This window comes from Apium graveolens, chromosome 5 (genome assembly GCF_009905375.1).
Source record: "Apium graveolens cultivar Ventura chromosome 5, ASM990537v1, whole genome shotgun sequence".
Taxonomy (NCBI): Eukaryota; Viridiplantae; Streptophyta; class Magnoliopsida; order Apiales; family Apiaceae; genus Apium; species Apium graveolens.
This window is the reverse complement of record NC_133651.1, coordinates 225,640,779-225,712,867: the sequence shown is the minus strand read 5'-3', so window position 1 is coordinate 225,712,867 and position 72,089 is coordinate 225,640,779. Positions and strand designations below refer to the sequence as shown.

General features: G+C 34.2%; 4 protein-coding genes, 2 long non-coding RNA genes and 1 other non-coding gene across 7 annotated transcripts; 2 read left to right on the top strand and 5 right to left on the bottom strand.

Annotated features, from left to right (window-relative positions):
• Positions 1 to 468: 468 nt before the first annotated feature.
• On the top strand, positions 469 to 2,134 carry LOC141661630 (putative fasciclin-like arabinogalactan protein 20). The gene has a single exon (XM_074468636.1). It carries the CDS (start codon positions 598 to 600, stop codon positions 1,954 to 1,956), a length of 1,359 nt encoding a protein of 452 aa, XP_074324737.1. The 5' UTR covers positions 469 to 597; the 3' UTR covers positions 1,957 to 2,134.
• An 8,881-nt stretch (positions 2,135 to 11,015) lies between these two features.
• On the top strand, positions 11,016 to 12,063 carry LOC141660754 (uncharacterized). Its single transcript, XM_074467742.1, has 3 exons — positions 11,016 to 11,298; positions 11,491 to 11,570; positions 11,752 to 12,063. Exons 1-3 carry the CDS (start codon positions 11,016 to 11,018, stop codon positions 12,061 to 12,063), a joined length of 675 nt encoding a protein of 224 aa, XP_074323843.1.
• A 3,745-nt stretch (positions 12,064 to 15,808) lies between these two features.
• LOC141724900 (beta-glucuronosyltransferase GlcAT14A-like) lies at positions 15,809 to 19,451 on the bottom strand. The gene is made up of 4 exons (XM_074527196.1): positions 18,741 to 19,451; positions 17,132 to 17,207; positions 16,925 to 17,040; positions 15,809 to 16,816 (listed from the first exon to the last, which is right to left on the bottom strand). Exons 1-4 carry the CDS (start codon positions 19,219 to 19,221, stop codon positions 16,287 to 16,289), a joined length of 1,203 nt encoding a protein of 400 aa, XP_074383297.1. The 5' UTR covers positions 19,222 to 19,451; the 3' UTR covers positions 15,809 to 16,286.
• A 9,393-nt stretch (positions 19,452 to 28,844) lies between these two features.
• Positions 28,845 to 33,292, bottom strand: LOC141724899 (uncharacterized). Its single transcript, XR_012576928.1, has 3 exons — positions 30,888 to 33,292; positions 29,266 to 30,026; positions 28,845 to 29,004 (listed from the first exon to the last, which is right to left on the bottom strand). It is a non-coding gene; the product is annotated as an uncharacterized LOC141724899 (long non-coding RNA).
• A 411-nt stretch (positions 33,293 to 33,703) lies between these two features.
• On the bottom strand, positions 33,704 to 34,819 carry LOC141659036 (uncharacterized). Its single transcript, XR_012549575.1, has 3 exons — positions 34,680 to 34,819; positions 34,549 to 34,572; positions 33,704 to 33,989 (listed from the first exon to the last, which is right to left on the bottom strand). It is a non-coding gene; the product is annotated as an uncharacterized LOC141659036 (long non-coding RNA).
• Positions 34,820 to 35,920: 1,101 nt separating this feature from the next.
• LOC141660753 (uncharacterized) lies at positions 35,921 to 36,388 on the bottom strand. The gene has a single exon (XM_074467741.1). It carries the CDS (start codon positions 36,386 to 36,388, stop codon positions 35,921 to 35,923), a length of 468 nt encoding a protein of 155 aa, XP_074323842.1.
• Positions 36,389 to 39,851: 3,463 nt separating this feature from the next.
• On the bottom strand, positions 39,852 to 39,958 carry LOC141663252 (small nucleolar RNA R71). The gene has a single exon (XR_012551330.1). It is a non-coding gene; the product is annotated as a small nucleolar RNA R71 (small nucleolar RNA).
• Positions 39,959 to 72,089: the final 32,131 nt, after the last annotated feature.

Below are 72,089 nucleotides of genomic sequence, written 5' to 3'. Positions count from 1 at the left end.
TATATGTAAATATTTTTATCTAAAATTAAAATGTATATTTTTTTGTAGTTATAGAAATTTGATACCTTATTTACCATTACACAATTAATTAAAAAGATCCCTTAAATGTACATCTACAATTAAATTTATGAGATTAGTGTTACATAATCCGAATTGGTTAGCAAACTTTTTTTCATGATTGTGGCGTGTTTGAATCTGTGACGGCATATATACACACATTAAGTCACATCTTATTATTAGGAAAATTATCAATTATATGCAAATAAATGGTTGATACAGTAATTGTGTTCTTACCCTGCTTGCTGAATGTTAATAGTTCAAATAAGTTATGTGTAATTAATTAATTAAAAAAGTTAGTAATTATGATAACTGATTATACATTTGGAATCCAATTGTCTATATTTTAACGTTCATTTTAACGAGTAGTGAACGAAGTTCCTAATCCGTTAATACATTTCCACTCCAACCAATTATGCACCGCCACATACCCCCTTTCCCGCCAAAACCAACAACCTCCCCCTAAATACAAAACACATCATCTCTGCAACTTCAGTTAAAAACTGATCATCATCGTCATAATTACAATCATAATCAACAATGGCGAAACTCTCACTAACTCTCGCAACTCTCTCTCTCCTCCTTCTCTCTCTCATCTCTCTCGCCACCTCATTCCCCGCCCAAACTATCGCAAACGCCGTCGACGCTCTCTCCAACTCCGGCTACATCGCCATGTCGCTAACTCTCCAGCTCACATCCAACGCATTGCTAACTCCTCAGCTCCGCTCCGCCACAATCTTCTCACCGCCTGACGCCGCCTTTTCGCTCTCCGGTCAGCCGTCAATCTCGCTTCTCCAGCTCCACTTCGTTCCCGTCGCTTTCACAAGCGACGGCCTCAAATCTCTCCCGTACGGTACGAAAATACCTACCTTCTCTTCTACGCATTCGCTTACGGTTACGACAGCTTTTTCGAATAGTTCCGATAGTGTTTCGTTGAATAATGTAAATGTGACGGGATCGCCGATTTATGATGACGGAGCGTTAGTGATTTTCGGTGTGGAGAGGTTTTTCGATATCGAGTTTACGCCGGTAACGCCGATACAGAGTCCTAATTCGGATTTAGGATGTGTGTTGATGAAGGATTATCCGAGATTATCATCAGGAGGTTATTCGTTTCGAGAAGCTTCTGGAATGTTGAGGTCGAGAGGTTATGCGGTGATGGCGAGTTTTCTAGATATGCAGTTGTTAGGGTTTTTAGGTGATCCGAAACTCACTGTTTTTGCGCCTGTTGACGAATTGATGATTGAGAAGGTGAATGATTTTGCGGATTACTATTTGTTGTTTCTGAGGCATGTTGTTCCGTGTAAGCTTTCGTGGACGGATTTAGCGAATGTCGAGAATGGAACGGAGTTGCATACTTATTTGGAAGGCTTTAACTTGAATGTTACGAGATCGGATAATTTGTTTATGGTGAATGAAGTTGAGGTTACGTTTCCTGATATGTTTTATAGTGATTGGCTTGTTGTTCATGGTGTTCGTCAGATTCTTTCGTTGCGTACGAATTCGGATGAAGAGGGGAATGTTCCGGGTGATGATAGGTTTGGCGGTGATCAGAATCCGCAAATTGTGCCTCATAATGAAAGGTTTGGCAGTGATAGGAATTCGTCAATTGTGCCTAATAACGGAAGGATTGGTAGTGATCAGAATTCGTCGATTCTGCCTCCAACCGGAAGGATAGGAAGTGATCAGAATTCCTCGATTGTGCCTCCTAAGGGAAGGGTTGGCAGTGGTCAGAATTCGTCAAGTATGTCTAATAGCACAAGGCTTGGGAGTGCTCAGAATTCGTCAAGTATGTCTAATAGCACAAAGCTTGGCAGTGATCAGAACTCGTCAAGTGTGTCTAATGGCACAAGGCTAGGCAGTGATCACAACTCGTCAACTGCGCCTGGCTCGTCTTGAAGTTTGTGATTGTAATGCAGGATCAAAGATCACTAGTAGTATTCTCTGTTTTCCAAGTGTAAAGTGTCTCCTTTAATTGTTGTGTAGATGATTTAGTACTGTGGAAACTGCATTGGATTACAAGAATATCAATTTCTCAGATTGATGTATCATTCTCTGCTATCATTGTATATGGAAATTGTTGTTGATTGCAAAACATATTTGCTGTTCGATTATTATTCATTGGTTTTATGTCCTAAGAACTCAAATATCTTAATTCAAGTTTGAGGAGTGTCTCTACAATGTTGCTTAACATGAACAACCATTGATAGAAGAAGAAAGAAAAAGCTAGTAAATGAATTCACTGTTCCTTAGATTGCTAATCTTCAGAGTGAAAGCCAGGAGAGTGTTCTTACTTTAGCTACAAGGAGAGCTTCTTTCATATTGCTATACATGTGCACTTGTAGGCCTAATACCCATTACTATCATTTCTTGAAAAACATTGATACGTCATCCAACTTATTCTCATAGCAAAGATATCAGTGTTGAATACATTAGACATATGCCTGCCAGAAAGCAGACCCTATGTTTTCATCTGATCCCAATTTACCAGTGCCATAACCAGCCGTCTGTAGTTGCAAGAAATTCTAAAATGATTTAGATGTCCTCAGTAGCGGCTTAAAGAGTTGGCTTATTGCTGTTTTTGCAATTTCATGAAACATTGTTATGGCTTCATCATTCTTTTTCAGCCTTGCAATAAGCATTGGTAATAATTCCATAAGTGACTGCATCAGGCTGAAGTCCATTAGCCTTCTTTCTCTATAAACATAATCAGCATGTTCTGTTCTTAACACCAGGCTTCAAAGAAAATATTGTAAAACCTATTATATTCAGACAAATCAGGCTTCAATCTAAATTTTTCAATACTCTCAAACATGTCTACAGCTTCTTCAACCTTTCTAACTCTTGCAAACTGCCTTAGAATCAGCAAGAAATGTATCTCTGGCCAACCCACCTTTTTGGTTCATGTCACTTTTAAACACCAAATCATCTTGACTTTATTAACTCTCCCCAAAGCTTTGATCAAAGGAGTTGGAGCTATAAGCTTTGGGTTTATATCCACTTTGCTTTTAAGTTGCTTTGATGCCCATATGAAGAAAGATAATGCAAGCACAAAAGCAATATTTATCTTCTTTAAGACCTCCAAAACCGATACATGAGATATATTATTTGCAGCAGAGTTTAAGGCAAACTCAATGTCTGAATTATTATGACTATGATTCAGTAGTAATCTGAAGATTGTCTCCTGAATTCCTCGCAATTTTTTTGGACGCTAATTAAGCTCTGAGATATAAATGAAATTGATGTTAAAATTTCGAAGGGTTTGTAGACGAAAGAGAAGGAAAATAAACCAAGCTGTTGACTTTCTGGTTGTATTAATACGTAGTTTCTTATATATTTCTTCTCGTCTTCTTGGAAAAACTGAGGAAGACCCATCTGTGTTGCTGGTGCAGTATGGTTTGCGCTTCTGTTACATAGAAGATCATGACTTAATTCAAAACTACACCCCTGGTTCAATGAATAACAAATTACAAAATCATGCACTTTTAACTAAATAAATCTTATTTTACTTTAATGGGTAATCTTGTTTGCCATAGTCAGAACCGGTCACCACACATTCACAAAAAATGATTCAGGAATGAGTACTAACATCATTGTCTGCACAAAAACTTCAAAGACAGAGTTATAATTCTCAACCGCAGCTTTTACACTGAATTGTCCCGAGGAAGGGCTTATTTAACAATTTTTGGAAATAAATCAGATTGACAACATAGACCAGTGTCCAAATGTGAATTGATGCTTCCACAATTACAACGCTATGTTGAAGAACGTGGATGAGAACGAGTATACAACAACTGGAGGTCTGGAGCACAAAGATAGATTCTTCTTAATTCTTATGAACTGAAGGGTTCTGATGAAGATGTGAGCCCAAATATCTGATCTGTTGTCAAGTTGACTTACTGTTCCAGGTGTGGATATTAACAATGAGAGATTCTGATTTCGGAAGAACTCCTGGCCAACATAATGTGATTGAAGAATAAAACTGCGCAGTACTCACGTATGTCTAATTGGTAACATGCAGCAGCTTTATTATCAAATTTTAGATACTCTGTTGTTGTGTGCTTTTATTGGATTACAATTCCCAGTCATCAAGTAGGTTCCTATGTACTTACTAAACTTCTTAGCATGGATTGGTGGCTTCAAATTATTGACATCTCCCCGTTGCTAACACAGATCAGAGCCTGTGCACGGTGCGGGGTAGCTCTTTTAGAGCATCCGCAGCGCGGGGTCAAGTCGTGCACGAGGACACGCAAATTGTCCAAGTGCGTGGACAAGTGAAAAAGCAGTATTAGAGTGGACAGTTGAAAGTATTTAAAGTCACTGTCCCGGGTTATGGTCACTTGCCAACAATTTAATTTTTTAATAATACTTTGTTGCCAAAACTGTACATGCATGTGATTACGTGAGACTGTGAGCAGATATTGACAGTACCAACGATTACAATATTTACGTTAAAATCGTAACAGTTATATAAGCGATAACATTTTTATTTTTATAAATACCAATTTCTAAACTCCTATTATTCACACTCTTTACTTCAAAAAAATCTTAGCAAAAAATGAACCCAAAGAATCCCCCATTTTTAAACCAAAATTCAAATTCTCAAAATATAAACCATCAATTTTATATCAATATCCAAATCCCTAATTTCCAAACCCACAAAATGTTAGATATTTTAGTGTAATTTGATTAACTAGTTGACCAATGTGATTGTAACATTTCATCAAACAAGTCGGGAGAGTGCGGAGTGCATACTTGTTTGAGTTTGTTATGATTTTCGGTATTGATGGGGGTTCGTGTTAATGTGAAAAGACATGTCTTTTAGACACAACCGCATAACTCAAAAGATGTGTCTTAGGACATGTCTTTTGGACATGTATGGATGTGTCTTAGGACATGTCTTTTGGACATGTATGGACGTGTCTTAGGACATATCTTTTGGACACCTATATAATACTTGCAACAGATTTGGTCATTGATATAGAAAAAAATAAAAGGTTGGTTGTTGAATTCACACAAAATACATCATTCTCTGTTCTTATATTCTGATTTTATCCGGTTGAAAAGTTTGGATAACCACCAAATTATTTCAATCTGAAATTGTTTGTCAAGACTTCAGAATAATCCAAATTATCCTCCATATTTATACAACAAAGATTGAAACAATTTTGTTTTCTAAAGATGGCGAACAACGAATCTGTAAAAGACATGACTAGCAAGTTTGCAAAACTAGACAAGTTTGAGGGACATGACTTTAGAAGATGGCAAAAGAAGATGCATTTCTTGTGAACCACATCAAAAGTTGTGTACGTTTTGAGTACTCCAATGCCAGAAATGATTGAGGAGGAAACTGTAGAACAGACTAGAAGATGCTGCAAATGGGAGAATGATGACTACATCTGTCAGGGTCACATCTTGAACGGTATGTCTGATTCTCTTTTTGATATATACCAAAATGTTGAGTCTGCAAAAGAATTGTGGGATTCCCTTGAATCCAAATACATGGCTGAAGATGTTTCTAGCAAAAAGTTTCTGGTTAGTAATTTTATTAACTATAAAATGGTTGATACTAGACCGGTCATGAAACAGTATAATGAACTGTTAAGGATTTTGGGACAGTTTGTTCAACACGGCATGAAAATGGATGAATCCATTTCGACTTCTAGTGTTATAGAGAAACTGCCACCCTCGTGGAAAGATTTCAAACACACCCTGAAACATAATAATGAAGAGATGACTTTGCTTGAACTTGGAAGTCACTTCAGAATTGAAGAGGCTTTAAGGGCTCAAGAAATTGAGAATAATCCTAAGGGAAAGAATCAAGTTGGTAATTCTTCTATAAATATGGTTGAAGATGGTGGATCTTCTAAGAATTCAAACAAAGACAATGGTAAAAAGAGGAAGTTTAAAGGAAATAACAATACATGTTCCAACAAGAAACCAAAATTGGCATGTTGGAAGTGTGGCAAACCTGGTCATTTCAAGAAGGATTGTCGGGTTGGTAAAGGCAAGCATAACGCTGGTCCAAGTGGATCTAAGGATCCAGAAAAGCAACAAGGTCAGATTTTAGTACAAAATTATAATTCTGGGCAGAATTATATGTCAATAATATCTTAGGCATTTTATGTGCAGGATGATAATGTTGCATGGTGGATTGATTCTGGAGCAACAAGTCATGTGTGTAAAGATCTTCGTTGGTTTGAAGATTTTCAACCAATCAAAGATGGATCTATGTTAAAGATGGGAAATGTTGCAACTGAACCAATAAAAGGACTAGGAAATGTAAAGCTTGTTTTTACTTCTGGAAAATATGTATTATTAAATAATGTGTTGTATGTTCCTGGAATTCGAAAGAATCTCTTGTTTGGTGCTGTATTGAATAATTGTGGTTACAAACAAGTGTATGAAAGTGACAAGTATATATTGTCAAAGCATGGTACTTTTGTTGGCTTTGGTTATTTATGTAATGGCATGTTTATGTTGAATGTTAATGTCTTATTTGATGATGAATCTGCTTGTATGGCTTCTAATAGTGCTAGTAATAATTAGAATAAATCTAAATTGTGGCATGCTATACTGGGACATGTACATTATAAAAGAATAAAGGATATGTCTAAAATGAGTCTCATACCGACTATTGATATAAACAATGAGAAATGTAAAACATGTATGTTAACTAAGATAACCAGGAAGCCTTTCAAGGACGTAAACAGAATATCTAAAGTGTTGGAACTGATACATAGCGATTTATGTGATTTTCATGCTACACCTTCGTTGGGAAATAAAAAATATGTCATTACATTTATTGACGATGCATCTAGATATTGCTATGTTTATTTGTTGAATGCTAAGGATGAAGCTCTTGATAAATTTAAAATCTATAAAGAAGAAGTAGAGCTACATAAAAGTATTATGATTAAAAATCTGCGTACTGATAGAGGAGGTGAGTATTATGATCCAGTATACTTTCAATCTACTGGTATAATATATCAAACCACTGCTCCTTATACACCACGACAAAATGGTGTGGCAGAAAGGAAGAATAGGACTTTGAAACAGATGGTTAATTCCATGTTATCCTATTCGGGTTTGAATGAAGGTTTTTGGGGTGAGGCTATGTTAACAGCCTGTTATTTGTTAAATATCCTACTAAGAGAAATAAATTTACCCCTTATGAACTTTGGTATAAAGAGCCACCAAAATTGAGTTTTCTGAGAGTTTGGGGATGTAGAGCAGTTGTAAGGCTCACTGAACCCAAAAGGAGAGACTTGGGTGAAAGAGGTTTAGATTGTATTTTTGTGGGGTATGCTGAGCATTCCATTGCATATAGGTTCTATGTATTAGAACCTAATGATTATGTATCTGTGAATACGATTATCGAGTCAAGAGATGCTGACTTTGATGAAAATAGATTTACATCTATACCTAGACCAAGAGACATGATTCAGAATTCTTTCAGTAGGAACCCGGTTCAAACTGAAGATGTTCATGGACCTTCTGAACCAAGGAGAAGTTTTAGAGCTAGAAAAAACAAATCATTTGGACCTGATTTTCAACTTTATTTGGTTGAAGGTTCAAGAGATGAGGTTGAGATTGAGTCTGAGTACCAATATTTTTTTATTATTGAGGAGGATCCAAAAACATTTAATGAAGTAATGACATCAAGGGATGTTGCATTCTGGAAAGAAGCTATTCAGGATGAGATGGATTCTATCATGAATAATAACACATGGGAATTGAGTGATCTACCTCCTGGCTGTAAAGCATTAGGAAATAGATGGATCTTCAAAAGAAAAATGAAAGTGGACGGTACCATAGACAAATTTAAAGCCAGATTGGTTATACAAGGCTTTAGACAAAAAAAAGGTATTGATTACTTTGATACTTATGCTCCTGTTGCTAGGATTTCTACTATCAGGTTATTGATAGCACTTGCATCTATACACAACCTTGTAATTCATCAGATGGATGTAAAAACTGCATTCTTGAATGGTGAATTAGATGAGGAGATTTATATGAAACTACTGGAAGGGTTTGTTATGCCTGGTAGTGAGAATATGAATTTTTGTTCGGATGATTGTTTGAATGATTTGATGATTGCATGTTGTAGAGCTTGTTTTCCTGATGATTTTGATATATTATATGACTGATTTGGAGTTCAATAACATGTTCAAAATTGAGTTTGATTTTCGAATTTTGAAATTAGGGTTTATAATTCGTTTGAATGTTCTTAATTGAATTTGGGGGTTTCTTATATCGGAATAACCAGATGTTCTAGAGGGGTGGGTTGTGTCCGTGTGTAAATTGAAGAAATCTTTGTATGGTCTTAAACAAGCACCAAAAGATTGGCATCAAAAATTTGATAGTGTGGTTTTGTCTAATGGTTTTCTTCTTAACCAAGCAGACAAATGTGTATATAGCAAGTTTGATGCTTCTAGTAAAGGAGTTATAATTTTTTTATACGTAGATGATATGTTGATTTTTGGTACTGACCAAAATCAAGTGGATAAAACCAAGAAATTTTTGTCATCTAATTTTGACATGAAAGACTTGGGAGAGGCTGAGGTGATTCTTGGTATAAAGATCAAGCGTACGAAAAATAGTATTTCAATTTCTCAATCTCATTATATTGAGAAGATTCTGAAAAGATTTAACTTTAATAATTGTTCTCCAGTTAGCACTCCTATTGATCCTAGTCTTAAGCTAGTATCTAGTAAAGGAGTTGTAGTATCTCAACTTGAATTCTTAAGAGCGATTGGTAGCCTCATGTATGCCATGATAAGCACTAGGTCAGATATAACCTATGTTGTTGGTAAGCTTAGTAAGTTTACTAGCAAACCAAGTTCACATCATTGGCAAGCTTTAAGCCGAGTGTTCAAGTACTTAAAAGGAACCATGGATTATGGTTTGACTTATACTGGATTTCCTTCGATTCTTGAAGGTCATTCGGATGCAAGTTGGATTTGTGATAAAGAAGATCATTCTTCCACAAGTGGTTGGGTATTCCTTCTTGGGGGAGGTGCTATTTCTTGGGCATAAAAAAAAGAGTTGCATTACTAACTCAACAATGGAATCTGAGTTTGTAGCATTTTCAGCTGCTAGTAAAGAAGCTGAATGGCTAAGAAATCTGATTTATGAAATTCCATTATGGCCTAAACCGATATCTCCCATATCTATCAGATGTGATAGTGAGTCTGCCTTGGCTAATGCTTATAGAGAAGTGTATAAAGGCAAGTCTAGACACTTAGGTGTTAGACACAACATGATTCGAGAGCTTATCATGCATGGTGTTATATCAGTGGAGTTTATAAGAACTCAACATAATTTAGCCGATCATTTGACCAAAGGGTTGAGAAGAGATCTTGTGTACAAATCGGCTGTAGGGGTGGGATTAAAGTCCATCTAAAATTTCTCATGTTGAGATACCCAATTCCCATCTAATATGACATTAGATATTGAATTCAATGCGTAAAGCTTAACATCTAGAGATTGGAACACATTAATAGTATCACCCCAAGGTATGTGTTCAGACCTGCAAGTTGAGGAGGTTGAAGTTTATCTTCTTAATAGTTCTTTTGAAAAATTGCATATGCAGGTGCAAGAATAAAAGAGCTACCTATGTGAGCATGAAGTTTAGCCGCTTCAAGAAGTTAGCACTGGACTTTATTATGCTTATGAAGGATTAGGACACAAGGCTAGTAAAAGATAGTGTCAAGTGAGAACATTTGAGAATGTAAATTTATGTGTATATTATCTTCATGTATTCATTATGAATAACAGAGGTTCAATTAGTTGTGATACATTAATATTCGAATATGTGGAATGTGTAATATACTAATATGAAATTCAATCGTCATGATATTTCATTTATGCATAAATTTGTTGTTTGTTGTGATTTTGTTTAGTTAATCATGGATTACGCTAAAATGGGGGAGGATTGTTAGATATTTTAGTGTAATTGGATTAACTAGTTGACCAGTGTGATTGTAATATTTTATCAAACAAGTCGGGAGAGTGCGGAGTGCATGCTTGTTTGAGTTTATTATGATTTTCGGTATTGGCGGGGGTTCGTGTTAATGTGAAAAGACATGTCTTTTAGACACAACCGCATACCTCAAAGGATGTGTCTTAGGACATGTCTTTTGGACATGTATGGATGTGTCTTAGGACATGTCTTTTGGACATGTATGGACGTGTCTTAGGACATGTCTTTTGGACACCTATATAATACTTGCAACAGATTTGGTCATTGATATAGAAAAAAATAAAAGGTTGGTTGTTGAATTCACACAAAATACATCATTCTCCGTTCTTATATTCTGATTTTATCCGGTTGAAAAGTTTGGATAACCACCAAATTGTTTCAATCTGAAATTGTTTGTCAAGACTTCAGAATAATTCAAGTTATCCTTCATTTTTATACAACACAAAATTTAAACTTTGATTCTCAAAATTTGAATTTTCCATACCAATTATCAACTTCTCTGAATTCTCAATTTCCATTTCCGTATCCTCAAAATTCGCCCTATCACTATCCATTTCCTCCAATTCCAAATTCACAATTTGAAACTCAACAAATACCAATTAATATTCAAAATTCTCCCGACACACAAGTGTCGGTCTTTGGCCACGAAAATATTATTGATCTAAATGATGATTGTGAAGAAAGCGCAGATGTGTTAGTTCTTTCAATTCACATCAAACACCAACATGAATCAAACACCCACATCAAAAAGTTTTTCTAAGGAATTCACCGAAAAATTCAAGAGTTCTGCGATGACGCTAAACACAACCGTCGACACGAGCTTTTTCATAAAATATATGGACAAAGTTAAACAACATCCACGCCTCGTCGAAGTATCTATAGAAATCGTGAAGCAGGTCATCAACGTTTAGTGAATGATTATTTTTCACTGAATCCAGTATACACAAAAAATATATTCTGAAAAAGATTCCGTATGGGAAGTCATGCCTTTCTTCGGATTGTGGATACCGTTTCAAATTCTGATCCATACTTTCAACAAAGGATTGATGCAGTGGGAAGAAAATTTTTATCACCTTTACAAAAATGCACTGCAGCAATGCGTATGTTAGTATACGATGTCTCTGGTGATGTTGTTGATGATTATGTTCGTATAGAAGAGAGTACTGCGGTTGAATACTTGAAAAAATTTGTCTACAATGTATGTTCGATATTTGAGAGTGAATACTTACGAAAGCCGAACTCGAATGATGTGCAACGTTAATTATAGATGGGCGAAACTCGTGGATTTCCTGGTATGATGGGAAGTATTGATTACATGCACTGGCAATAGAAAAATTGTCCAAAAGTAAGGAAGGGAATGCTCACGAGTGGTCACAAAGAAGTTGCAACAATTATACTGGAAGCAGTTGTTTCATCTGATTAATGAATATGGCATGCATTTTTTGTAGTTGCTGGATCAAATAATGACATAAATGTTTTAGATCGGTCACCAGTATTTGATGATGTGCTACAAGGTTGTGCTCCGGAGGTAAATTTTTCTGTCAATAGAAACAATTATAATATGAGATATTACTTAACTAATGGAATCTATCCTGAATGGTCAACATTCGTTAAAACAATACCTCATCCACACAGTGAAAAAAAAATTATTTGCGAAATATCAAAAAAGCCAAAGAAAAGACGTTGAACGAGCGTTTGATGTGTTACAGTCCCGTTTCGCAATTGTACGTGGTCCGACACGCTTTTGGGACAGAGCAGATCTTGGAAGAATCATTAGAGTATGCATCATAATACATAAATTGATTGTAGAAGACAAGAGAGACACATATGCCACTCAATTTGGTTCATTACCCACCTATGATGATACAACAAATGGCTTACCGGAATCAAATTTAGAAAAGAACCTTATGTCCCGTATGAAACATGTCCAAAACAGTATGCAGATGCGTGATAGACAGAAATATCGTCAATTAAAAAATGACCTCGTTGAGTATATCTCGCAGTTTCATAATAATCGTTAATTTTTTTAAAACTGTCACGTTTAAATTTAATATATTTTTATTTCATATTTTTAATAATATGGTACATTTTAATTCCGTTTTCTTGTCTTATTTAATTAACATATTTAAAATTTTAATCACTTAATTTGATTATTATAATTTTAAAATTATTATCAAATTTAAAATTTTAAACTAGTACAATCGAGTTATTTTTAGAAAATGAATAAATAAGTTCAATGCTCAAGTTTATAAACTAGTGTATAATCAAGTTAGTAAGTGAGCGCAAGAGTATAAAATATAGTGAAAATAATTTTAAAAAGTGTGCCGAAATGACCCTGAATTGGAGACATACATGTCCTTCTCCTGTGGTGGGGTTACTTTTTCTGACGTGAAGTAGAGATTGGGCTCAGCCTATTTTAAAACAGGCGCTGTGGGTGCTCTTACGTCCAGTACTGTTCAGGATCTTCTTGTCAATCATGTCCAGCACTGCCTCATCTTCTGTAAACTGTCTTTCCATTCATGATGCATCAGATTTCTAGTCAGGTCAATACTTACTCTCGAAACAACCTTATATTAGATTATTAGTGTTCATGAGTCATGACTAGACAAATTGCGAACAGTTTTCTCTTCCTAGCCATTAACAAAAACAAACATCAAAATTTCGAAATCTTGCAGAACTCATATAGGAACTGATTGTGAAACCTCTACAAGTCAGACCAAGAATGAACCAGTAAATAAACAAACAAGTGCAAAAACATATTAACATCCCAAGGTGGAGTTATAACTATCCGATGACAAAAGTATGCAATTCTCGCAACCAATATACATCACATATCAAAAAATCCCATTACATTCAACAACCTCATACATTAATCCTGATAAATGGAAAAAAAGTCAAAACAAAGTTTGATGAGCCTAACAGTGAACTGCATTACTATCTTTGAAATTTTTCCTGGCATTCTTAGGGGACCTCACTTTCTTTGGTTTATTATGAACCGCCTCAACTTCAAAAACTTTAATTTTCTCAAGCTCTTGTTCAATTTCTTTGACGTATGAATAGTCTTGATGCTGCTTGTCGTATAAGCGCCAAATATACCAACAAGAACCAGCTAGGCTGGATACATGAATGACCACCAGAACAGATTATCTAATTTGATAAATATAATTGTGCTAACTGATAAAAAACATAAACAATTCAATACATTAATCAGTCTACCTGATGAACTACATTAATCAGTCTACCTTTAAAAAATTACAGAACTAAACATTAGAAAAACTATAATACCGAGACAGATGCCAACTGGCGTATATGATCCATCTGAGTGGCGTGAAGTTGAAGGGGGGGGGGGGGTAAGTTAGCACTTGGATAAACTGCTGGTGTATTAGCAATTGGAGAAAAGGTTGGTGTATTAGGAGTTGGAAAGACAGTAGGGAAAGCTAGCAATGCACGAGACATTGTTGTGGGACAAAGGTTTTGAAACCACAAATATGGGGAATGATTTTTTGTTGGATCTTCTCTGCTACAAAAATCGTGTTCATGGGAAACTGAGCATACGGTCTATGCATGTAGATTAACATGTATTTATAGTGGAGTTAGTAAAATGTAATTAAGGTATGAGAATCTCTTGTCCTAAAGGAAACAAGAGGTAATTTTGTATACAGAATTAATAATTGACAAAGATTAACTTGGTCAAAAATTGTATGATAAGGATTTTATAATTATTTTAGTTTAAGGTAGAATTGTCTTGCGTTAAATCTGGGAATAGAACCCATACATATTGAGCTTCCCTAGTGTACTGGTCTAGACAGAGGAATCTGTTATTCTGGTTATCTTTCGTTCTGTTTGCTTTTTCGACAATTACAAAATTTTACTTGAGAAAAAAAATTATGGAGGAAATAGCCAGTTTAGTTGAGACTCTTTGCGAAACAAATAACTTCTACTTAATTTTTCTGCAAGCAAGCTGTGTTAGAATACTAACCATATTTCCTGTCGATAGTTCCTGACTGACCTTGTTGGGAAAAAAAATACCCTGCTCAATATTTCTGCAGATTGGTGTCCTCCATGTTATGCTGTCAAAACAAAAGCCAGGGACCTTATGTTTTGCTGAAGAAAATGAGGCAGATCATGATTAGATGGCAAAGGAATGGCGTTAGAAGGTGAAACATACGCTTCATGTTCAAGAGGTACTCGTTCTCTGATACATTTGTGATAACTGTGACGAGGTAGGACATATTTAGGCATTTAATTGTTAAGAATCAAAAAATGCGGTTTGGAAGAATTAAACTGACAACAAAGATGGTGCTGACAGAGGAAGAGATGTCGAAAAGAGAATCCCAAAGAAAAATGGGTTTAACGTTTGCTTCAAACCCTGGAAGTTTTTCCTTTCTCTTTTCTTATTTCAGAAGAAATGAATTTGGCAGCCTTTACCTTGAATCTTGAATCTTGATGCATAGGAAGTGTTTGCCTTTCATTGCAAGAGCATGATGCTATTAGTTAAGTAATTATGTCACATAAGATTACACGTTTAATATCAACGGAAACTTGAAATTTGAAAACCAATATGACACAAGGCTCACATTCTGTCCAAGAGATGCTCTGGCAAGTGACAAGGTATAGCCCGTCATTACATCTTCTAATTTCTTCATGATTGCTTTCATTCTTTTAGGTGCTTCGATTTCTTAAAACTTCGAATTGCCAGAACTTTATATAAGCAATTTTGCCACTTTACCTAGCATATATTTCTGGTCATTAGGTTTCTGGGAATTTGGATTTGGTTTACTCAAGTAAAGACAGCCGAAATCATTTTACAAGTGCAGCAGGGGATAATAATAATATGCTGAGCTTATTACTTAAACTGGTTGCAAGCTTTAACTTGAATTTTGTAAGTGTAAGAAAGAGGGAGGGAGTTGGGAAGTGAGGGATAGGCTACCATCGAATCCCCACAGTTCTGATACACACATTAAGCCATATCTGATGTTCTCTCAGTTAAATTCACTGTATCTTCTCTTCTTGCTCAAGCCTTTCTAGTGCTGGTTCATCTTTATACATATACAAAACCTTTCTCACCTTACAGCCACAATCTGTCTTATGCCACTGAAAATTTACAAGTTTAAGTCGAATGGAATCCGAGCTGAAACTAAACGAGCCATTATGACTTCAAGTCGAAGATGACCATACTGATATTCGTAGGTATTTTCCTACATTTCAGAGTAGTACATCAACTATTACCAGCTGAATATTATATAGATGGCTGGCCTTATTCAGTCACTCTGTTCAAACCACAGCTTTGAAATAGGATCCTCAAAGCAGGACGGTTGATCCTACAGCTTAGTAAAGGTAAGTGTTTCTCACCTGGCCTGGTCGAATGCAGTGTATTTATTCGAGTCTCCCTTCACCAAAGATTTTATTAGATTCAAACAAAACTCTTACATCTGGCAAGTCATTATGGCGTTATATGCGCAATTCTCAAAATCACTAACATGGCCTGTGATCATAAAGTTGTGGATCCCAGTATCACTTGGTAGCAAGCAAGGTAATGACTGACCACGAGGAGCTTCTTTCCGATTGACACACACAAAGAAAGCACATTAATGTAAAACCTTGTTTTTTACGCCGTTTACATGCAAATTATCCAGAATTTGATCAATCTTGAACTCCTTTTATTTTTTAACCGAGACTCTGTGACTGCACAAAAACTGAGCCTCCATCTGATTCAGAGCTAATATTAAATCTTCCTCAAAATTTATGCTGCTGTAAGATGTCATATTTCTGTCGGGGGCTGAGACTAAATAATAGTCTGCACAAAAGCTTTAAAACAAAGTTATAATTCTACAGCTTCAGTTTTTATACTGAACTGTCCCAGTAAAGGGCTTGTTCAACATTTTTTGGGAAAAAAATAATAAGATGGACAACATAAATCAGTATCCAAAAATGAACTGATGCCCCCACAATTACAACACAACAGTGCAGAACGCAGATGAGACCGGGTATATGACAACTGGAGTACAAAGGGGTATATGACAACTGGGTTTTGATGAAGACCTGATCCCCAACATCTGATCTATGGTTGTCTTGGCCAAACAGCTGGTCGGTCATGTTGACTTGCTGTTCCAGGTGTGGATATTAACAATGAAGACGTCTTTTGTCGGAAGAACCCCCGGACAAAAGAATGCGAGTGAAGACAAAAAATTGTGCAGTACCATGTATGCCTAATTGGTAACAAGCAAGAACTTCCTAATCAATTTTAGTTACTCTGTTGTTGTAAGCATTGATTGGACTGCGATTCCCAGTCATCAAGTAGGTTTTCTATAGACTCCTGAAACTTCTTGGCATGGATTCCTGGCCTCAAAATATTGACATCACCCCACTGCGAACACGGATCTGTAAACCAGCTACTACGGCCAGTGCACCATGCCCCTGGGGTAGCTCTGTTACGTCCACGGTTCAATATCTTCTTGTCAATCATGTCAAGCAATGCCTCATCTTTTGTAAACTGTCTTGCAAAAGCAGCTCCACTTTGAACCATCTGCTCATAATTCGAGATATTTAAATACACAGGCTCCATCTTAGGGGGGTCATCCCACACCATGTATCTTAAGTCACTATTGACCGTTGTGTTCCTGAATTCCGGTGAGTTACAGATGACGGAATGGAAATATACTTCTTGGGACAAAACTACGTTCGTCGTAAACATTAAGAGGGTCCGAGGGAGGTTATCCCATCCAAGAACGCAATATTCTAGGAAGGACCTGCTCAAGGTGACCCATGGAGAACCTGATATTACGAATGAATCAGCAAAATTGTACAAAGATCTCTACAATGCCTAATAACTGTCCATCACAAAAAATTTAATTTTATCTATATACATGAGAGAGGTTTTACCTGTAAAAACTTTAAAAGCATCAGGCATTTTTCGCTTTTGAGTGGCATGGAAAATCTGAACTCTCCTAGCCAAGTACAACCCTGGATCAACAACAATTGGCTGGATCCTTTGACCCCTGCAACAATTTCACATATATCAACATCTGCTGAACACATGTACCATAATATCTTCGAAAATGTAGCCTAAAATTTAAATAGTTTGCATACTCTTTCCATCCCAGGTCACTGGTATGATCGATGAAGTTAAGATCTCTTCTAACAGAGGAGAATACATGTGATAAATCTGAAAAGCGAACAAAAGATATTATAAATATGCAGGTAAAACCGCGGATGTACTTTAAACTAAGGCCTCGTGTAAACTAGCAGCAATGGAAGAACAAACACAAATTTAGCATTCACCCAATCCAGGGAACCTTTCCAACTTTTACACAATATACCATCAATGTAACTGTAAGTCGCAAAATAGTGACATGTATTCTAGTATTATCATGCATAAGATTTATAGTAAGGTAGATACCTCACTCTCAACCCAACTGCATAATAGATTATTAGTGTTCATGACTAGACAAATTACAAACAAATTTCTCTTCCCTGGCCATTTTCCAAATAAGTAATAACTGTGTCATACTTGTATTATATATCGCTAAAGTGGTCAATTAGAGCAGAAGAAATGCATAAACCGAACAACAAGCTGCGCACAAACTTGAAGAAATTTTGACTAACACCCACAGTCGTCATTCTCGAAAAGATGTAATATGAAACTCTTCAATAAAGGGCAGGTCAAAAAAGTCAAATAAACAACCCTTATAAAAAAGCGTAGATATTTTGGAAGGATCCAGACACCTTAGTAGATACGTTGGAAGGATCCAGACACCTGATTCCATAACATACAGACCAGTATCACAGCTAGGCTCAATATTTTTGACATAACTAATAACAAACCATATCGCCAGGTGAATATCCTTCTTGGCATATAATGATAATGAAAAAACATCTAATTGCAGATATCTTAAATAACCTCATTTGGTTTTTAGGAATAGTATATAAACAAGGTGCAATTTGATCATAAGCATGTGACATAGATAAAAGGAAGGTTTACTAATGCTAATTTTGCAATGGGTGAGTTTGGCTCCAAGTAAGATTCCTCAAGCTCTATAGCATTTCTCTACCTCGGAAAAATATTAGTAAGAATGTAAGATCTGACTTCCTTTAATCTCCATAAAAGGGGAAGCTTTAACAAGAATAATCACAAAGATACTCGATTATTAGGTACTTCCATTACCAATTTTACTCAAAGTACAACACGAGGATATTAAATAACACCATGATCAAGTAGTAATGAAGTCTTCAAACATGGAATTATTTGGTTGTTCAATGTGTGCTAAATAACTTTGATGTCATACAGCCTGAAAAGTTAAGCTAAAAGGATTCGAACTGGGCAACAAAATATCCTCTTAATAAACACACTAACACATCTTTCTAAATAAGAACAAGAAATTGATTTGTCCAAGTACCTAAATATATCACAGTGAAGATTTTCAAATCCTCCATTTAGTGCAAAAACACAATAATCACAAATTCACAACCTTTGCTTACTAACCAATGAAACAACTACTACATCACTACAATTAGGAGTCCCAAAATGAGCAACATCAAGTAAACGCATACATATAATTAAAACATTAAAACTAACCAAGAAAATCAATAAACAACATATCATGTAGAGTAAGCAACAACAATCATCATTCAAACAACACACGCACAAACATCATTCAAACATCGAAACCGAACAACTTAATTCAAAAACCCGACATACCATCTTGAGTAAGCAATGGGTAATCCGCGGCAGTCAAATAAACAAACCAACTCCACCCACTATCCACCTTCAACAAAACCGAAGCCCCTCTCAAAACCGCAGCAATATTGGACGACCCCATATACGTCATCGCATCGGGTTTCCCCACAACATCCACATTCCCAAAAGCCCTCATCACACTAACACTCCTAACCAAAAACCCCAACCTCCTCCTCTCAAAATCCGAACTTTCAGTACCCAAATGCAACAAATACCTATTTCTCGGATGATAAACCGCAAGGAGTAACCGAAACACGCGATCACAGTCCCCCGAGCTCCCGGAAATGTAATAAGCAAATGCAGGTGGGTAATTGAGGCCTCTCCGAAGAATTAAAGGATAAGGGGTGTGAGAGGAGAAGCTTGAGATGATAAAAAAGAGTAGGATCAGTGATAAAAAGGCGGCTGAGAAGAGAGTGAAGAGCCATTTCTTCTCAGCTGCCATTATATGTATTGTGTATGTATAGGTGTTCGGACATGGGAGAATTAGATTTGTGTTAGAGACAGAGTGTGTGTATGTATAGGTGGGTGAATTTTTGATAGATCTTGGGTAATTTAGTGAATTGATGATTTGGGTAATTAGGGTTTCAGATTCAAGGGGAATTGAGATGGGGAATTGGGGATGGATTTAAAGTTTTAAACGGGTCAATTTGGTTTTTGTCTTTGGTGTGTGATGTAAGTTTTTTTTTTTAATCGTTCACGTAAATTATTTACTTTGTATGGATCATATACTTGCACACTTTAAGTGGAAGAATATTAAATTTCTAATTTATGTTAAAATAAGTTAAATTTTGTTTTTATGGGTATGAACTATGAAATGTAGTTGTTTGTTTGGTGTAAAGTTACATGAAGAAATACCTAATACAAATTATTTTGATATAATAATTTTAATAAAAAATTAACTTAACTTCCCACAAAGCATTTGAAACAAATTAGGGATTTTTGCCCACGCTATGCAAACTTGTTATCCGACAATTTTTTAAACGTAAATTGTTATACAAATGAAAGCAATCGGTATATTGAATTCTGAGATGGTGAACTCTTAATTATATTAATGAACAAATAAAAAATAACAAAGATGGAACAAAAAACATAATCGTCAATTTCAAGGAAAACTACGGGAACCTATTGTTTCATTAAAATTTCAAATCAATGCGAGGATTAATCGACATTTTAAAAGAAAACTACAAGAATCTATTATTTCATTAAAATCTAAAATCAATGCGAGGATTATCTTTGCCAATAAAATTTCTGCGTTAAGCAAAATGACAATTATAAGAAGTGAACTTAGTAAAACAATCTGAATGCTTTGTTAATTAATATAACAATAATCCTCCAGGAAGGTTGTCTCTACTAAGCAGATTTTCATGTTCATTGACATTTTTAGAAATGTTTGACAATTTTTAAGAATTCCAATAGTGCATAATGTCAATGCCTGAACTGTACCGTGATGCCAAACAGAATGTTGATGATCAAGTTGATGATTAATAAAGTTGGACTATAATATGAAGTAGACTAATGAAAAGATACAACATGAAAGATTAACTATCATGAATTGGTGCTTAAAGTAATGGTTGGTATAATCAAAGAGAAGCCACTTCATCAGCAAAAGCTCAAGAAAACTAACTCAGTACCAATATCAGTCCCAGACTCAGACTTTCATGATTTTGATAAGGATAGATCAGAAGAGTGCATCCAACCAAAAAAAAATATGGGCATTGTGTGATGAAGAAAATGGCATGCCTCGATTGTACTGTTTGATCCTAGAAGTCATATGGCTGCAACCATTCAAGGTCCATTTCAGCTACTTGAGCTCCAAAATTGATACTGAATTTGGATGAGCGAATTGGCTGTATTCAGGGTTTACTAAATCTTGTGGACATTTCAGAGTAATAAACACAGACATTCTTGATCAGGTTAATATTTTTCTAATCATTTGAGTCGGGGAGAAGGCTGGCAGCGGGGGATGTGTTAGGATTTATCGGAAAATAGGAGACATATGGGCAGTATATTGGAACTGATCAACAAAATTGGACAACACAACTCTAGATTAGGTAAGACATAAGTATGAGATGGTAGAAGTTCTTGATGATTACTATGAGGAGTTTGGAATTAAATTTCTCTAGAACATGAGGCCTAAGATTACTAACTACATAATAAAGGAATGATTACTATAAATCCTATCATGCAAATATATATGAGGATAATTGAACCTTGACATTATTACGATTTTACAAACTATATATTGTACTAAAATATGTAGTTAGTCTTCAAAATATTCTATATTTGAAAATTTAAGGAAGAGTGGGACGGTATTAAATTATTTACGTCATGCATTCTCCTCATATGGTGCTACTAAGAAAGAATAAGGTGCTTTTAACATTAAGGGCATGTTTGATAATAAGACAAACACTGTTGGTCATCTTTCACCTCTGTTTGAAGAACTAAAGAGAACTGAAGGTAGCATTATTGTTATTTTATATGAAGGTTCTGGTAATTTTTGGGTTGATATATTATGTTTTGAATTTAGTATACCACCAGTAGTTTCGTGTTCATTTAATAATGGAAAGCGTTTTAGAGGATTTTACTCAAGTGTGAAGGGAATATTCATTTTATATCATAAATTGAATTTAGATGATCAAATGTATTATATTTACAATAGTGCATGAAATTATGAAACCTTAAATGTATACTCTGTTTTATATACAGAGATTAATGAAGAAGATAACATCCACAATGTTGAAAATGCGGCAAACGTGAATGTTCCAGAAGAACATATTATTGTTCAAATAAATGAACCAATGCCTAATGTGTTTCAATTCAGTAGAGTTATGAGAAGGTCCCATGTGAACAACTTAGGCCAGGGAGTGGTACGGCTCACTTGAATGAACAATAATTTTAATGTACTAACTTAGCAATAGGAGTTATCTAACATTTTTTCTTAATACAGTATATTCCTAGATATATTCAACCCGAGGCACATGAATGGGCTGCAAGTAGGCAGATAGTTTTAAGAACGCAAAATAGAGATTCTCATGTGGGTCTCTCCATTGAAAAAGGAAAAGCAAGATGCTCTGCAGGCTGGAATAGGTTTGCAGAGGACAATCATTTAACTAAATATCAGACTATAGTCTTTACATTGCTTCCTAACGAAGCAATATGATTGTTTTCCAAGTTTAATGACATTAGCATGCTATAATTTCTGTTTACAGATTGACATCCTTGTAAAATTATGAAATCTACCTATTTACTTCTTGCGGCATAAATTATGACACTTCCCTTATTACATGCTCATAGTTTCATATATGGATGATAATGGGGATAATAGTTGTGGTGTAACGTAATATGGAATTTAGTTTCTATGTCATAATCTTTTAATTACTAATTCTTAATCCGCAATATCAATAAGTATGGCTTATAACATGAATATGTTAAACACCTTAAATTTAACTTGACATTCTTTACACTTTTAATAAGTCCTTTTTCTTATGACAAAACATGATTATCACTCTTGAAATATAGAAATTTACACTAGAACACAATTTTATTCTCACTTGAATAATTACGGAACTGCTGGAATAATGTAATCAATATATTTTGAAGAAAATATAAATTAGAATAGAAAGCAAAAGCATTCATTATTTTCAATAAAAAACTAATAACATTATTTATTAGGTCTTCAAGCCTATACTATTTTTTCAATATCGCGGTCGCTAGAAGTGTCATACGTAGAATTTGGTTGTTAAAAGTTAGCACCAAAAAGCACCATTCTGAATCATATAACATCACAAAGTTGGATCAAATTAGTAACTTTAAGAGTTTTCGAAAAACTAAAAATATGTAGTTGTTTTAAGGTAAATTGTATAACTCTTTCTTAGGTTGATTACATCAGCATTATGAAGATAAATGTAAATCCTTAAAGATTAAACAGTAGCAATAACTATTTCGCCTAACAAACAATACAAATGGATGATTTTCATGCAAAATAACCAATTTTAATAAATGATATTCAGATTATTCTAAGGAATGTAACAATCTCACCTTGCAACCATAGGGGTCTATACTTGCCAGAATTACTATAATGGGACTTTCCAAAACTTCCTTAAATAATGGACCAAGGGATTTAACATATTTACCCCATACGGTAACTCTAACGACATTCCTGTTTATCAAAAGTAAATGAATATGAATGGTAGATCAGCATGAACATTTTGATATCTAATTTTAATATTCTAATTTCTAAACATGTAATGAATAGATTCTTAAGGCAGAACCTTCCATCGGTTATTCTAAAACGAATAATCGGTTGATCACCAATCTTATAAGGAATAACTTGAGCAGGTTCAAGATCTTCGACAACGCCAATAATAATTGGAGAAATCATGTTATCAACTCATTATTTTATTCATATTTAAGTATTTTCATAATTTCAGAGCTTTTATATTGCTTTTACCACATTATCAAAGCTCCTACTTTTTAAAGAAACAATTGTGATTCTAAAAGAACAATTAACCGGGGGTAACACAAAATTAAAGACTATGGAAGACAGAAGATGAAGTGACTGCAATTAGAGCAAACGGGAGATGAAAGTTGGGATTATCGATAAGTGCTTGCAAAGCAAGATTCTCTGCCAATTGGAGTAAGTTTTTAAAAGATAATAGAGTAAGATTAGAGTACAATATACTCTTTAATATGACTGGAGACAGAGAAAATGGAGTGAAATTTGAAATAGAATTGCTTAAGAAATCACATGACATGAACATCGACTAAGATCAAGTCAATGCTTAGATATTTATTTTGTGACTAATCTCTTCATGTACTAATCTGGATTAAGTTTAACTTTTATTACATAATTATTATAACAAAAGAATTTTCACATGCTTGTTGTGGATCAAATGCTTTAGGCATTCGGACACTTGATGCAGATTCCTTACTTCTCCTGCAAAATGATAAAACTCTAATAAGATTTCATTGTATCAATGTTAAGATGAATATGTATAATTTTGAGTATAATAATGATTACTACTTCGATCTTCTTGCTAACTGGCATTGCAAAGTCTGGAATCCTACTAGAGTCAGAAAAATCCATTAACCGCAAAATTGATAATTGACTAACCATCGTAACTTCATATCACCAAAAAATATAAGACATTATTCTAAAACTAACAAAAGGAATTAGACTTATATCAGATATGTTAATGACTGGAATCTGAGGTGGACTTAAAACATCAGTGAGAGAAATGCTTGTTATAGATGTTTCATAAAGGTCGGTGGTATGAAATAGAAAACCGCCTTTGTTGTGCTTACCTTCTTGAACAGTGATTACGGAAGAAAGCACTTTTCCATCTAAGGAATGGAGAATATTAGAAACCAATTTGGGATCTTTAAAAGATAAATACCAACACAATATTGAGAATTATTTCTAGTACAATGATTAAGAAGTTTATTATTAACTGAGGAAGGTACTTACGCCTTTATAAAAATAAAAATAAATGATAGACAATTACATTCTTATATTGTATGTGTCCTTCCTGAGATTGGTAGCAGATTGTGAAATCATTGAATTCACAACACGGTCCATAAGAAACACAACGCGAACCTGTAGAATCCTCAGCAAAAACTTTGATTCTGATTTTAAAAAAAGTTAATACAGACATTAAATTAATTTGTAAAGATGAGTCAATATAAGACTTGTTCTTATTATTGGGAGATAAAACAGTTGATCATATACCACTTTTCGACAACTGGAATGATGCGAGGACATTCAACACATTTGTTGCTTCTATCAATCTTAGTAACTTCGGTCTGAAACTTGTTGTATGAATTGTACCACCAGAAAGAAAACTCCTCAAAATTGGCAACACAAATATGGAGAACATGTTCTTCTGTTTAATTCGAAACAAAATGAGGAACAAATGAATATATGCTGAAAAAGTTTTGTACAAACTTAACATTGCATCAAATTTATAATTTGCACAACCTTAAACAAATCTCCAAGATTCAGCATTAGTTGGCCAGTAGACATCATCTCAAATGTTGGAATGACGATAGTTCCCGAACTCTGACCATCATCATTCATAGACGACTTATAACAATATTCTTGAAGTCTTGGGATAAATATTAAATTTATTACGTAGGCTCTATATGGTTGTTACAATGAAATATATGAAAAATCATCAGTAAAATGTTCAAATAGCTTAATAAAGTTGAAGTCATCTTTATTAAAATGAATGCACTTGGTTCATTTTCTTTTCTATTTTTGAATGTTGCTATCTAGGTGTTCAATGTTTATCATAGCTTAACTATTTACTAAAAAATGTTTAGTTTGACCATTGGAATGTACCATATTAATTATGTAGATGAATTTTGAATTTTTAATATTAATAGGACGTGGACTCGTGCTAAGCATGAGAAAATTACCATTAAGTAAATGATAATTTAATTTTATTATTTTTTAAACTGTATACATGAATAATTACCCTAAAGCTACGTAACTTCAAAGAAGATCATAATTTAATGAATGAAACTAAACTTATCGCTTTTTTATTCGCTAAATAAAAATGTTTTTTATTCGCTTTTTTAGAAATTTCTAAAAGCCAAAATAGGAAATTTAATCTTAAAATATTAAAAAATGTAAAAATAAGGTATATGCTTAAATTTTAAAGATTATAAATAAATATTTTAAAATTTAAAAAATAGAAAATTACATGATCCCCACTAATAACACTTGATAGTCCACCATTAAGGAGTATCACACTTGATATTTCACCGAGAAGGAGTTTTACATATTATAATATTTATCAGAATTATGATCATTCAGATTTACCAACGCTACCTATCCACACATTGTTGATATAATATTTTTTTTACTTTTAACCCTCAACTTCATATTGTTATCATAACAATGCACATAGGCAACATATTCACACGTTAATATTTTTAACTTTTCACTTAAACCTACTACTCTTCTTGGCATTATTAGTGATTCGAAAGCCTTATTAAAAGATAATTTTCTCGATTATGTATATTAATTTTCGTAAATTTCATTAAGTCTAATTATTTCAGCTAGCGTTACTCGACGTCGCTGTCTGACATTTTGTATAAGATAAATTGATATGGTTAATGAGGAAGCGAGGGGTGTTACAGTAATTAGTGAGGATTGTGGTTGCAAGTGAATTTAGGAACATGAAAATTGAAATGATTTATGTAATAAAATAATTAAAAAAATAATATTATAAAAATAATTTGACCACAATTTCTTTCAAGTGAAAATACTAAATCTTGGAATAATTTGACATTTTTTTAAATCTTCAAAAATTTCATTAAATATTAGAATTTAAGTTTAATTTTAAGTGAAATTTCATTAGTTTATACTTAAAGTATTATTCTTATCATGTTGTTTTTTAATATGTTATTGTTTTTTATATAAATTATATTGAAGCATGTTTATTTTTAAAATTTAATATAACATTTTTTTATATTGGATCTTTCACGTGCCTAAATCTAGCTACCAAGTAAAATTAATAATACAATTTTGAGTTTTACACAATAATTTCTTTTTATCGTAAAATAATATTATTGATGTTACATCAATCTCAAACAACCATCTCAAACAACCATATAAGAATTGTTTTTGTAAAATTCAAAATTGTATTATTAATTTATAAGAAATAATTTCTTTTTTGCATAATTTTCTACTTATAAGAAATTATAATAAAAAATTACATTCAATAATTTAAATTTAGATCTCATATTCTTATAAGTTTTATACTTTCCGAATATTTTGATAATGGTTAAATGTTAAAAATATAAATAAAATAAATATATATATATAAAGAATTAAGTTAATTACTTTGAAAAGTAATTAATATATACCTAGTGTGAACACATGTAAAGTTTAATAATTTATACTTAAAGTATTATTCTTATCATGTTGTTCTTAATATGTTATTATTTTTCATATAAATTATTTTGAAGAATGTTTATTTCAAAAATTTTATATACCATTTTTTAGATTGGATCTTTCACGTGCACAAATCTAGCTACCAAGTAAAATTAATAATAAAATTTTGAATTTTATAAAATAATTTCTTTTTACCATAATATAATGTTATTGATGTTATCCCAAACAACCTTTAAATGAAATAAAATATTATTACACATTTCATGAAGTGGAATTAATAAACAGAACAACACATTTTTCAACCTAATATTTATAATAATATATAATAATCATGTGTAGCTGATTTAATAAATAATTTTTTTACTTGAAATAAGGTTCGAAGATTCGTATCATAATATAATTTTCACAAATTTGTTAGTTTACTATATCCAAATATTTAACATATGTCTCACATTTCATTATACAAATGCCATCATCGAATTTTTTTTATTATGACTACAAAAATATTATAGTCTTTATTATTTAAATTTATGTGTGGAACTGTCTTTAAAAAATATATCATATAGTAATGAACGAAATATATCATATAGTAATGAACGATTTAGTTAGCAGTGACATAAGAGGAACAATTGTGAAGTAGTAAACTTTTAAATGAGAAATTTATATTATTTATGTAAATAAAATACGGAAAAATATTTTTAAAAAATATGTAATATGATCATAAGTTTATGATGTATAAATATTGAACTGTGCGATAATTTCACATAAATTTTAGTAAATCTCATAAAATTTATTAAAAATTAAAATTTATGTTCATTTGATTTAATTAATTACTTTTGGAATGAAATTTGATCTGAAAACTTATTATGAAATCTGTGTTTTACTTAGTATTATTTAATATAAATGTACAGTAGAACATTACTCGAAGTCGTCTCACGTTGTGATCCTTGAATTTTATATTAATATAGAAAAATATTAATTGAAAAGAAAGTTAATTAAAAAATAAATTTAATAAAAATATTATGTTATCACAATATTAATCAAAATCCAACTATGCCTTATCTCCGTTTTTGAAATAATGTTAAAAATTCTAGTACTATGTGTAAAATAATTGTGTTGTATAAATTATTTGATTTTTAAAATGAAGTAAAGATCTAAAATTTATCACAAAATATGATTCTCATCATTTTATAGTTTTTCTCTCATTGCATTTTTTATTTTTCTCTCAAAAATACTTTAATATGTCCCTGCGAATTTTTTATGCATTTTCAATGTTTAATTAAAAAATAAAAATAAAATTTCAAATTCAGTATAAGATGATTTTTTACCTTAATCTAATTGTATATTACGCACAACTCGATATTTTTAACGGCCTCTCAAATTTTATATAAGATATATTATTTTATAGGAGCATTTTGTTAACGATGATTGTGATGCGACTAATTTTATAAAAATCCCAAATTACGTTATTTAAGTAGTTAAATAATTGTAAATATTTTTCAAATTTTATTTTTTAAAAAATAACATGTGGAGTAATAATTATAAATTAAGTTAGTTAAGTAGTTTTTGAATTTTTAAAAAATTGAATGAGATAAGACTGTTCCTCCAAATATTTTTTTTTATTTGCAGTTTGATTTTTCTTTTATCCTAGCACTTCTAAATTTTTTGACCGAATAATTAAAATAACTATTTTCAAAATTTTCTTTTCTCAATAAAAATATATTACTTCAAAATATTTTTAAAATATCACCGGAGAAACGTACCTTTCTGCATTCACTGGATAAAACTATCAATGAGGAAGTTAAAGTACTTTTAATTTTGTGCCTTAAGTTTTGCAGGAAATAACTTTAGATATATATATATATATTGAGATTTTCCATTAAGTTTGGCAACCTTCACAATTGTGTTTGCAATTTCAAAAAATAAAATAGAAATAGCTCTACCCTTTATAGCCACACCAGATATGAAATTACTGCCAAAGTGCAAAATTGGCGTTGTCAAGTGTATCTAAAACTTATATGGCCTTCTACCTCAAATTACACCTACTTAGAAACCTGCCATACATATATGGTTAATTTAATTGCTGTTTTGCAATATTTAAAATGAAGAAGAGCTCAGACAAGTAAGCATTTTGAATATGATACCAATATATGTTGGCTTACAAATTCAACTTGAATGTTTGATAATAAAGTGCACAAATATCTTTTTTGTATTATTAAAAAAGTAGTATATCTTAGGGTCGTAGGGATTTGATAAGGTTTTAGATAATCCTCTTAAAAAAGCCTGATGATAGGTCGCCAGACAGTCATGGCTTGACTTTAGTACCTGTAGCATATTCACCTTATTGTTAGGGAACAAAAGATTATACATGCATCAGGGAAACATCAGATTTTCTTGAATATATCATTTTCATTACAACTATATACATTTGTTAAAGCGAAGGGTCAACTAAATTATCTGAATAAATATACAAAATGAAACAGATTTTAGGTACTGTGATGAAACCTTAAGTAACACAAACCCTGATAGAGGGCAGCGGCATTGGTCGCTTTACTGTACCCCACACACCAGGACATGTTTTATTACCTTGTATGATATAGGATCAGCTGCAGGATTGCAGTGCAATGACTGCACAGAGAGTACTGAAGAATCCCACTTTCGCACCACCAATAGATTTATTTGAATTAACATCATCTCCTCCATAATTTCCCTGCTCACTGCTACAATGATTTTTTTAATTTACCGGGATTGGATGATCCCAAGTCCCAGTGCACACAACATTTCCATCCCCCCAATATTGTGAATACCATCATTTCTTATTAAATTCTCATTAGTAGTCGTCTGACCACCATCACATAACTTCAACTTTGGGGGTCAGAGATGCAGCATTCATGCCAATTCCCATATCAGTGGGATGATAACCCAAACTCTGTTCGCGTTCAGAGTTGGCCAAACAAATCTCCATGCTCATATTGTTGGAAGAAGTACAATTACTTGATTGTCCAATAGGCTGCTGGTCCTTTGAACTTTCCAGCCTAGAATTGTAAGCAATCTTTTCTGAAGCATCCAACACAGAAACCCTTGATTGCATCTCAATATTCAACAGAGATTCAGAATACTTCTGACCTGTTACTTGAACAGGTGATTCTTTAGAACCTTTTGTTTTGTTATTGAAATTGACTCCCACTTGAGCCGTATAAGTGCTTTTTTCCTTCTTTCGCCTATATTTTTCATCATCAATAACCAAACCACTCCCAGCACATTTGTCAAGTGAATACATTCTGGTGGTAATTTGGTGAACTTCAAACATATGCCTTAAATGATGAGTATTATTACGATCCATCAAGCTGCAAAAATAGCACTTACTTGACTCAATTATAGGTGAATCTATGTTGCTACTAAATTTAGATTCAATTCTAGGTGAATCTATGATGCTACTAAATTTATTTATAAAGAATGCTAGATGCCTAAAGTACATGACTGGCTTAGTGAAACAGGTAAAAATTATCACCCGCTTTATTCAAATTAAACTAAATTCTCAATTTTACAAATGGTCCTGCATTTATTTCATAGAGACAGAGCTTCTAAGCAAATTTAGACAATGACAATGATAGCAATTCAAACGCTGCTAGACATACATAAAATGGGTTAATTATGCAGATCGAGTAAATGTGTCATGTTAATCATCATGTACAAAATCAAAAGAACCAGATATAAAACTCCTAAAATTTTATTTAAAACCAAAGTTCTTCAGATGTTAATATCATAAAACAATAATTTATTTATGGCATTAACATAAATTCTGGCCAGAAATAACCTGATGGTGAATAATTAGAAAGTAGTTGTCATCAGAGAGTAGCTTATCAAGGAGTTATGTGGATCCTTTACTCTAGTGCTCTGTATACTCAAGTCTATGATGTGTTAGGTCCGAAAGAATGAGATATATTAACAGAATAATCCATGAGTGCATGTTTTTAGTAACAGTTTGTGGAAAAAAACTAAGCAAATTGCAATAAACAGTCATCTCCGAACTAATTAGTAAGATAGATCTAGTTCAAATAACATAAATAATCAAAATTAATTCATTAATTGTTACCAGGACCGTTGTGAAAATTTGCAGACAATATATCATACTACCAAGATAAGACATATCATTGGAGTTCAGGAGATATTAGAACAAAAACATAAAGAGAGTAGCAACTACTAACTGTTTGTTTGGTATTTTTTCCGGATTTTGCAAAGTAAGATTGCTTCATTATTTGAACTCCTGCCACTTCAATTTTGGGTGCTCCCCTTGTAAGCACCGATAACATATGTTATGCACAAACTCATTCTTGTACTTGTATTTCTCACAAATCCATGTCACTTCTTCCAATGGAGTATCGTCAGCTTCTGAAAGACCATTCTCAAGTCCTTTAAGAAAGTGCACAAAATATTTTTACATGATCTGTCAGCTTTCTAAACTCGTCAAATTTATATGAATCACCATCACTGCCAAAGTAGATCTGTAGCTTATTCTCAGCACTTCATGTAGTTTTTCTAAAGCTTCCTCTATAAAATACCCAGTACATACTAAAAAGGTTCTGTCTTCATCAAAACTTCAAACGGCATGAAATACGCATATGTCCATTTTAGAACTTGCCTACACTGAACAATCTGATCCAAAGTTGCTATTTAACCTTTCGGATGTCTTTCTCTCTTATTCACATAGCTTTTCTCCTATTTGTGAAAGTGCTTTAGTTTTTATCTCCTGTAATTCCGCTATTGCTCTCCCTCTCAACTTCTAATTTGCATCCCACCTCTCATAATAATGAGAATATCTCCGAACCCCCACTCTGGACTTCTAATATGGCTTAATTTGTTTAATATTTATTAAATCAGAATAATGCCTTAAATGGTTTAAAAATGAATATTTTAATATTTTAAATTGCTAAACGTGTCGACCCATGGCCAAATCTAAATTTGGCTGACTTATTCTTTAGCACACATTAAGGATATATAGATATATTGACATTACAATCCAGGCCATATTATACTGCTAGTAAATATAGAATTGGAGTTTCCGGTGCTTACTTCTTGTGAGGAGTATAAGTTTTTAGGAATAACATACAGATGATTTTTTCCGCCACTTGTGTTGCCATAGGCCTCAGTAACATCAAGTTGTTCAATCTTTTGTCCCTCGGGGAGTTTCCGGTCAAAATGGTACAACATTTGCGCAAGTGGAAACTCTATCATAGGTCACGCAAACAACATTCCTGGACACATTCTTCTACCTGCACCAAATGGTATATATTTAAAATTTGTTCCTTTGAATTCAACCGAGCTATTTTCAAATCTTTCTGGATTAAATGTATGAGGATCAGCCCAATATCTTGGATCTCTTCCAATCGCCCATACGTTGACAAATATTTTGGTTTTAAATGGTACGTTTAAGTTGACACTGCTATCTGCATTCTCTTGCAACTAACAGGGGTGCAGCTGAGTGTAATCTCAATGTCTTCTTGATCACCTGTTTTAAGTAACTTAGTTCATTAGTTCATGAAGCATTGTTTCGTCAATATTATTTCTCCCCTCAAACACTTTTCTTGTTTCTACCTGTGCCCTTTCGATCACACTTGGGTTAACTATAAAAATTTGCTCTATGGTTGGTGATGATATAAGCTATCTTCAAAATATATTGATTAGCATCAATTAGCACTAATAAAGTATATGGTTTGATTACAAATATCTACTGCTGCCTTCACTTTCCTCACTATTTCACCAGGCATCAACGTCTTGGGAATAAGCCGAATAACATGCCTACTACCATCATGAACAATCTCATAAATCTTACTCCTGCAAGAAAATATAGTCTGAATTTTATTTTAATAAAAAGTGTTCTATGTGTACTGTAAACTCCATAACATATGTTGCATTAATGCAAATTTTTTATGATCTAAAAATACACACAAACATAAAGCGGCATACTAATGCACACGTGTTTCGTGTTGGCTTATATTTACAAAGCAACATATACATCCACTCAGATAAATTAGAATCCTAAATGTTTTTGAGCAACTGATAGGTTATGTACAAAGAAGTTGATTAGCGGAAAAAATTTCATTCCAGTATCTTGATAGAGGAACTTGACTACTAAAAAGAAGAATGAAGGTGTATGCTACAAACATTTTAACAAATATACCACATAACTTAAGTTTCAATACTTTAAGAAGCTGCTTATGCGGAAAAGTTGATTTACTTGCTTCCTCGGCTTCTCAAATTCGAGCTTCCAGTCAGAAGATTGGTTTTCTTGACTAAAAGATTTTCGCGACCCATTGCTGCCTTTAACAAATTTCATTAACTCATATTTGTTTGTTTCAAAATTCATTTGAACTGAAACTTAAGTGACAAAAAAGAAATATTCAAAAATCTTTTAAATGACCACCCAATGTGAGGTTGCTGCTCTTGCTTGCGCTAGGAGTGGATATGCGTGAGGATAAAGCAATATAAAGTGAGGAATGCAAATATTAAATTTATATTCTTATAAACAGTTAATGACACTCAGCAGTGAATAAAAAAAGAAAATGATCAAAGATAAACCTTTAAACAATATGTAAGATGTAAAATTCGTATTAGATTATAGAGGTATGAGTGGATTTGACTGAGTAAATTGAGAACAAACTACACAAATTGATTAGACGCACATTTCTATAGTCCAATTGACTGAGAAACAACATACCTATGTTCGATGAGTGGAATACATAGGGATGTCTGCTCTCAATCAAGTCAACTATATTTATTCTTCTCTGTGCTTGAATATATAGATTACTAGATGCGATATTCTGCTCAGACATTTCTACGACAAAAAAATACAATATCAGATCCGATTTATATGTCGCTTGAATATAAAAATGAATAATGGTTTAATAAATTTCTTGAGTTATTATCTTTTATTTTGTCATAATTGTGGTTATTACTAAAAAGTCTTTGCAATTAAACTTTTTACCAACCAGGAGAAAGAATAGGAACCACAGTATGTGACCTATATTAGGCGTAAAATCTCTTGAGATATTGGTCGAATGTATGTTCGAGTGTGTGTAAGAGAGAAAAAAGACCTGCAAAATTCACAATCTAACAGTAACCTCTATTTATCAGTCAGCCAATTAGCTTTGCTTCTTATACTAACCAAAATGACACTAAGCAAATGTAGAAAAATGAAGAGATTAAGGTGTAAAACCTTAGATAACCTTGTCATGCGAGAAGCCTCTTCCGTTTAAAACCTTAGCTAACCTTATCATGCGAGCAGTATCTTTCGTTTTTTATATCAATTCCTGAAACTACAGAATAAGTAAGAAACATTCATATTAAGTAAAAAAATGCAAGTAAAAAGAATCATTATTGATAAAATATAGTAATAAAATAACTCATTCGAAGTGCCACATAAATATTGTAATAAAATAAAACTCACTAAACTAACAAACATGATGAAAAGAAATTAAATGAACACAAATATTGTCATAATGTTTCTGAAAACTTGTTAAAGTATTTTATCAAACAACTGATATGCACATAAAAGTAATAGGATAATGGACCCAAAGAAAGGACTTCACGACCGATGTGACCCATGATAACAAATATATGTAATCACTGCCTAAAGATCCATAAACACATCATATTTACGTACAATATTCATATAATCAAACACAAATACTATGATTAAAGCATGAAATATTTTCAAATCAAAATCATAATAAAGAACATCAGTCACACTAGGTTTAGTTGAAGGTGGACTGAATTGCAGAGGCATTGAGTTTTGTTTTTCAACTACACATGATTCGTTAATGTGAGAAACTGAATAAAAATATGGAAAAAGTTTGGTAAGTTGTGTACCTTAATTTGGTTAGGAGCCTTCGTCTTTCGTCATGTATACGAAAACAGCCACCATATCAAACAAAATATCAAACACTTAGAGTGCATAAAAAATGAAATTGTAAATTGTAAAAGTATGTAAAAAAACTTACTCATTCTGTTCAATAGATTCAAAAATGAAGAATATATCAGCAACAACAAAAATCACCAATTGTCTATCTTCCTGAAACATCAAAAAATTAAATCGATTAAATCAAGATTAAAATAAATCCGAGCAACATACTAATTAAATGAGTAATGCTAACGATTTAAGAAGATACATGACTTCTATACATATAATAATGAAAAGAAGATAAGAATGAAATTATGAATTCAATTTTTAAATAGATGTCAGAGATTCGATAGCAAATCAATTCAAAATTATTCAAGATTGATTCTGATTTTTGAATTTGATTCTGATTGATATGACCTGTAACAAAGCCTTTAACAAAGAAAGAAGAAGAAAATAATGATTATCATGGAAGTAGTAATGATTTTGGAATTTGAATGATTGAAGACATGATTTATGGATCTGTAATTGATTGGGTATAAAAATAAATCTATTTTAATAATATGTTTGACCTTTTTAATATTGAAAAGTGATTTTTAAATAATTATAAATACCATTTAAGATATGGATAGTCCATAGATCTTTGCATATTTGTATAAATTAGTTGATTTATGGAAATGGGTCGACCCACTGGTCAAATTTTAAAAATATGGGTCAAAATATTTATAAAAATATCATTTTTATTATAAATTTTTGGGTCTCTTCACTAGTACTCATTAAGATATAATATATGTACCCAATATCTAAATACCATGAATTATACTAACATAAAGCAAAGTAAAAAATACTTTTTTTTTTGAAAATAACATACGTGCATATTAAATTTCTTCCAACAAAAGATTACAAGATTTACAATCAGGGGGGCATGAACATGCCATTCCCGAAGGTCTATCTCAGAATACGTACCCTGAGCTATTTTATGGGCTATAAGATTATCTCTGACCCAACTCTAAAAATGCAATTTTATACTATTTTGATATAAAATTCTTCACCAATCCAGCTTTAAATATTCCACCATTTTGATGTCACACCAAATTTGGTGTCACAATAAATTTTTAGAGTTTTTATATATTCCCATGTTGTCCTCGTACTTTTTTACTAAAAATAAATTTGTTCCATTTATATCACACTACTTTATTACTTTTAACTTTATTACTTATATCTTTATTTTTGTACTTTAGTAATAAAATATTTATGTAGTACACGAATGATATAAATTTTATTGTTAATGAGTTGGAGTTAAATTTGAAAATAGTGTAGTTTTACACTATCTTGAGGTAAAAATTATATCAAAATAGTGTAATGGATTGGAGATGCTCTAATATTCGCAGACCTATGAACAAAAGTAACTAACACTTCCTGATAGTGTTTAAGTAAGTAAACACAATCCTCCAGGATCGTATCAAATATTGATTTTCCTCTTCCTCCATTCACTGCATCGACTACTAATTTAGCATTACATTCAAAAATACATTTACTACTTCTCCACTGTTTTATCCAAGATAAGGCCTCCCTCAAACTCAAAGCCTCAACCATCTTAGGTTGCATCTTCCCTCGAATTCTGCTGCTCCTTGCTCGCAGGAACTTACCTCGATCATCACACATCAGACACCCTACTCCAATGAATTCTTCCCCGGGTCTGCACGCTGCATCAACATTCACCTTAATCCATCCCATATGAGGTTTATCCCAATGTTGTTTACCAGCTGATTGATTGCTGGTGACAATGTTTACTACTTTCTTCTTTCGCATGGTTCCAATCAGCTAATAAGTTCACTGCCATGGCTCGAACTCTAAACACAGATAAATTTATCCTATCACAGACCCTTTTGTTTTTTCTACACCAAATACTCCAACAGATTAAACCCACCATAGTCCATTGATCAGTTGTTCCCGTAGTATGAACACATTTCAGTACCTCCTTTGATGTGTCGTTCTATTGCACTTCTACAAATCGATGTAGTCCCACAGACTCCCAGACCTATTTTTCAAAACTACATTCAAATATTACATGTACATCATCCTTCCTGCTCGTTCGACACCAGCCAAATACTTCATTTACATTAACATTTTTACTCCTCAAGGCCATATCATTCAGTAAAACTTTAACACACAATTGCCATAAAAAAATTAAGATCTTTCCTGGTAGTATTAATCCCCACAATCGCTTCGAAAAAATCTTATGTACACATTCAACCTCTCCACGAATACCTCTGTAGCAACTCTTAACACTGAACTCTCCTTTTTAATCCAATATCCAGTACCACGTATCTTCTTATTCTTCAAAGAAAGTGGTATCTGGTTAATCAACTTCGCATCACGTTCATTACAAATGGCATGAAGGATATTTGTATCCCATCCTCTGGTAGTATCATCAAAGAAATTACACACTAACGTAGATTTCAGCTCCATTTGCAACACTGTATTTAGAAAACCATTCTCTTTATATGGCAGCCAATGCACATGCTCAATTCTTGTAGTCTTACCATTTCCAATTCTTTTTGTACACCATTTTCGAATAGTTACCCGTGCATTAAAAATAATATGCCACCCTACAACCATGAATCAGTCAAGAGTCTTCATTTCTATGAATTATAGAGCTAAGACCTTCAACACATAATATATATATATATATATGTAAGGCGATATTGAATCACCTTGACACAATCCACATCATGGAATGACATTTTCAAATTCTTGGCCATTGTGCAGAAAACTATAAGACACTAATGTAATAAACTTCATGATCCGATTTATCCAAAGCTCATGAAAACCGAACTTTACCATCATATTGTGTATAATACCCCACTCTAATTTATCATGCCATGGATATATCAATTTTTAACCCCGCTAATCCAACATTTCCTTACGCGCGTCTCCTTATATTATTATTAACTTCAAAAGCTAATAATGCATTATTCGTTAAACCTGCCCTCGATGAGTGCACTCTGCTTGTCAGATATGATACCTCCCAGAAACCTTTTCAACTTGTTTGATAACATTTTTGACAAATCCTCACCAAGACATTGCTTAGAGAGATTGGTCGCAGGTATGTCATCTTCTGTGGCTCTCTAACTTTCGGAATCAGACAAACCCCTGCTCGATTAACTTCATTTGGCCTTTCCCCTGTTCTCATTATTTTTTGACAGAACTGACTAACTGATAAATGGATTTTATATCCACTTGGAATGCTTCATATCGACTTAATTTGTGTCTTGGACTCAAGTATGTGGTGTTTTTAATGTTTTTTATGTTAAGTCATTGCAGGGCACTATTCAGAAGGAGGAAATGAGTTTTTCAATGTTTTTATGCTAATAAGAGGTGAGGAATAGAGTTTTGGAAGATCGCACGAAGAAATGAGTGCAAAATAACAAAAATCAGATTTTTTATCAGAAGGCAGGTGCGCCTGAAGTAGGGCAGCCGCGCCAGGAGTTCCAGCAAGGCAACATGCCCGCGCCTAAGGCAGCGCACACGTGCCAATCTGTTTCTGCAGAATCATGTTTATATTATGATTCTGATTTTATGAGAGTCCAGGTCCACCTGGGGCTTATATATAAAAGTAAAATGATGTTTTTATCAACAAGGAAGTCAGGGAGAACATTAAGAAGACCTAGAACACACAAGACGGCTAAGGAGAAGAAGAATTCATTTCACACTTTTGTATTCTTCGATTTAGGCGATACTTTTGGATGCTTGATTTTGCTCTGTTCTAAACCCTATTACTTTTATATTCTATCGTAGTATTCTGAACTTATTCATTAACATGTTTTCATTAGAACCCATGGTGACGATGTGTTCGATCATGAACTAATCGTTGTCATGGGGTTCTAGCGGATTTATTTATGGATTTCCATAGTTGATTGTTCTAAGTCTTTAGTGTGTGGTGATTTATGATTTCCTAGAGTGGTTGTGCTTATTGGTCTTTGATGCGTAGCTAATATCTAAGATTGTTTGTTAATATCTATTGAAGCGACAGTGAATATAGAGTTTAGAACATGCCATGCTGGCATAGGTTTATATATGAATTGACATGCATAATTCGTAGTGTAATTTTAACCATCTTACACACCCTATGTAATCATAATAGATAACTTGTTCTTAAACCGTTATGTTTTCAAATTCTATAAACATATAGGGGCTAAGCATAATTGGTGTCTACTCAACTTCCATCTTGATTGTGGACGTTTAGTAGTAGGGTGTACGTATATCGAAAGATAGCATATACTAGTTTCATTTTATCTGATTAGTTATCATCACCATCGCATACCATTGATAAAGACATAAACTTTGAATGAAGTATTTAATGAAGTTAGAATCCCATGATTCTCATATAAGTAAATCACTTTAAATCTCTTAGTTAATGCATGCTAGTATAATTTCTTAAGTAGTTAATCAACTCAAACTTGTTACTTGTCTTAGATGTGAACGATAATCATACATTGTTACATAAGTGCATAATCTGAACTTAACATAAACCAATCCCTGTGGGAACAAACTTGACTTAAATCTTATACTACTTGTGATCACGTACGCTTGCGTGTATTTTCGCGTGTGTTTTAGTGTGAACAAGTTTTTTGGCGCCGCTTTCGGGGATCGGTGTTAAATTTTAGTTTATGTGCTTGACATCAGTGGTCGTTAAAGTTCACTGACTCAGATTATTTACTTATAAGGTTACTTTGTTGTGTTTCAGGTACTCTAGAGAGCGTGTATGCGAACACGTTCTCAATCTTATAAGGAAACAATTGAAGGAGATAAAGTAGTTGAAGAATTGGAAGAAGAGTTTTTTGAAGAAGTTGAAAAAGTTGAAGAAGAAGTGATCATTACAATGGGAGAACCAGCAGCGACAACGAAAGCATTGATGGATTATTCTCAACCAAAGATCAATGATATTCAATCTAGCATTGTCAGGCCATCGATCACAACTAATACCTTTGAAAACAAGCATGGCACAATTCAGATGGTGCAGAACTCAGTCCAGTTTGGGGGTTCTCCAATGGAAGATCCCAATATGCACATTAGGGATTTCATCGAGATTTGCGACACCTTCAAGTTCAATAATATTTCTGAAGATGCTATGAAACTGAGAATTTTCCCATTCTCTCCAAGGGATAAAGCTTAGAGCTGGTTGCACTCCCTACCACCAGGTTCTACTGTGACATGGGAGGATCTTGCTCAAAAGTTTCTTACCAAATTCTTCCATATGGCAAAGACAGCTGCAATCAGGAATGCTCTTACTTAATTTGCGCAGCAATCGGGTGAATCTTTATATGAAGCTTGGGAGCGCTACAAGGAGATGCTTAGGAAGTGTACTCATCATGAAATTTCTGACTAGATGGTGACCAGTTGCTTTTATAATGGTTTGGGAGCACAGTCAAGACCTATGTGAAAGAGATGTGTCCTAAGTCCAATCATGTATGATGATTTAGGAATAACTTTTATGTAATCTTTTTTGATTTCATTGATATTAATAAAAGACTTGTTTTGGTTTTATTGCGGGCTTTATCTATTTAAGTGTTTAAATAAGATATACCATAGTTTTGAGTAAAGCTTTTTATGGATTATGATGAGATCATAATAATGAGACCTAAAAGATGATAACTCTAAACTTAAATATTTCCTGGTCGTAGGATTACTAACTGGTAATTAGTAATCCGCAAAGATCGGTACATACTATACTTGCTTCATTATGAAGGATGTCTGTTCTCATAGACATTTGTGTGGTGACACTATAGCTAGTATGTAGGTGCTTATTATAGAATAAGTTCACTGAACATGACTCACACAGCTGAACAACTGATGGAGTTCACTCACGTGTCAGCAGTTGTTCACATAGTGATAGTTGTACAAGTATCCTTAGACTTGAGGTCATCATAGTCATCTTGTGTACACTGAACTATGCTTTGTTTAGTTCTTAGTCTCCAGGGACAATTATAAGGGTTCTACTGGGTATAGGAATTTGTACACGAAGATAGTGTATGATCAATAAAGGATCTACCCCTTCCAGTGAAGGAAGAAAATGTTCAATGCTGATCCACTTATGCTAGTTCAGGAATCTCTGGCCAGAGTGAATGAAATTAGAAAGGAGTTTCTAATTTACATTAAATAGAACTAAACATAGTGAATGGGAAAGCAAATGATTAAATAAGATAGGCTTGACACAAGTTCCATGCCTTGTATTTAATCGTGACATTGCAGGGTAGAAGGAATTGATTGTACGGTAACTACTCACTGAATAGGTTCTTGGTATTCTAAGCAGTGAATTCATATTATCCGGATAGTCGCGATATGCTGAGAAGTATCCCTCACGATGTAGAATAAATATTAATAATTTATTAATTAATCATATTTAATGAATTAGAGAATTTATATAAATAATGATAAAATAGTTTTATTATTATTTATTTCTACTACCGGCTTAATATTGAACCTACAGGGTCACACCATAAAAGAGAATGATTTAATGGTGGAGGAATTAATTAATAATGGCTGGTAATTATTTATTTGTGAAATAAATAATTAATTAGCAGATTTAATAATTGATTAAATGAGATTTAATTAATTCTTAATATTATTAATTAAGAATTTAATTTTGGAAATTAAATCAAGTGAGAGAATTATTTTTCTAAAGTGTTTAGAAAAGGGATTAATGATTAAAAGGTGTTTTAATTATTAGTTAATTGGTTAATAAGAATAATCAATTAAAGGGTTAATAATAATAATATTTTATGGAAAATTTTCAGCTTAAAATTTTGCCTATAAACATATCATTATAAACCCTATTTGCCTCAACCCAAATAAAAACCCTAATTCTAAAGTAGAAATAGAGGGAGGCAACTAATTCTCTCAATCTCTTCCTCCTCCATTACATTGATTTCTTGGTGGATACTGGTGGAGTGCTTCACACTTGAGGAGCAGCTGCTAGGGATCTCCGCTCATCGTTCTTGAATCGCTATTAAAGACCTCCATATTTCCATTAACGTAAAGCTTCTTAAGGTAAACATACTGAACTACGAATTAAATATTATTTTTCGCATGGATCCTGTAGAGGGTTTCATTTTTTTTAAGATTTAAATTTACGTTTTCACTGCGTTTATGTGCTAACAACCCTTCACTATGCTCGATGCAACATCATGTGGAGCTTTTTGGGCTAAGAGCTCTGAGGAAGCTTATGAGCTAATTGAGATGATGGTTGTGAATGAATATCAGAATCCAACTCAGAGGCTACCACAAGGCAAGGTAGCAGAAATTCTGGAGGTGGATACAGCTACAGCTATCGCTGCTCAGTTAAAGACGTTAACTATGAAGGTCGATTCTCTGACCAACTATGGTGTGCAACCGATAATGAGTGTTTGTGAGCTTTGTGCAGGATCGCATGCGACAGAGCAATGTGTTATATCTAATGAATCAGCTCAGTTCGGTAGCAACTTTCAGAGGTCACAACAACCTATTCCTGCTACTTATCATCCTAACAACCGAAATCATCCTAACTTCATCTGGAGCAATAATCAGGGTGGTATGCAACAACCTTACCAGCAGTTTGGAAACAAGCCTTTCTATCCTCCTGGTTTCCAGCAACAATTTTTACCAAGGTAACAATTTCAGCCACAGGGAATGCAACAACAATCTCATGGAGGTGCCGGTCCATCTTCAAATGAAAAATCTAAATTGGAGAAGTTGAGGCTTATGTGCAAAAGCCAAGCGGTTTCTATCAAAACTTTGGAGAATCAAATAGGGCAGATTGCTAACGCCCTATTGAACCGACCTCAAAGAACTCTTCCAAATGACACAGAGGCTAATCCAGGAAAGAGAGAAGTCAAAGAACAACTTAAGGAAATAACCCTGGGTTTTGGAAAGGTCGCGAGCCCCCAAAATCATCAAGACGAAGAATCTGAATTTTTTTTCCAGAATGCAGGCGCGCCCGCGCCCATGAGCAGTGCGCCCGTGCCCTCTCAAACTTCAGAAAGGTGAAATTTTGGCTGATTCTACTGAGAAAAAGGATGGCGAAGCTGAACCGAAGAAGAATGCTATTGAAAACACTATTCCTAAGGATAATTTAGGAGACAAACAAGTCTATCCTCCACCTCCATATCCTAAAAGACTTCAGAAGTAGAAGTTCGACAAGCAATTTGCTAAGGTTTTGGAGGTTTTCAAGAAGTTGCACATTAACATACATTTTACGGAAGCTCTAGAACAAATTCCGAGCTATGCTAAATTCATGAAGGGTATTCTATCTCGGAAGCTAAAACTTGAGGAGTTGGAAACCGTTGCTTCAACGGAAGAGTGCAGTATTGTGCTGTAACAAAAATTCCCTCCTAAACATAAATATCCAGTAAGCTTCACGATACCTTGTACCATTGACAATCTATCATTCAATAAGTGTTTGTGTTATTTGAGAGCTAGCATCAATCTCATGCCCTTGTCTGTCTTCAAGAAACTTGGTCTGCCTGATCCAAAACTGGTAAACATGTCTTTGCAACTGGCTGACCGTTCCATCATTTATCCGTGATATGTAGTGGAGGATGTCTTGGTTAAGGTGGATAAACTCATCTGCCCTGGTGATTTTGTCATTCTGGACTTTGAGGAAGATAAGAAGATTTCCATTATCTTGGAAATATCATTCTTAGCTACAGGCCGAACTCCGATCGATGTGCAAAAGGGTGAGCTTATTATGAGGGTTCAGGGTCAGGACATGACTTTCAATATCCTCAATGCAATGAAATTCCCTACTCATGAAGAAGAATGCTTTAAAGTAGAGTTGGTAGACTCTATAGTGACTTTGGAGCTTGATCAAATGCTAAGGACTGATGCTTTAGAGAGAGCCTTAACAGGGGAATCTGATAGTGAAGGTGAAGAAGGGACATACCAACTTTAGTATTTGAATTCTTCTCCATGGAAAAGGAGAGTGGATTTTCCATTTGAGTCTATTGGATTTGAAGAGATGAAAAATTCTCATGAGTGTCTGAAGCCATCTATTAAGGAAGCTCCCACATTTAAGCTCAAACCACTGCCTGATAATTTGAGGTATGCTTTTTTAGGCGATGCATCTACTCTGCCTGTCATTATTGCATCTGACCTTTCAGGTAGTGACGAAGACAAGATCTTGAGAATTCTAAGAGAGTTTAAATCAACAATTGGATGGACTATAGCAGATATCAAGGGAATCAGCACTTCGTATTGCATGCATAAAATTCTTTTTGAGGAAGGAAGTAAGCCGACTGTTGAGCAACAGAGAAGACTCAATCCTATCATGAAGGAAGTGGTGAAGAAGGAAATTCTTAATGTTTGGATGCATGGATCATCTTTCCTATTTCTGACAGTTCATGGGTGAGCCCGGTGCAGTGTGTTTGTAATATCCGCGATATCGCGTGTAATTTATTTTATTAATAAATGATTATTATATGATTATTACGTGAATTTTGGTGAATTATCTGATGATTGACAATTATATTTACATGTTTATATATAATAAGATATGAGTATGTTAATTTTAATATGTCCAGAATAAAATATAGATAATTGTGGTATTTTTCTGGTAATTTTTGGATCATTATATAATTTTATAATGATTCACAGATTTAATAATTATTTTCTGAATAATTAGAAAATCATTTTATAAAGCCGGGAATAGTCCAACTTCAATCATTTTTATGTTTTTACAACCCGAAACTCTTCTGAAAACTCCTTCTGAACCTAATCTGGTAATTCCAGACATTTTCCGTGTTTTGACTTTTTCGATCCGGATTATGGTTTGACCCGTACGCATCACGGCGTACAATTTTTGATACGATAATCATTTCGGTGAATCAACAAAACCCGTATTCTCGAGAGAAAGGATATTATTACATTATTTTCGTAAAAAGTATTTTATAAAAAGCCCAGTTTGGATAATTATCCAATACATTTATCAAGTCGGATCATTTTTGCAGTTACTTAGCGGCTAAGTAACTAATTTATCGATCCAAAATGATCTAACACAAACCAATATTCCATAAATATATATAGCTCTTTTATTATTTCATTTTATTCGTATAATCTTAATCGATAAGTAGAAATATAGAATTTACAGAGAAAAACCCTAAAAACGCCGCGTTCTTGATAATCAAACACACAAACGAAGTAGTTATCGAACTCCGATTCAAGCGTGCAATATATATCAAATCGAAGCTCTTGAAAATCTCTTTCTGAATCCACCATCTATTCAAGTGCAGAAATCAAGGTATTTCTCTTAATTAATTATTTTAATTCAAATTATTTTTGGATTAAATTAGGAATTTTTGTTCTTGATATGATTTGATGGCATAATCATGTAGATCTTTTCTTCCTGGTCATTTTGGTATATTATATGTCAAAAACCGAGTTTAATAACATATAAAAATTGATGATTGATTCTCGGATTTTAAAATTAGGGTTTTAAATATTTGAATGTTCTTAATTAGAATTGGGAACTTTTAATCCGTTGATTCTGGGCTTAATTAGAGGACATCAGCTTTTAGATCGTTCGAAACCAAGTCGATTCATGTAATTAAATTCTATGTTGGAAGCCGGAATCGACTCGCCGGAAAAGCTCGAAGCTTCGCCGACGTTAATGGCGATTCCGCCGGCTTCTCCGTTTCAGGGATGGTTTCCTGCCATTATTGCCATAATTTGGTTGCTGCTAAATTCTTAAGCAAAACCTAATCAAAACACAAGCAAAACCGCGGTGTTTGGAGGGTAATCGAAGCTCCTTGGAAAACTCTCCGGCCGCCGTGTTCTTCAGGGATTTGGGTGACCCGATCGAGTCAATTTTGACCCGGGGTTTGACCCGGTTTTGATCCTCTGAATCCCATTTGAAAAATCTGAATTCTGTTTCTGATTTATTTTATTTTAAAAATTATTTTAAAATCCTGTTTTATTTCTAAAAATTCATTTTAGTTTCTAAAAATCTAGATTTAATTCTGAAAAATTATTTTTAATTCTAAAATAAATCTTAATTAATTAATTAATTTTAGTTGATAATTAATTATTTAATTAGTCAATTAATTCAAATATCAATTGATTAATTAATTTAATTAATTATTAATTAATTTTAATTGATTACTTAACTAGATTTAATTATTTATTTGGATTTAAAAATCCTGAAAAATAGTTCCGAGCTTTCAAATATTATTTAATTTTTTTTGAAAGCTCGATAATTATTATCAAATCAATTTAAAGTTAGATTCAGGTGTTCGAACCCTGTTATTATAAATTGATTCGGAGACCCGTTTTAACTCTGAAAAATGTTCAAAAATTCGTATTAAATACCTAAAAAATCATTTTGACCCCGAATCTTCTTTAAAAAATTATTTTAATCGAATATCTTGTGTGCTATGTGCTACGTGCTATCTGACTGATGTGTTAATGCCTATGTGGTTACTGTTCGACGTTTTTTGCTGTAACTTTCAATCCATAAATCGGATTTGGGTAAAACGAAGGGTAGATACAAGCTTATGACGTCTATGCGATGATTAGAATGATATGAGATTAAGTATTGATAGATACTTGTGATGCCTAGCAGAGTAAGTGAGTCATAGAAAAGAAGGCCAGTGATCAGTAAATAGAACTATAATGTAGAAAAAGAAAGCAAGTGATTGATGAATAGAGGCAAGGTATAGAAAAAGAAGGAAAGTGACTGAAAAGTAAAATTGTGAGATGAGCACCAGTAAAGTTGGAAATTATCTGTGATAAGGCAACTACTTCTGAACCTTTCTTCAAGATATATTGTAAATATTTTCGAACTTTCTCATAACATGTTGCTAGTGTTCAAAATAAATCATGTTTTATATTGCAAACGCTTTAAACTATTCAACCTTGAACCCTGATCATATCATTGAACTTGAGCTGCAAGCCTTATTTCTTGTAAACCACCAACGATTGATTTTCCAGATATTAAACAATGAAAATACGATACTAGTCCACAAATACATAACCACCATAAACAAAATACTGAACCAAAATTCCTTGAAACTGATGTACCATATACTACCCTATGTCATCAAAAATCTATACCCTGTTTTATCATTGAACCATTATTCATCAGATACTTGATTCTTCATCAGGCTTGAAGCCGTTCTTCATATTTACACCTTTATATACCCTGGTGATACCTATGAAAAGGTTTATGCCCTGAGCTAAATATTTTATCCATGTTAATTATGATTATGTTTTTATTGAATTACAATGGCTATCATACTGAATTGTTTTAGAATTGGATGGTTTTATAAATATGGATCAGATTCGTGGTCAGACCAGATTCGTGGTCGGACCAGATTCGTGGTCAGACCAGATTCGTGGTCATATTAGACCAATGCGTGGCTTGGATCCAGTATAGAGAGCAGAACTGTGTGCCTTGCTCGGGGTTAGTGCGTGACTGATCAGCAGCATAACCTTGGTTTTTAAAAATGAAAGTGAATATCCAATTCTAATCATTGCGTATCAAGAAACTTGATTCTTCTGAATCATTTCAATTGGTCGCTGTTTAACCTCAGTTAGCACTATTATGACTTGCTGAGCTAGTTGGCTCACTCTTGCAAATCTTTTTATGTTTTCAACAGTTGAAAAGGAAATTGTTGGTAACAAGGATCCCTAGTCCAGTGTGCAAGCTAGAATTCCAGGTTAAGTTGGATCGAGCTAGCAGGAGCTTTATATTGTAGATGAGTTATGCGAGATTGTATGAATGATATCATTATCAGTTGTATGTTTAAACTAGTTTGGATTTGGTACGACATAATTAAAGTTAACGTTGTGGCTTTTTTTCATACTCTAACCTGTTGTGATCCGTGGTTGTATAAAGAAGGGTCAATGCATATAATATTTTATATATAGGTTCATATATTGTGTGTGTGTGTTTTGTGAGCCCCAAACTTCTGACCCGGGTTTGGAGGGCGCCATAGGTTTGGTATTAGAACTACAGGTTATAACTCACTGAAACAAGCCTAAATTGTCGGGAATGGATAAAGGGTTAGGATTAGGGGTAAGAAAAAAAATGATAGAACGTCAAGAGGTTGAGTGCGATGATATAGTAGGTTTTGGTAGGATTTGTGATGAGATTCAAAATTCATATCTAGCGACGCGATTGTCAGATAGCGGCGACGGCAGATTCTTTTATCCCGGGATCGTCTGATCATTCAGAGCCTTCAGTCGGAGGACTGTCATCTGATTCACGCCCTGCTCTTCCATCAGTATTAGCCATATCACCTCCGGTTGCGACGGTTGCACCTTTTCAAGCTATTATCTAATCCCCTGATGCGAGGCTACCTATTCGAGTCTCCCTCACATGCTGATTCTAGTTCTACCGGATGTTCGGCTGTGAGTGCATCTTTTATGTCTACCCTCCACCTTGTTCTATACCATCAGTTTAAAACCCATCTTATGAAGTAATAACACCTATGAGAATGGATTCGAGAGCTACAACATATGATGAGTACACGAGATATTAAGAAGGGTGAGAAGAAACTTAGAGAGAAGATTCGTGTGTTCCGGAGAATAGCTGATACCAGGTTATATGGAGCTACTAGTAAGTATGCCACCTAAGATTATCTTGTGGAGTGAGCTAGATGGATTTTAAAAAAGTTTGAGAAGATTGGAAATCAAGAGTTTTCTTGGAAATAGATGATGATGTTATGACCAAACATGATACGTATAGTAGTAATGTGATGTGATATTAATCGACCTTGTTTTATAAAATAGATTTGATGATTACTGGATAGACTTGTTATACTCAGTAATCGTAAAAGATAATGATGAGAATGCTACCAGTATGGAAGACTAGAAGTGAAGTTATGAATAAGATAATATACAACGGTAACTGGAGTTTTTGGTCGACCAATAAAGATAAAATGGACCCAATAATGGGTAGAAGGTATATGGAAATGAATGAGCTCTTATCTGAGTGTTTCCCTAATTTGATATTTGGTAATGGTTGAGAAGGACGACAACCAACTCATATAGTAATGACGACCAGGTATATGATTTTTAAAATTTTATGATAGTTTTCAAAAGAGATTTTCTTAACAAAAATTTTCTAAAAGTCCTTGAAACAAAACAAGTTTTAAAAACTTGGTTGTCAAACTACTACTTGAGTTTCTTATTTGTTATAAGATTCAAATTATCCAGAAGAATACTTGTTCTAGAAGTTAGTATGGTTCGTTTAGAAGGCCAAGTGGACCCGCTATTATGGAGAAGATTTGTTTGTTCCTAGCAGAAGAATGCAAATATTGTTCGATAAGTTTAACGACAGAACCAATGTACAGAGAAGTTGTTATTCAAGTTCTGAGACGATTAGAGTTCACAGAATACGCCAATTTACAAGAAGCCGAGTATGATCAGAGAAGATTAAGAAAATTTCTAAACTTTCCTAAAAAAAGAATGTTATTAGCAAAGGAGTCGATATGTTGAATGATCAATAGTGTAAGCAAAATTTGAAGTTATGATTGTAAATCTCGTAAAAAGTGCAAAAAGAGTCGGATCATAAAAATATTGAACAGGGAAGCGTGACGCTAAAGATATAAGACCTAATAAATGAGAATTTATTCTAATGATCAATTTAAGAAGGAATTTCAGAGAACTTTCTAAAGTTAATATATGACTCGGAATGGGATCTATCGATCGGACAAACGTTGAAGTTGTAAACAGATGAAACCTGGATGGTGATCAATGATATCATTCTTTTCTATAATACTATATATTCTTATAAATCTTGAATAAAGTATCAACTTCTTTCATGATCAGCTCTATGAGGTGATAAGAAAATTATTGTATTCCTTTCAAAATTATTTTTCCCCTCAAGTCTTGTTTTCTGATTGAGACAAACAGTGTTATGGTGTGACTCTTTATTGGAGTAACGAAGAGTCTGGTGGGACGCCACCTAATCATGTGCTGTATGCCATATAGTATGAAAGACTGGCCATCTTGAGTACAAATATGGTTGTCTCATTCATATCTAAATCATTATTCATTCTTTCTTCTTCAATCATGATTCGTTGATTTATGGATCCTTCCGATTATTTCCTTGTACTCTTATTCCTTACAAAAGGTTTCCAATCATAATCATATACGCAAATTCCTACTTGTGTAAGGTCTATTCTTTGAATATTTTAAAAGAAAGTGAAACAAACCCGTATAGCAGATGGAGTTATATGGATAATTGTAAGCCAATAAATGGTGGACATTTACGTGCAGAGAAGAACCATTATGCCGATAACATGGTTGTTACGAGGACATCAAATCAGAGGCGGAAATATGTATAAGTGATACATTTTAAGTCTACTATTTTGGCATGAATTGAAGTAATTAGCAAACCGTATGAGGTAAATTAACCAAATGAATAAGAAAGTAAAATTGCGTATATCGGATAAGGCAAATGATTGATTGGGCAGCAGAAGCAAATGAAGAAGTTTTTAATAATAACCAGATAATCGACTAATGCATTGTAAAGATGAAGCGTACCTCAATCATGTGGAAGATATTTGTCATGAAGATTAAAGATCGAAGAAGTTCTAGTTATGAATAAACTTCAACAGTGTTCTTCAAGGAATGGTTGGGCTATCTCACTCAAGTAAGTGAGTTATGGTAAAATTGACGCTCATAACTGAGCCCGTGAATGAGGTTTAGTATAGAAAGACATAAGTGGAGATGAAGATATGAAGGTTTAACTGTAACAATTATTAAGAATTAATGCTTTAAAACCATTTGAATTCTTTCACAAGATTATGATAGTGTTGATTGAGACCAGGTGCTGGTTATCAGAAGTTGAACAAGTTAACTAATAAGAACAAGTGTACGTTGTCAATGATAAGTGAACTTTTAATTAGAGAGCTCGAATTGAAACATGAATTAGAAGAATTCTAGAATAATTTGTAATAGTACTTAATAGTGATATTCTGTTATAATCAGAAGATATGAGAAAATGTATGGTATAATAAGAATTGTTCGCTATAATCTTAAGTTGAACTAAAAATATGGGTTTACTGGTTAGTATTATATGTGGTGGTGAAATGGTGAGTTTAGAAGGTGGAAGTTGGTTGGTATACTTGTGGTTGATTGTTGGTTGTTTGATTGATTGTTGGTGTTGGCTTGAGTCCGACTGGTAGTCAATAATACAAAGGAGATGCTGCCCAAATTTTTAGAAAATACCTTACTCTTAAAAATAGAAAGTATACTTCCGTGTGTTATTGATATTCATGTTGATACTCCAAACAATGGTGATCTCGGCTCTTGAAAAGGTAGTTACAGCCAATCCGACTAAATATAATTGGTCTTTAATTTCATTTAGCTAGTCATCACTTGGTGTAATTGATCAATTAAGTGAGTTAATTGGTTAATTTTACCAATTAATGGTCAATTAGATGGAAATCGATTCCAATTAAATTAAGTCAAAGTTTGATGTGACCTTCAAATCCGAAATCAAAGCAATGAGGAATTTGGAGAAGGTAATGACACCAGTAGAATTCAAAAATTGCTGCAAGTGTGTAAAGCTTTACTTGGATGAATATGCCCTTTTTAATGGACAAGAGAAATAGAAAGTTAATTGTATGGACAAGTCAGAGAAATATTTTTAAGGACTAAAGATTTAAGATAGAGCAAAGAGAAGGAATGAAGGAAAGAAAGAAGGGAGGTGGAATAAAGAAGAGATTAATAATTACACCAATATGGATTTTATTAGACGATCAAAGAGATTTTATCATCTTCAATAAAGTTTTATTAAAGGACGTCTTGTTTCTAAATTGTTTTGATAATCATACAATAAATGATTTATCAAGTATTTCTGTTTTGGATAAAGTGTGAGATACAGTTTTAATTCAGTTTCTGATTGATGTTGATACTTAAGTTGTTGTTAAATATCGAAAGTGGTATTAATATAGATGATTGATGTTTACTTCAGAATGGGATGTTGTGAGCATCAAAGTTCGTATTGATATCTAATTTGATATGACATCAAAATGAGTATTAATGTCAAGAGTTCAGTTTTGAATGAGCTATGAGAATGAAGAACAAAAATAGGAAAGGAAGCGGAATCAAAAGGACGATAAATAAACTTTATAAGATGCCAGGATATAGGTAAGATATGGATAATTTGAAAGGCAGAAGTAAGGTGAAAAATTTAGGAAACATTTGTAAACTGAGATAGGGAATGCATCCCAGGAGTACGATCAAGTACCGAGGGCTAAAAGAAAATATCTAGTGACCAGACATAAAGAGAAAATGGGGGGGGGACATGTAAATAAATATTATACCTACCCAAGAGTTAAAGCAGGACATCAAAGACTAGATGGATACATTTCGCTAAGAGACGTCGTAGTGAAGTCGCCTGAGAACCAAAGGTGATGAAAACGTTAATTGCATTATTATTGATAGGTTATCCAAACCTAATCATTCTCGTCTATTAATAAACTGTTTGTCCAATAAGTGGGTTAGTTGCTGCTTGAAGAAATGATGGTACGTCATCAGATCCAAAAAATTGATCGTGAATGATCAATATTATTTGATTTGAGATTTGACAGGAGTATTCAGAATACGATGAATTATGTCAAAACAGAATAGTATATACCACTCATAGATGAACGTGCACTAAATAAAGCAGAGCTAGAGGATAGGAATTTGGCTCAACATCGCTAACTCAAGGGATTCACATTACTCTGAGAATATGATACAAGACATAGATGTCAAAGAAGACTTTCTGATAGTATGGCCCAAGAAAGAATAAATGTTATATGTGACTAGACGTCAAGAGAAAGTATTGTAGTCAGTTTCATATGAGAACTTCTTAAAACCAAAATAAATGATAATATGGGTTAGAATATCGGTGATGCCTCCAGGCTAGTATATTTTCTTCAAAGTAGTAAGAGATTTTCGCTCAACAAATATACTCGATTATGATTCAAGGAAAATAAGATATGGTGATAAGTTTGTGCGTCAATCATATTCAATCGAGATTTTCTCGTTAATTTTTAATTTTGAAGTAATTTCGAAAATGTTAGAAATCGAATACGCCATAATTTCAGTATATCATTCGCAGATGGACGAGAAGATTTAGAGAACGATTAAAGAGCCTCGTATACGATTGGAAGCAATTACCAACTAGGTTAATTGAACAGAGAAACATGTGGGAATGAGGTTCAATAACCAGTAAATATTGCAAACATTTATGAGCATGAATTATTATAGTTAGAAAGAAAAGAGGATTAATAGGCATTATGCTGGTCCTTTTGAAACAGTAAAATAGGCAAGTTAAGTGTAAGTGAGTTGGCTTCACCGCCACACGTATAGCAGGTTCATACGTATTTATATGTGTATACTCATAAAGACTAATTTAGCTCCATTATATATAAAATGAAAGCTTGAATTCAGTTATATGAGCAACTAATAGAATTTAATGTCAGCAAGAGGCTGTTAAGTAGTGAGTGATGCTGCGAGTAAACGTTTATGAAAAGTTGTAAGGTTGAGGGATCAACCTGAGAAAATGGATGTGAGATACTTGGATGTATCATTATCTGATCCTTAGTGTAATTCAGAGGACAAAATCTTTTTAAGGGGGGAAAGATGTAATATCCGGGATATCGCGTGTAATTATTTTTATCAATAAATGATTATTATATGATTATTACATGAATTTTAGTGAATTATTTGATGATTGACAATTATATTTACATGTTTATATGTAATAAGATATGAGTATGTTAATTTTAATATGTCTAGAATAAAATATAGATAATTGTGGTATTTTTCTGGTAATTTTTGGATCGTTATATGATTTTATAATGATTTACAGATTTAATAATTATTTTTTGAATAATTACAAAATTATTTTATAAAGCCGGAAATCGTCCAACTTCAACCATTTTTACGTTTTTACAACCCGAAACTCTTCCAAAAATTCCTTCCTGACCTAATTTGGTAATTCTGGACATTTTCCGTGTTTTGACTTTTTTCGATCCGGATTACGGTTTGACCCGTACGCGTCCCGGCATATAATTTTCAATATGATAATCATCGGTGTATCAACAAAACCCGTATTCTCGAGAGACGGGATATTATTACATTATTTTCGTATAAAGTGTTTTTTATAAAAAGCCCGATTTGGATAATTATCCAATATGGGTATCAAATCAGATCGTTATTGCAGTTACTTAGCGGCTAAGTAACTAATTTATCGATCCAAAACGATCCAACACGAACCAATATTCCATAAATATATATAGCTCTTTTATTAATTCATTTTATTCGTATAAATCATAATCGATCAGTAGAAATATAGAAGTTACAGAGAAAAACCCTAAAAACGTCGCGTTCTTCATAATCAAATGCACAAACGAAGGCGTTATCGAACTCCGATTCAAGCGTGCAATATATAAAATCGAAAATCTTGAAAAACTCTTTCCGAATCCACCATCTATTCAAGTGTAGAAATCAAGGTATTTCTCTTATTTAATTGTTTTTAATTTGAATTATTTATAGATTAAATTAGGAATTTTTGTTCTTGATGTTTTTGATGTGATTTGATGGAATAATCATGTAGATCTTTTCTTCCTGATCATTTTGGTATATTATATGTCAAAAACCGAGTTTAATAACATTTAGAAATTGATGATTGATTCTCGGATTTTAAAATTAGGGTTTTGAATGTTTGAATGTTCTTAACTAGAATTGGGAACTTTTTATCCATTGATTCTGGGATTAATTAGAGGACATCAGCTTTTAGATCATTTGAAACCAAGTCGATTCATGTAATTAAATTCTCTGTTGGAAGCCGGAATCGACCCGCCGGAAAAGCTCGAAGTTTCGCTGGCGTTAATGGCGATTCCGCCGGCTTCTCCGTTTCAGGGATGGTTTCCTGCCATTATTGCCATAATTTGGTTGCTGCTGAATTGTTAAGCAAAACCCAGTCAAAAAACGAGCAAAACTGCGGTGTTTGGAGGGTAATCGAAGCTCGCCAGAAAACTCTCCGGCCGTCGTGTTCTTCAGGGATCTGGGTGACCCGATCGGGTCAATTTTGACCCGGGGTTTGACCCGGTTTGATCCTCTGAAACCCATTTGCAATATCTGAATTCTGTTTCCGATTTCTTATATTTTAAAAATTATTTTAAAATCTCGTTTTATTTCTAAAAATTCATTTTAGTTTATAAAAATCTAGATTTAATTCTGAAAAATTGTTTTTAATTCTAAAATAAATCTTAATTAATTGATTAATTAATTTTAATTGATTATTTAATTAGATTTAATTATTTATTTGGATTTAAAAATTCTGAAAAATAGTTTTGAGCTTTCAATTATTATTTAAAAATATTTTCAAAGCTCGATAATTATTATTAAATCAATTTAAAGTTAGATTCGGGTGTTTGAACCCTGTTATGTAATTATAAATTGATTAGGAGACCCGTTTTAACTCCGAATTTTTTTCAAAAATTCGTATTAAATACCTGAAAAATCATTTTGACCCCGAATCTTCTTTGAGAAATTATTTTGATCAAATATCTTGCATGCTATGTGCTACGTGCTATCTGACTGATGTGTTATGTGCCTATGTGGTTACTGTTCGACGGTTTTTGCTGTAACTTTCAATCCGTAAATCGGATTTGGGTAAAATGAAGGGTAGATAAAAGCTTATGACGTCTACGTGACGATTAGAATGATATGAGATTGAGTATTGATAGATAATTGTGATGCCTAGCAGAGTAAGCGAGGTATATAAAAGAAGGCCAGTGATCAGTAAATATAACTAAAGTGTAGAAAAAGAAAGCAAGTGATTGATGAATAGAGGCAAGGTATAGAGAAAGAAGGAAAATGACTGAAAAGTAAAAGTGTGAGATGAGCACCAGCAAAGTTGGAAATCATCTGTGACAAGGAAAGTACTTCTGAACCTTTCTTGGAGATATATTGTAAATATTTTCAAACTTTCTCATAACATGTTGCTAGTATTCAAAATAGATCCTGTTTTATATTGCAAACGCTTTAAACTATTCAACCTTGAACCCTGATCATATCATTAAACTTGAGCTGCAAGCCTTATTCCTTATAAACCACCAATTGTTGATTTTCCAGATATTAAACCATGCAAATATGATACTATTCCACAAATACATACCCACCAAAAACAAAATACTGAACCAGAATTCCTTGAAACTGATGTACCATATACTACCCTATGTCATCAAAAATCTATACCCTATTTTATTATTGAACCATTGTTCATCAGATACTTGATTCTTCATCAAGCTTGAAGCCGTTCTTCATATTTACACCTTGATATACCCTGGTGATACCTATAAAATGGTTTATGCCCTGAGCTAAATTTATTATCCATATTAATTATGATTCTGTTTTATTGAATTACAATGGCTATCATACTGATTATTTTAGAATTGGATGGTTTTATAAATATGGACCAGATTCGTGGCCATATTAGGCCAATGCATGCCTTGGATCCAATATAGAGAGTAGAGCTGTGTGACTTACTCGGGGTTAGTGCGTGACTGATCAGCAGCCTAACCTTGGTTTTTAAAAATGAAAGTGAATATCCAATTCTAATCATTGTGTATCAAGAAACTTGATTCTTCTGAATCATTTCAATTGGTCATTGTTTAATCTAAGTTAGCAATATTATGACTTGCTGAGCTAGTTGGCTCACTCTTGTAAATCTTTTTATGTTTTCAACAATTGAAAAGGAAATTATTGGTAACGAGGATACCAAGTCCAGTGTGCGAGCTAGAATTCCAGGTTAAGTTGGATCGAGCTAGCAGGAGCTTTATATTGTAAATGAGTTATGCGAGATTATAAGAATGATATCATTATCAGTTGTAAGTTTAAACTAGTTGAGATTTGGTACGACGTAATAAAAGTTAAGGTTGTGGCTTGTTTTCATATTCTAACCTGTTGTGATCCGTGGTTGTATAAAGAAGGGTCAATGCATATAATATTTTATATACAGGTTTATATATTGTGTGTGTGTGTTGTGAGCCCCCAACTTCTGACCCAGGTTTGGAGGGCGCCACAGTGTGCCTAAGAAAGGAGGCATTACAATTGTTGCTAATGAGAAAAACAAACTTATTCCTACACGGACAATCACAGGGTGGAGAGTATGCATGGAATATCGAAAGCTGAATAAAGCCACCAAGAAGGATCACTTCCCTCTTCTATTCATTGATCAAATGCTTAATAGGTTCGCTGGTAATTAGTATTATTGTCTTCTGGACGGGTATTCATGCTATAATCATATTTGCATTACCCCAGAAGATCAAGAGAATACCACTTTTACTTATCCTTTTGGCACCTTCGCATTCCATCGAGTTTCTTTCGGACTTTATGATGCATCTGCTAATTTTCAGAGATGCATGATGGCCATATTCTCTTATACAATTTGCACTAATGTAGAGGTGTTCATGGATGGTTTCTCTGTGTTTGGGACTTCGTATGACGAATGCTTGCATAATCTTTGCTTGGTGCTGAAAAGATGTGTTGAGACCAATTTTATGCTCAACTGGGAAAAGTATCACTTCATGGTACAATATGGTATCATTCTTGGGCATAAGGTGTCTAGCAAAGGTCTTGAAGTGGATAAGGCTAAGGTGGGGGTTATTGAAAATCATCCTCCACCAATATCAGTTACGGGAGTCCGCAGTTTTCTTGGTCATGCAGGTTTCTATCAGCGATTCATCAAAGACTTCTCCAAAATCTCTAAACCCTTGTGCAATCTGTTAGAGAAGGATGTTCCTTTCAAATTTGATGAAGAATGTATAGCTGCTTTTGAGAGCTTGAAAAAGAGTTTGACTACAACACATGTTATTACTGCACCCGATTGAAATGAGCCCTTCAAAATGATGTGTGATGCTTGTGACTATACAGTTGGAGCAGTTCTTGGCCAGAGAAAGTAGAACATATTCCATGTGGTTTACTATGCTAGTAAAACCCTTAATGATGCTCAACTAAATCACACTACTACAGATAAGGAGCTTTTGACGATCGTCTATGGTTTCGAGAAATTCCGATCTTACTTACTTGGGTCAAAAGTGACAGTTTTCACTGATCATGCTGCTATTCGATATCTGGTCTCGAAGAAAGATTCAAAACCTCATTTGATTCGATGGATTTTTTTGCTTCCTAAATTCGAGATAGAAATTAAAGACAGAAAGGGTACAAAAAACCAAGTAGTGGATCATCTCTCACGACTGAAAGATCAAGGCAATGCTTCCCAAGATAAGACGTTAATCAATGAATCTTTTCCCGATGAGCAACTTTTTGGGATGCAAGAAGAAGAACCATGCTTTGCTGACATTGTGAACTATCTTGTGAGTAATGTTATTCCCACAGAACTCTCTTATGCTCAAAGGAAGAAGTTTCTGCATGAGGTGAAGTGGTATCAATGGGATGAGCCGTTTTTGTCCAGACAGGGAGCAGATCAGATTATCAGGAGATACATTCCGTACCGTTAAACAGAGGGTATTCTGCGAGATTGTCCTTCTACTGTGTATGGTGGTCATTATAGTGGAGAGAAGACAACTGCCCGTATTCTTCAAGCGGGATTTTTCTGGCCTACTTTGTTTAAGGATGCTTATTAATTCGTGTCAAGATGTGATCGCTGCCAAAGAGTTGGAAATATGTCCAAGAGAGACAAGATGCCTCTCAATGTTCATCTTGAAGTTGAGATTTTTGATATTTGGGGAATCAAATTTATGGGGCCATTTCTCTCGTCATGCAATAATTAATATATTCTTTTGGAGGTGGATTATGTGTCTAAATGGGTTGAGGTTAAAGCCTTGCCAACCAACGATGCGAATGTGGTGATAAATATTCTTCGTAAGCAGATATTCACACATTTTGGTACTCTAAGGGTTATAATCAGTGATGAGGGATCGCATTTATACAATCGCAAGTTCACTACGTTAATGGAAAGATATCATGTGAATCATCATGTTGCCATAGCCTACCATCCTCAAACTAATGGGCAAGCTGAAGTGTCGAATCATGAGATCAAGCGAATTTTGGAGAAGGTTGTGAGTCCGTCAAGGAAGGATTGGTAGTTGAAGCTAGATGAAGCTGTGTGGGCCTATAGAACAGCATACAAGACTCCTCTAGGAATGTCACCATTCCAGCTGGTGTATGGGATGGCGTGTCATTTGTCTGCGGAGCTAGAGCATGGAGCGTATTGGGCTTTGAAGAGGCTGAATCTGGACATGGCATCTGCTGGAGAGAAACTTAATGAACTTGATGAGTTCTGACTACAGGCTTATAAGAACAACAAGTTATACAAGGAGAAGGTCAAGAGATAGCATGATAGGAGGTTGGTTCGCAAGTCATTTGTGCCTGGTCACCAAGTTCTATTGTTCAATGCTCGTCTCCGGCTTTTTCTAGAAAAACTTAAGTCGAGGTGGTCAGGTCCGTTCATTGTCAAAGCTGTATTCCTACATGGAGCTGTGGAGATTTTTGATAAGCATCAAGACCAATCGTTCAAGGTAAATGGTCAGAGGTTGAAGCATTGCTATGGTGATACGGCGAACCGTGAGGTCGTGAGTGCCGTTCTTTCGACAATTTGATTAGAATATTCACGTCAAGCTAGTGACATAAACCAAGCACTTCGTGGGAGGCAACCCATGTTTGTTGTATAGTAGCTTCGACAAGAAGATAAAAAAACTGAAATTTTCCAGAAGCACGGCGCGCCCGCGCTGGAAGCGGGGCGGTCGCGCGTAATTCTCCAGAAACACGGCGCGCCCGCGCTGGATGCGGGGCATCCACGTGACCCCTCTGGAAAAGATTAAAAAAAGAAGAAAAAAAACAAAAAAAAAATCAGAACAAAACAACTCCCTACCCAAAAATTAACCTATTTCTACCCTAAATCTATATCCTAAACACTTCTAAACACTACCCATCCCTTTGCTTATCCTATATATATACACATCTTCTCTCATTATACATACATCTTCTATATTCTCAAAACCCTAGATTCTCCTATAAACTACTCACACCCTAATCTCTATTCTACTGTTGTGATGACACCCAAAAGAGCGAGGACCACTGGGAGTAGTAGCACTCATTCCTCGACTATCGAGGATTCTAGCATGGGTGGCGTGGTGAATAGATTTTCTTCTTCGGAGGCACAAGCAGAGTATACTAGGCTGATGTCTAAGTCGATTGTGAAGGAGAGGGGTTTCTTGCCCACAGCGAAGGATGGGAAGCTTTTGGAGATGATTTTGAGTTCGGATGGCAGACTTTCTGTGAGACGCCCGCTGCAGTCCCGATGAGCATTGTGCGGGAGTTTTATGTGAATACTAAGGTAGATAAGAACGGGTTTTCTGTGGTTCGTGGGTTGACGATTGATTATACTCCTAAGGCTATTCGTAGGGTTATCAATCAACCCATAAATAGCCTACTGCTGAGGACTAGGTGCAAAAGACTAGGGAGGATTTTAATCTGGATTATATTGTGGTTGAGTTGTGTGTTCCGGGACAGAGTGGAAGTACAAAGAGGGCACGAATGAGCCGCTTACTTTTCCTTCTTCGTGTATGAATATGTATACTAGGGCATGGAACCAGTTTGTGTGTGCAAATATCATGCCATCTTCACACTCGCACGAGGTTACTGTGGATCGTGCTATTTTGCTATGGGGGATTCTGAATGAAGAGTATGTGGATCTCTGTTTTGTGATTCATCAGAGCATGCTGCATTTTATGCGAGGAGGGACCACGTGGGTGATTCCTCATGCCTCTATTATTACAAGGTCGTGCATCACGGTTGGTGTTAGGTGGCCTAAGCATGAGCAGCTACAGATGCCGAGTGCTTCCATTGACAGTTCAGCAATTCAGCAGTTGAAGGGGTGGTATGGCGGTAAGGCCGATGAGAAGGGTTTGGGCTACGCATATGATCATTTACCGGGTGGCCAGCCAGCTGATCAGACTTTTGCAAGGGTTTTTTCTCAGGCACGTCAGGCAGCCATTAGAGCCTCTCATGGAGCCACTCGATCTTCTCGTGCTCAGCAGGCATGAGAGAATTCTAGACTTGGAGATGCGCATTATAGGAGATTGGCTAGGCGCATGGATGCGATGCACGACATGCACAGTCATTTTGCAACATATTTGACACAGGCTTTGGGTAATGCATTCTGAGCCACTGATGTCGAGGTCGATTGGCCTGTTCTTGGAGCTGATTCTGTGTACCCACCACGTGATACTGCACCCGAGGTGGGTGATCTTTCTAATGACTAGGTATGCCTTGTATCCTTCTTATTACCTTCAATGAGGACATTGAAAATTTTAAGTTTGGGGGTGATAACGTAAGGATTAGTAGTTTGTGTGTGTCCATATGTATTCATATTGCATGTTTATTTGTAGTTTCATTCATATATTTTCATGATTTGTTATTTAGGGTGTTTTTGTTTGCATATTTTGTCATGATATTATGTTCCATGTAGTTTCATTTGCATGCATATAACATGATCCCTTAGGTTGCGCTTTTTCTGATTGATTTGTTGATATTAATTTGAGTGTAGTGATGTCGAATAGAGGAATGTTTAAGTCCTAATAAATTGAATTGCATGCCCATATACAAAATTCATTCACAAGTCTTATAGGTTGCTTTCAAACGAGATCATAATCATACTTGTTTGCTTATTGAGATTTAATCACTTGGTTATACTTAGAATTTGTGTTATTCCCGTAATGACATAGGAACACTGATTTTTAAGCTGGGGAAAAACTTGGATTTCATTGCTAGTTGTGAATAAAGCTAGGCGTCAAATGGCAAGTAGCCAGCTAATATTTTTATTATTAGTCTAGGGTTGAATGAGATGGAGCGAAACACACTCATTCAGAAATCAGAGAAAAAAAGGAAAAAGAAATGAAAAGAAAAAAAAATTATGTTAATATGTGTTATGCATAATTGATCGCGAGTGAGCTCTTTAATACTCGAGCTATTAAGTTCTAGGGGACTTTGTGTAATATCCGGGAAAATTATGTGAATATTATGTGTTAAATAAATAAATATTATGTGTTATATAAATTAAAGTAATTATTGCCATGATATTAGATGTTGTAGCTGTTATATGTGTTATCGTGCGGGCCAGAAAATTTTTCGATTGATTATTATATGTTTAAACTAACATATTTATTTATTTATTTTTATTCTATTAAAAATCAGAAAATTTAGAAAAACCAAGAACAATTAGTGGGGGTAAAATTCTGGGCAACAACTTCAATCGTGATTTTTGATCGATTCTGGAAACCAAATTAGACGTTCTAGTAATCAAAATCTTCCTCTCGACGAGAGCTTTCTATTGGTATCAACATCTTGATCTGAGGTACAGTAAATCGAAAAGTCGATTTTTATATTTTTATTCTTGAAAATCGATTTTTGTTTTTGGATGATTCTGGGTTGATTTTGATGTTACCAGTAGCTTTAAAATGATGTTTGAAATCGATTCATGTACTTGGTTGAATTGTTTTAGTTCGGGAAGTTGTAATCCGAGTTCTTGGTTTTGATGTTTTTTTTCTTTTTCGATTTCTGGATTTTGATAGTAGTTTGATAGATTATGATTGTATAAACCGATTCTATGTAATCAGGGCTTTAATTTGAGATATAGACTGTTATTTTTGGTTGAGGATTGCAGATTTTGGGGTTATGGCCGGAAAAGCTCCGACTTTGGGCGGCGTTAATAGTTTCTTCTCGCCGGAGTCGGAGTTTAAATCATCAAGGGAAGTTGTTGTTGCCTGGACTGAGTTTCTGGGATGTTGTTCTTTGGATTTGTATTGGAAACAGGCTGAAATCGTTGAGTTGGGCGGGGGTATCGGGGCTCGCCGGACTCCGGCGAAGTCGCCGGTTTCTGGGATTAGCCCAGATTCCGGTCGACCTTCAACCGGAGTTCTTGGCAACCCGGTTGAAGCCAACCCGACCTGTTTTGTTTCTTTTAAAGACCCGGTTTCAATCCCGAGTAACCCATTTCTGTTTCATGAATTCTGTTTCTAAATTTTCTGATTTTAAGTTTATTTCAAAAATTATTTTATTATTTCCAAAATCATTTATTTGATTTTCAAAAATCATTTACTTATTATTTATAATTCTAAAAATTATCTTCTTAATTATTTTAAATTCCTAAAATTATTTTCTTTTATTATTTTCAAAAATCTAATTTGATTTAATTATTTATAATTTATTTTATTTTATTATTTATAAATTTAATTAATTGATTAAAATCATTTAATCAGTTAATTTTATTTATAAATAGTTAAATAAATATAGATTATTTATAATTAACTCAAATAATTCCTAAAAATTATTTTTATGGTTTTAAAAATTGTATTTTGGTATTTAAAAATCAATTAATATTATTATTAATTGATTTATTTCCATTTCTTTCTTATTTTATTCATAATAATTAAACCGTTCATCCGTTTAATACGAAACGAACGCGTACAGACTCAGAAAAATATTGTGCTTCCAATAAAAATACTTTTGAGACCTAATTTCTTTTGTATTGCAATGTCATTTGATTTGTGTATCAGTTTGAGTCGGTATTTGATCGGTAAATGTTAATATTGACCTGATTTTAATTCTGAACGCCCTAGGACATATCTTTTAATGATCTGACTTTATGTATTACATGAATTATGTGATTACGTGTTATACGAATGCCATGATTATGTGTTACGTGATATGCATGCTATCTGTTTACAATTTTAAAATGCCATGCTAGTTATAAAACGACCGGGTAGATGTCAAGACGTATAGTTACGTCGATTGAGTTTGGTTCTGTCAATTAAGATAATTCTTTTGTTTATAGAATCGAGTAGAAAATAGTGTGGTCAAGTGCTAGACGGAGTTGATAGCCTACAGTTATAAGCCAGAGTTTTAGTGAAAAGTTAGTGAGCATACCAGGCAAGTACCCCTAACTTCACTTATTATTCAAGTGACGTTTATTTTGAATCATATTATGCAAATGTTATATCTTCATTTATCATTCAATTGATATTGACTCTGAACTATATTCTTTCAATTTCCATACTATTCTAAGTTCATAATAGTTAAACGTTTTATATTTCGCTATAAATTATTCTATACAGTGGAACATTGAATTGAGACTAGCGAATAACTAATTGTTCTAGTTATTTCGCCATCGATTGTTGAGATAGCGCTGGACCATGAGAAATGGGGAGTTATATGGTTAAGGATGTCCTTTGGTTCGGCTCCTTTGATCAAATGTTTTATGGATTGGATGAATGCGTAAGTGACCGGGACGGACGGTCCAACGGAGGGCTATTTCTATGTGTTATATGAAATATTATGACACCATTTTTGCCAAAGGAAGGTATATTGCCTTTTTATTTGAGAACTCGTGTTTTGAGGACATGTTTCTATGAATCATGACCTTGTGCTATCACACGGGCTGATCAACATGTGATAGTACATCCGTCGGAGTTAGATTCCAATCTAAAAATTATCGTTTATTGTTGATAGCTTGTGAAGCTTTTATTATTGATCAAATATTACTGATTTTATCCTATTGTTCAGTTATTATCAGAATGTGGTTTATCATTTCAAGCACATTTTATACTGCTTGCTGAGCATTTCTTTCGCTCATACTTGTTTATTAATCTAATCTTTCAGCTAAACCGGAGCAGGCTTGAATTCCAGGTTTGATTAGAGGTCAAGTGCTTGTAGATAGTTTGGTGTGTTTTCCAGGTAGACAGTTTGGGACGCTTGAATAGTATAAAGGCTTGTAATAAAATTTGAATAAATTGTAAAACTAATTAGACTTATGGTTTGTAATAACAGTTGATTTGTTTTAGTGCCTGTTTTATACTATAACCTGTGATCGATCCAGAGCATGCAAGGGGTCATATTTATTATATTATTCCGTTGTGATTATTTTATAATAGTTTATTGGCTAGTGACCACCAAATCTAGACCCCGGGTTCGGAGGGCGTCACAGGTTGGTATTAGAGCCACATGTTATGGTCACTGAAACAGGCATAGGATTGTCATAGGTGAAGCATAGGAAGATCACATAAGATAGGCGCGTGTAGTTTAGCTCTTATAGGGTTAAATTTAGGTTATTAGGCTGGGTTATAGTTAAGTTGTTTAGGTTCCCTATTTTGTGTTTAGCTCTTGGCTTTTGTGCCATTGCTTTGCTATTGTGTTGGTTTTGAGAATGGTAAGAAGTGTTGGAAAAGAGGTTGGGAGGTTGTGTTGCAACCCTATCCATTGTTTGTTGGTTTATTTGAGATTTTGTGTAAGGGTTTAAAAGGTTTGGATAATTTTTCGTTGATTTTCTTTGTGTTGTTATTCTCAAGATAATAAGCAGGATTATGTGATAATCATGTCGCTTGTGGTAATATGGTAGCAAGTTTATGATATTTTGAGAAGAGATAATGTTTGAGAATTTCGGTATGCTAAGGAATTGCTACATATTTGACACAATGCTTGACATATTATTATATATGTTGCTTGTTTCTTATCAGAATAATGGCACCAAAGAGAAGGAATAATTCAGGAGAGGATCGTACCGAGAGTCGGATGGATCCAACGATTGTCCAGATGTTGGGATTGATGCAGCAGCAGATGTTACATCTTACGCAGCAGCAACAACAGCAGCAACAGTAGCAGCAAGCAGCAGCACCACCTGCAGTGACTTTTAAGTAGTTTCAAGCTGTGAAGCCACCTGAGTTCAAGGGAAGTGTTGATCCCGTGGAAGCCAATACATGGATCAAGGAGATGGAAAAGGCTTTTGAATTAGTCGGAGCAGGGACTGAATAGAAGACCAAGTTTGTAAGCTACATTCTGAAGGGTGAGGCGAACTATTGGTGGGAATACACGAGAGCATTGGAAGGAGGTGAGTTTATAACTTGGGAGAGATTCACGGAGCTGTTCCTGGAGACGTATTTCCCAAGGTATATGAAGAATCAAATGGAGATCAAATTTTTGAACCTGACCCAGGGTGATCTTACTGTGGCTGAGTACGAGGCTAAGTTTACTGAGTTAGCAAGGTTCGTGCCATACCAGGTTGATACAGACGAAAAGAAAGCAAGAAGGTTTGAACATGGATTAAAGTTTTGGATTCAGAACAGAGTGGCCATGTTTGAGTTGACTTCATATGTGGATGTGGTTCATAAAGCAATGGTGATCTAAAGTAAAAGTGACATGTCTCAGAAAGGAAAGGATGTGAAGAAAAGGAAAATAGAAACCTCGGAAGGAGGTCTGCAGCAGGGTAATTTTCAGGGCCGTTTCAATAAAAGGCCAGAGTTTCAGGGTAATAGGAATGTGGGATTCATAAGACCACAATCAGGGAATGGAGGACAAGGCAACCATTTTCAGAATTCAAATCAGCAGAGGCCCAATCATCCACCAATACCGGATTTCCAGTTTTGTGGTAGAAAGCACTTTGGGAATTGTAATGCTAATGTGACGTGTTTCAAGTGTGGCAGGAAAGGACAATTTGCTAATGTGTGTCAGAATCTGACTCAAGGTCAGAATTTGGGAACTGGGTGTTATAAGTGCGAAAAGTCAGGACATATCGCCAGGAATTTCCCGACACAAGGTACGACGAGCAACACCCCAAGGCTTACAGGTGCTCCATCTCAGAATGTGCCAAGGATTGAAGGACCACCAACAAAGGACCAGCCAAAGGCCAGGACATTCAACATGACTATAAAGGATGCTGTTCAAAGCTCAGACGTGGTTGCAGGTACGCTTCCAGTCAACTCCATAGATGCTAAAATTTTATTTGATTCTGGAGCTACAAGGTCATTTATTTCTCAAAGTTTTGTCGATAAGCTGTATTGCGAAGTTAAATTGTTAGAACAAGCATTAATGATAGAGTTAGCTTATAAGAATCAAGTTTTCGTCGACCGTTTGTGCCCGAGGTGTGATATTGAGATAGGAGGACGTCATTTCCATGCCAACTTGATACCTTTTAAATTGGGAGAATTTGATGTTATCTTAGGAATGGATTGGTTGTCTAGAAAATAACACTTAGATTGATTGTAAGAATAGGAAAGTGAGTCTTCAGATATTGGATAGTAAGAAAAAGGTGATATTTCGAGGAAATAAGCAAGATAAGGAGTTCTTAACGATAGCTCAAGTGAAGAAGTTATTGCGTCAGAATTGTGAAGCGTATTTGGCCCATGTGGTAGACACCAACAAAGAAGTTCCAGCACTAGAAGCGATTCCAGTTGTCAATAAATTTCCAGATGTCTTTCCAGACGATCTACCAGGATTACCTCCCGATAGAGAAATTGAATTTGCGATTGATCTATCACCCAGAACAGAACCGGTTTCTAAAGCTCCGTACCGGATGACACCAGTGGAGATGAAAGAATTGGCAACACAGCTGCAAGATCTTTTGGAGAAAGGAGTTATAAGACCCAGTGTATCCCCGTGGGGTGCACCAGTACTGTTTGTCAAGAAGAAGGACGGGAGTATGCGATGGTGTATTGACTATCGAGAACTGAATAAGCTGACCATTAAGAATAAATACCCGTTACCAAGGATCGATGATTTGTTTGACCAATTGAGAGGCGCTGTATGGTTTTCTAAAATTGATTTAAGATCCGGATATCATCAACTGAAGATCAAGCCTGAGGACATTCCGAAGACCGCATTCAGAACCAGATATGGGCATTATGAGTTTCTAGTGATGGCATTTGGATTAACCAACGCACCAGCAGCTTTCATGGATCTGATGACTCGAGTATTCAAGAAGTATTTGGATAAATTCGTGATCGTGTTCATAGACGACATCTTGATCTATTCTAAAACAGACGAAGAGCATGCAGAGCACTTGAGGATAGTTCTTGAGATACTGCGATAGGAGAAATTGTACGCAAAGTTTTCCAAGTGTGAATTTTGGTTAAAAGAAGTACGATTTCTTGGGCACGTGATTAGCAATAAAGGAGTGGAAGTGGATCCAACAAAGATTGAAGCCATAATCAACTGGGGGGGACCAAAGACACCGACGGAAGTAAGAAGTTTCATGGGACTGGCAGGTTACTACAGAAGATTCGTGCAAGACTTTGCAAAGATAGCTACGCCATTGACAAAGCTCACCAGGAAGAACCAGAAATTTAAATGGGACGAGAAGTGCGAGGAAAGTTTCCAAGAATTAAAGAATAGATTAGTATCTTCACTAGTGCTAGTCTTGCCAGATGAACAAGGAAATTTTGTGATCTACAGTGACGTGTCGTACAAAGGATTATGATGTTTTAATGCAGCATGACAAAGTAATAGCCTATGCTTCAAGATAGTTGAAACCACATGAAGAGAAGTATCCAACTCATGATCTGGAATTGGCAGCTATAGTGTTTGCATTGAAGATTTGGAGGCATTATCTTTATGGGGAAAATTGTGAGATCTACACGGACCATAAGAGTTTGAAGTATATCTTCACCCAGAAGGAATTGAATATGAGGCAGAGAAGATGGCTAGAACTAATCAAGGACTACGACTGTACCATCAACTATCATCCAGGTAAAGCAAATGTGGTGGCCGACGCGTTGAGCAGAAAAGAAAGGTTGAATATGATAATTTCATCCGAGGAATTAATCAAGGAATTTGAGAAGCTTGAAATAGAGGTCAGTACCCCAAGTATGTCTACAGAGGTGTTGTGTGCAATGTCTTTTCAACCAGAACTATTAGAGAAGATAAGAAGATGTCAGGAAGAAGTCATGAGCCATGAATGGGACAATTTGACAGGAGAAGAAATATGGACTCAAAAGGATGATAAAGGAATATTACGATTTTCTTCCAGAACAACGTAGCCGAGCTGAAAGATGAAATTCTTCGAGACGCTCACAACTCCAGATATTCAATTCATTCCGGAAGTACGCAGATGTACAGAGACTTAAGAGAAAACTTTTGGTGGCCAAGCATGAAGAAGGAAATTGCAGAATGGGTAAGTAAGTGTTACACTTGCCAGCGAGTCAAAGCGGAACATCAAAGGCCCAGTGGACTGATACAACCATTGGACATTCCAGAATGGAAGTGGGAACATATCGCGATGGATTTTGTAGTTGGATTACCGAGGACCAGGGCAAATCATGATGTTATTTGGGTTATTATTGACAGATTGACGAAATCAGCGCATTTTCTTCCTATTATCGAAAGATTCTCAATGGATAAATTGGTTCAGTTTTGTCTTAAGGAAATTGTGACATGACATGGAGTTCCAGTATCCATAGTTTCAGACAAAGATCCTCGATTTAATTCAAGATTTTGGAGAATTTTTCAAGATTGTCTCGGAACGAAGCTGAACATGAGTACCGCGTATCATCCGCAGACAGACGGTCAAAGTGAAAGGACAATTCAGACTATTGAAGATATGCTAAGGGTATGTGCACTACATTTTGAAGGGAGTTGGGACGAACATTTGTCATTAGTTGAATTCTCCTAAAACAACAACTATCATGCCAGTATTGGGATACCGCCTTACAAAGCTTTGTATTGGAGAAGATGCAGATCTCCAATATGTTGGGATGAGCTTGGTGAGAGAAAGATTTTGGGTCCAGAATTGATCCAGCAGACAAAGGAAAAAATAAAACTTATTCGGAAAAGATTAATAGCAGCTCAAGATCGTCAACGCAGATATGCTGATCCTGCCAGAAAGGATATGGAATTTGAAATTGGTGAAGCAGTGCTATTGAAGATCTCACCTTGGAAGGGTTTATCAAGATTCGGAAAGAAAGGAAAGTTAAGTCCGCATTATGTTGGCCCTTTTGAGATTTTAAAGCGTGTGGGAAAGGTTGCTTACGAGTTGGCGTTACCACCTCACATTCAGCATATTCACAACGTGTTCCACGTATCAATGTTGAAGCGTCATTTTCCTGATTCCAATCATGTGATAGAATACGAGCCAATCGAGATTCAGCCAAATTTATCTTTTGTAGAGCAACCAGTGCAGATTTTAGATAAGAAAGAGAGAGTGCTTAGGAATAAGTCTGTATCTTTAGTACGAGTCTTGTGGAGGAATCCCAAGGTTGAAGAGTCCACTTGCGAGTTGGAAAGCGAAATGCGATCCAAGTATCCTCACTTATTTTCCTAGGCTGATTCTGAGGTTAAGGGGGGAAGGATGTAATATCCGGGAAAATTATGTGAATATTATGTGTTAAATAAATAAATATTATGTGTTTTATAAATTAAAGTAATTATTGCCATGATATTAGATGTTGTAGCTGTTATATGTGTTATCGTGCGGGCCAGAAAATTTTTCGATTGATTATTATATGTTTAAACTGCAATTATATGACTTTATCTATAATCGGGACGCGTATTTATTAGCGTATTTATTAAGATACTTGTTTTATTTCAATTTATGCGCGTTTGAATGTATTTTAGGTGTTTTCGGGTTTTTCCGATAATTTAGGGATCGTTTCTGTTTTTCAAAAATCAACGGATCGGGGACCCCACTGGGACGTCAAACCCCACAAAATCCGTGTTTTTATTTTTATAAAATTATTCGTATTTCAAATACCCTTTATTTTTGTATTTTTGAATTATTCACAATTTTTGGAGAATTTTGACATTAATTTTGTATTTTATCGTTTTTAAAATTATTCCCCGTAATTATTATTTTGGAGCACTAATTATTATAATTAGGGGATAAAAACACCCTTAATTTATTTTGGGGTATAATTTTTGTGAAAATATAAATAGCAGAACTGGATTTATTTATTTATTTTTATTCTATTAAAAATCAAAAAATTCAGAAAAACCAAGAACAATTAGTGGGGGTAAAATTCTGGGCAGCAACTTCAATCGTGATTTTTGATCGATTCTGGAAACCAAATTAGACGTTCTAGTAATCAAAATCTTCCTCTCGACGAGAGCTTTCTATTGGTATCAACATCTTGATCTGAGGTACAGTAAATCGAAAAGTAGATTTTTATATTTTTATTCTTGAAAATCGATTTTTGTTTTTGGATGATTCCGGGTTGATTTTGATGTTACCAGTAGCTTTAAAATGATGTTTGAAATCGATTCATGTACTTGGTTGAATTGTTTTAGTTCGGGAAGTTGTAATCCGAGTTCTTGGTTTTGATATTTTTTTCTTTTTCGATTTCTAGATTTTGATAGTAGTTTGATAGATTATGATTGTATAAACCGATTCTATATGATCAGGGCTTTAATTTGAGATATAGACTGTTATTTTTGGTTGAGGATTGCAGATTTTGGGGTTATGGCCGGAAAAGCTCCGACTTTGGGTGGCGTTAATGGTTTCTTCTCGCCGGAGTCGGAGTTTAAATCATCAAGGGAAGTTGTTGTTGCCTGGACTGAGTTTCTGGGATGTTGTTCTTTGGATTTGTATTGGAAACGGGCTGAAATTGTTGAGTTGGGCGGGGGTATCGGGGCTCGCCGGACTCCGGCGAAGTCGCCGGTTTTTGGGATTACCCAAATTCCGGTCGACCTTCAATCGGAGTTCTTGGCAACCCGGTTGAAACCAACCCGACCCGTTTTGTTTCTTCTAAAGAACCGATTTCAATCCTGAGTAACCTATTCCTGTTTCCTGAATTCTGTTTCTAAATTTTCTGATTTTAAGTTTATTTCAAAAATTATTTTATTATTTCCAAAAACATTTATTTGATTTTCAAAAATCATTTACTTATTATTTATAATTCTAAAAATTATTATCTTAATTATTTTAAATTCCTAAAATTATTTTCTTTTATTATTTTCAAAAATCTAATTTGATTTAATTATTTATAATTTATTTTATTTAATTATTTTTGAATTTAATTAATTGATTAAAATCATTTAATCAATTAATTTTATTTATAAATAGTTAAATAAATATATATTATTTATAATTAATTCAAATAATTCCTAAAAATTATTTTTAAGGTTTTAAAAATTATATTTTGGTATTTAAAAATCAATTAATATTATTATTAATTGATTTATTTCCATTTATTTCTTATTTTATTCATAATAGTTAAACCGTTAGTCCGTTTAATACGAAACGAACGCGTATAGACTCAGAAAAATATCGCGCTTCCAATAAAAATAATTTTAAGACCTAATTTCTTTTGTATTGCAATGTCATTTGATTTGTGTATCAGTTTGAGTCGGTATTTGATCGGTAAATGCTAATATTGACCTGATTTTAATTCTGAACGCCCTATGACGTATCTTTTAATGATCCGACTTATGTATTACATGAATTATGTGATTACGTGTTATACGAATGCCATGATTATGTGTTACGTGATATGCATGCTATATGTTTACAGTTTTAAAATGCCATGCTAGTTATAAAATGATCGGGTAGATGTCAAGACGTATAGTTACGTCGATTAAGTTTGGTTCTGTCAATTAAGATAATTCTTTTGTTTATAGAATCGAGTAGCAAGGAGTGTGGTCAAGTGCTAGACGAAGTTGATAGCCAGCATTTATAAGCCAGAGTTTTAGTGAAAAGTTAGTGAGCATACCAGGCAAGTACCCCTAACTTCACTTATTATTCAAGTGA

Bases quoted from the DNA above. Each gene is read 5' to 3' on its own strand.
- LOC141660754 (XM_074467742.1), top strand. From the start codon at position 11,016: ATGGGAAGTCATGCCTTTCTTCGGATTGTGGATACCGTTTCAAATTCT. The intron at 11,299-11,490 runs GTTAATTATAGA...CATTTTTTGTAG, and splicing joins GAACTCGAATGATGTGCAAC to TTGCTGGATCAAATAATGAC. The intron at 11,571-11,751 runs GTAAATTTTTCT...GATGTGTTACAG, and splicing joins TACAAGGTTGTGCTCCGGAG to TCCCGTTTCGCAATTGTACG.
- LOC141661630 (XM_074468636.1), top strand. From the start codon at position 598: ATGGCGAAACTCTCACTAACTCTCGCAACTCTCTCTCTCCTCCTTCTC.
- LOC141724900 (XM_074527196.1), bottom strand. From the start codon at position 19,221: ATGGCAGCTGAGAAGAAATGGCTCTTCACTCTCTTCTCAGCCGCCTTT. The intron at 17,041-17,131 runs GTATGCAAACTA...AAATTGTTGCAG, and splicing joins AGTGACCTGGGATGGAAAGA to GGGTCAAAGGATCCAGCCAA. The intron at 16,817-16,924 runs GTAAAACCTCTC...TCGTAATATCAG, and splicing joins TGCTTTTAAAGTTTTTACAG to GTTCTCCATGGGTCACCTTG.
- LOC141660753 (XM_074467741.1), bottom strand. From the start codon at position 36,388: ATGCGAAAGAAGAAAGTAGTAAACATTGTCACCAGCAATCAATCAGCT.